Here is a 72,089-nt window from a genome sequence, read left to right on the forward strand (position 1 = left end):
TGATTGAATTTGTTCAATTTTGCTGAGAATTACTTTTTGAAAATGCAGGTTGCGCCATCCCGGTTCGTGGCATTATGGAGGGTGGCCAACCGGCTGCGAGCTACCGCCATCGAGGCACTCATCGGTTATCGGGGTCGTCAGGTATGAATCTCACTTGACTTCTTTTGATTTTTGATTATTTCCAATTTTGATTGAGTTGATTGACATGAGTCAATTTATTGCTTCACGGGCCGGTCGTGAGTCGGAGCGAGAGTTGGCCCGATCTCGGGAGGAGACGGCTCGCTTGCCGAGGAGCTCGAGTTTCGGGACGCCGAGATCGCCGCTCTTACGGCGAGGGTTGCCGAGCCGGAGGGTGCCCAAGAGAGCTTTTGTGTACATTTGGACATCTGTTTTTGAAACATTTTTGGATTTGTTTTGGGGCGCAAGCCCCCAGTTTACTTGGATTTGGATTTGTTTGGGGCGGAGCCCCCAGTTGTACATTTGGACCTGTTTGGGGCGAAGCCCCCCAGTTTGCTTGTATATTTGCTTTTTTGTTGTATATACGATGGCCTCGAGTGCCTTTTGCCGGGATGGTGTTGTTTGTACTGCGGGTTAGCTTTTGAACAGTTTGGTAGACAACGGTTTATGCCGTCATCTTTGCCGAATTTACATAGAAAATCACGTAACACATACATTTTATATACACATAGGGCCTTTAATTAGTGCAAAATGAGACTCGAAAGGACGTGAAAATGCAAAAAATTTATCGGAAATGACCGGACGGTAGGGAGGGTTACCCCCGAAAAAAAAGAAAAAGAGAAATCTATAAGTTAGAAGATGGAAAAAATAGAAATTAAGAAAATGAAATGACTAAGTAAATGTTTGAAATAAAAAAGAATTAAAATGAAAACTAAATATAAAAGTGTGAGAAAAATGGCGGAAAATGTCGATGTCGCCTCTAAATGTGCGTCCGCGGATTAAGGAAACTCAAGCATGGTAAATTTCGTGGATTTACCAAAATAAAATCCCGTAGGAATAGGAAATTATTCGTTTATAGAATTAGGAAAGATCCAAACGCGGAAATCACGAAGTGAGGTCAGGGAAGAGGCGCAGACATGAGTCGCGTCCCTTTGAAGAGGCGCGGCGAGTGCCGCGCCTGTTCCCAAGCCGCCTCGGTTCGACGGATTTTTGGAAACAGCAATTAGTATAAATTGAAGCGTCGACGAAGCTTTAAATCATATAATTCTTCCGTCTCTTCTTCGTCGATTCACACATAAAAACTCCCAATAAATTTTCAAGAGAAAATTATCATCATGAATACTTTGGAGATTCGCTTGAAGGAATGGACTAATGAGTTTTCGAACATTGAGAAACATGATATGGGTGCTTATAACCTTGGGTCTTTATTGAGTTTGAAACTCATTAAGGTTGTAAAACCGTTCTTGGATACTTGCCTTGATTATTGGGACCCAAATTATCATGTTTTTGCGTTCCCGGAGGTGATATTTGTCCTTTCCTGAGGAAATTGTCGCTATTGGCGGGTGGGACCACGAACATCTACCTGCCATCCCTTCTACTGCTCAAGGGTATAAGAGCAAGTTTAGAGATTTGCTTGGACTTACTAGACTTGAGGTGGATCGCTTAGTTACCCCGAAAGGCGTGAGAATGTTGGACTTTGTAGACCGATTCATCAACAGGGCCGACCCTACTGTCTCTTATGTTGCTAGGAGGAGAGCATTTGGCTTCTGTTTGCTTCATGTATATGTCTTCCAGGGACATGTTGATGAAGAACTGCGAGGTGATCCCCGTCTATTGGGTCTTATTGAGCAAATGGAGCTGCGCAGGAGCCCAGCTTGTCTATGCTTAGGGGAGATTATCTTGGGCTTGGATAATAGGAAATCCAACCGTGATCTGCCGTTCTTGGGAAGTCCCGTTATTTTGCAGGTAAAAGACATCTTTCTTTCGTTTTTTTTTTTTTTTTTTTTTTTTTTTTTGCGGTGTGTCTAATACCTTTTTTGGTAGGTTTGGCTTATGGAACGCTCCCGATTGCTCGAGCCCCCAGTTCATGCACTTTCCTATCATGCCCGTATGATTTCGATGAGGACACGGCTGTACATGGTGGACTTCACCCGGGTCTGCGACTATTGGAAGAACAAGCTGAAGACTGATGATGGCCCGCTGATCAGGTTGGTCGTTCCGTGGTGGCACCTCAAGTCTGTTACTGGAGTGTCTTCTTTAGATCCCACTAGGTCCGTGCGCATTCCTGGATTGGAGTTTATGGTATGCATCTTTCCTGAGAGATTGATGAGGCAAGTCGGGTTGAAGCAGATGATCCCTAGGCTTGACACCGTTCAGACGCTATGGCGCTTACTACAGAAAGTCAAGAGAGTGGGCTATGAAATGGGCCCAAAGAAACATGTGGTTCTTGAACTTCTCCTCCAATGCCTTGTGGGTGTCGGACTCTTATCTCGAGGTGGAGGAAGGCTGCAACTTCGGAAGAGCGCGAAGATCGAGGAAGCGCGAGCCCGTTGATTACAAGGTGCGCGAGGGAGAGAAAGAGAAGGAGAAGCATCCGATCAAGGAGAAGAAGAAGCCGGGTTTCAAGTCATTCATCCTTCAAGAAATCAAGACTACTCTGTCGCAGAGATGGTGGTTGGCAAGAATGGAAGAGTTAGGCCTCGAGAAAGACCGTTGGTGATTAGGTCTGAAGTGGTGCAAGAGCGCCCGGCTCGAGGTCGTGATAAGAAATATGACAAGAACGACAAGGGCAAGGGAAAGATGGAGGAATAGCCCAAGTTTTATTTATTATTTGATTATTATTATTATTGTTGTAATAAGAAAGGAGGGATTTTTAGAATCCTAGCCTAATCTATTTTTATTATTTGTCGTATTATTATTATTAGAAATTGAATGAAATAAAAAGGTTAAGTGGTTATGAAACCGTTGTGATTTTCTTTAATTATTCTTGTCGAATTTCATATGCAATGCAAATGTCCTTCTATTTACATTTTAAATATAATGGTGGGTTGAATCCCGTGAAGGATTGCCTACGTATTCACTTAAAAAGCGAAATCAAACCCTTGCGCGTAGTTCGAGTAAATGTAAAAGAATAATTGTTCGAAGCAAGAGCTTGTAATGAACATAGAAAATAAGCATGAGCTTTTGCTTACTCGGGAGGTGCGAATTTAGTTTGTTTGATGATATGAGGATGACAAGTTTGCCAAGATGCAAGAGCATAGTGACATTCAAATGGGCCAGGGGCCGTTTATTTAGTGCCACAAGAGCGACACGTAGGTTTACGCGAGGCGCGTTTTTGTTCCTATTCTAGGCATAGTATCGTTTCAGTTGGTCGAGATTTGTGGGATTTGAAAACTCATTCCCATCTAGGTCTGTGATTCTAACCGCGCCTCCTGGGAGTATGGATTTGACTAGATATGGTCCGGCCCAATTAGGTTTGAATTTTCCCCTCGGGTCGACGGGTAAAAGAGCTCTAACCGATTTGAGTACTAAGTCTCCTTCTTTGATGTTTCTTGGCCTAACCCTTTTGTTGAAAGCTCGTTTGATACGTGCTTGATATGTTTGGACATTATGTAAGGCACGTAGCCTACGTTCATCCAGGAGGATGAGTTCTTCGTATCTATCCCTTTTCCAATCGGCTTAGGATTTGACTTTCTAGCAAAATACGCAAGGATGGTATTTCTAGCTCGATTGGTTGTACGGCTTCCATGCCGTAAGTCAAATAGAAAGGAGTAGCCCCAGGGGCGTCTAATCGATGTACGATACCCCCACAAAGCGAAGGGTATTTTGCTTGGCCAATCTCTGTAATTATCAGTCATTTTCTTGAGGATTGTGACGACATTCTTGTTAGCCGCCTCTACCGCGCCGTTAGTCTGTGGTCGATAGGGCGAGGAGTGATGATGCTTGATCTTGTACTTGGCTAGCAATTGTTCGGTTTCGGCTTGGAAGTGGGACCCATTATCGCTGATGATCTCATGTGGGCAACCATATCGACAGATGATGTTGTTTTGTATGAATTTGGCTACATTTTTGGCCGTAAGAGCGGTGTAGGAAGCCGCTTCTACCCACTTGGTGAAGTAGTCAATTGCTACTAGGATGAAACAGTGACCTCCTGTTCCTACCGGGTTATTTTCCCAATTATGTCAATTCCCCATGCGAGAATGGCCAAGGAGATGTCATCGTATAGAGCAAACGAAGGAGGGACATGTTATGCGTTCCAAGATTTGACATTGTGGCAATGTCTCACATATTTGATGCAATCAGATTCCATTGTGGTCCAATAGTACCCTAGACGTGTGATTTTCTTTGCCATCATAGGTCCACTCATGTGAGGATCGCATTCTCCGTCGTGGACTTCTTCCATCACTTTTCGTGCCTGTGAATGATCAAGGCAACGTAGGACTACACCAAGAGGTGTTCTTTTGTACAATTCTCCTTGCATTAGGATGTATTGGGAAGCTAGTAGGCGTATAGCGCGTTGTCCCCTTTTGTCCATATCTCGGCGGATAGGTACCATTGAGCTTGAAATTCAGGGATTGCTTGGAACCGGGGTTCTGTGCGATTTCTTCTTCATCGGTAATTTGATGGACATAAGCCGGCTCCGACCGTCGTTCGATACACAAAGGCATTTCCATCATGTAATCCGGCATGTTTATCAAAGATGCAAGTTTCGCAAGAGCGTCTGCAAATTGATTTTCTTCTCGAGGTAGGTGTAAGTAGGTTACGTGATCAAAGAATTGAGCGACTTGGTCTATCCTAGCCTGATAGGGTGCTAGGCTTTCACTTCGGATTTTCCAGGATCCCGTAACTTGGTTGATGATCAGTGATGAATCTCCATGCACTCGGAGGTTTTTGATGCCTAAGCTTACTGCCGCTTGTAGTCCAATTAGACAAGCCTCATACTCTGCGGCGTTGTTCGTCACCTCGAGTCGAGTTTGACAAAGAATCGGTGTATGCTCACCTTCGGGAGAAATGAGCAACACTCCTATCCCAAATCCTCTTAGGTTTGATGCTCCATCAAAGTATAGGTCCCACGAGTCTACATCTGTTTGAAGTATATCCTCGTCGGGAAATGACCAAGTATCTATGGTTTGTGCGTCGTTGATGGGATTTTCTGCGAAGAATTCGGCGACGGCGCGACCCTTTATTACTTTCAGTGGCACATATTTGAGGTCAAATTCCGAGAGCATCATGGTCCATCTTGCCAAAGGCCCCGTTGAGGACGGGTTTCTCGAAGAGGTATTTGACTGGATCCATTTTGGAGAATATCTTGACAGAGTAGCTAAGCATGTAGTGACGTAGCTTCTTTGTTGCCCACACAAGAGCGAGGCATGTCCTTTCGAGTTGTGAGTATTTGCACTCGTATTCCAAGAACTTCTTACTTAGGTAGTAAATAGCTCTTTCTTCACTTCCTACGGTTTGAGCTAACATGGCACCCATGGCGGTTTTGGTTACCGTGAGATATAAACCAAGAGGTTGGTCTTGTTGTGGTGGCATGAGCACTGGTGGTTTAGCCAATATCTCCTTGATTCTGTCGAACGCCTTTTGACAATCATCGTCCCACATGGTGTGGTCTGTTTTCTTGAGTTTCTTGAAGATAGGCTCGCAAATCATCGTAAGTTTCGATATGAATCGACTTATGTATTGAACTTTTCCCGGAATCCTCGACTTCTTTTTTCTCGTTTGAGGTTGTGGCATTTCAATCAGAGCTTTGATTTTGGAAGGATCTATTTCTATACCTCGTTGGCTAACGACGTATCCTAGGAGTTTGCCAGACGTTACCCCAAATGTGCATTTCTGAGGATTGAGTCTCATGTTGTACTTCCGTAGCCTTGCGAAGAACTTGCGAAGGTTCGCAATATGTCCCTCTCTCTTCTTGGATTTGACGATCATGTCATCTACATATACCTCAACTTCTTTGTGCATCATGTCATGTAGGAGTGTAGTTGCGGTGCGTTGGTATGTAGCTCCGGCGTTGATCAATCCGAACGGCATTACTTTATAGCAATAGGTTCCCCATTGGGTGACGAACGCGGTCTTATGCATGTCTTCCATGGCCATTTTGATTTGGTTATAACCCGCATATCCATCCATGAAGGATAGTAATGCGTGGTCTGCAGTATTGTCCACTAATATGTCGATGTGAGGTAGAGGGAAGTCATCTTTTGGACTCGCTTTGTTCAAATCCCTAAAGTCAACACAAACTCGGATTCTCCCATCCTTTTTGGGTACGGGTACTATGTTAGCTACCCAGTCAGAATACTCGGAAACTTTGATGAACCCGGCTTTGAATTGTTTGTCAACTTCTTCCTTAATCTTTAGAGCCCACTCTGTTCTCATTCGTCAAGCTTCTGCTTCACGGTTTGAAACCTGGCTTAATCGGAATCCTATGTTCGGCGATATCCCTGTCGATCCCTGGCATGTCTTTGTAGGACCAAGCGAAAACGTCTTTGAACTCATTTAGGAGGTTTATGAGGTCGGCTCGTTCGGTAGAGCTCAAGGTAGTCCCTATCCTAAGTTCTTTGGGTTCTAGTTCGGTTCCTACATTGATGGGTTCGGTGTCCTCAATTACAGGTCCCCCTTCCCCTTCCTGTAGTATTTCTTTGGCTACGTAGGGAGGTATTTCGGTCAAGTCTGGGTCTTGGTCATCCTCAGTATCATCATAAACAGAATTGCACTCAAGATAACGCAAAGAGTAAGCAGAACCTGATTTATTCATATTAAGATTCGAGTAAAGTTGAAACAAAGAAGCCAACTGATCCATGGTCGGTGGCGGTAAAGGACAACAATTGGGGCATTTCCCGAACTATCGTGGCTACTTGAAAACAAGCTAGGAGAAACGAAGGGAGTGGGGATGACGACGGAGTAGACTCTCTAATGACTTCTCTAGACTCGACTCGACTCCGACTCGACTGCGATTCGATTCGAACTCGTCGTCTTATGGTTCTTCTTTGAACATCTCTCCTTCTCCAGTGGTGAGCTTGAAGAGTCTTCCTTAATTGTTGGTCCATTTGATTGATTTTCTCCATCCTTTCTGCTGCTTTGTGTCGATTTCTGTGATCAATGCGGTGGGGTTGAAGCGATCGTCTTGAAGTATCGTAGTAATGATCTCATCTCGCGCGCCTTAACAAATCGGTCCTCTCCAAACAGGAGGCTCACAGCTTGCTCGTCTAAGCAAGGTGCTTGACGGGTTTTGACGGTAGGAACCGTTTCTGGAGGGATGAAGTAGCAATCGTGAAAGATCTCGATTCCGGCTAACTTCCTCTCGAGGTAATGCCAAGGTTCGGGAAATCCATGAAAGAGTTCCGAACTTCCTTCTTGAACGAAGTATCCATTTAAGGTGGGGAGATATGGCCTCATTTGGACTCCTACATACTTGCGATTTTGGACTTGGGCAAGCATTTCGAGAACTTCTTCTGTTGTGGGTTTGTACCCTAGTCCAAGTGGTATTCTCGATGAGTTGCCTTTCTTGTATGGCGCGAAGGTGTTCTTCCGAGTCGGGTTCAAAGGCATTCCAGGAAGTATCCCGATTTTTGAGTATGTGGTTGACCACCAAGTTAGAGTAGGGATTATAGTATAAGGGTGCCAACTCACTTTCTATGACATTTACACTTTGGAAGCCCCCAAGTTCGTATATGGGATCCACAAGGACTTGATTATTTGATTGCTTCTCGATTATGGCCTTGATGGGTGACGAAGTGATCGTCACAACTTTGCCATTTAGTGGGATCTTGATCTTTTGATGAAGGGTGGATGTTCTTGCTTTGGAAGCATGAATCCAAGGCCTTCCCATAAGTATGTTGAATGAAGCTTCGATGTCCACTATTTGGAAGTTAACCTTTCGTTCGATTGGTCCCGTTGCTATGGTTAGGTTAGCAAGTCCTACCACTTTTCGTCGTGTACCGTCATATGCACGTACACCTTGATTTGTAGGGGTCCAGTCCGACTCTTTCATGCCTAGTTTGTATGCCGTTTTGAGGGGTATGACGTTGACCGCGGAGCCACCATCTACCAAGGTCATTGGCACATTTTTCTTTAGACGGATGACAGATGATGTATAGAGCAAGGTTGTGACTAGCGCCAAAAGGTGGCAAGTCTTCATCTGAGAAAGTAATAGGATTACTTAGCTTGGGTGATTCTTGGAAGACCAAGTTGACTACATCTTCAGGAGTAGAGTTATGTGCTACATTTAATTTGGCCAAAGCTTGCAGTAAAGCTTGGCGGTGTGGAAAGGAGCTTGCCACTAGTTGCCAGACTGAAAGATCAGCCTTGGTTCTTTGTAATTGCTGGAGCAAATGATCAGTGGGGTCATCTTCGTTGTCATTTGGTGTGATGACGTTGGTTGGACCGTTTTGAGTAGTGCTTTGGTATGGACGACCCGAACGAGTTAGGTGATCCACATCTTGGTCTTCACCATTTTGGACTATTTCCTTAACTAAGGAGTTTTCGATGAGATACTCGTCTTCATCGTCATCGGCCCAAACTCCATTGATTGCAGCTAGTTCCTTCATCCTCATGATGTCACTTTCTAGTTGTATGATTTGATCGACTAGCTTGTCGACCGCGGCGACTACTTCTTGCATAGTGGCATTTTGAGAGAAGGTCAATGGTACGCGTTCTTTAGGCGTTGCCTTGGGATCGCGTAAGGTCGTTATCATGTTTTCTAGTTCCCACACTTGTCTATCTATACTCCTTGCCCATGCGATGAAGTCGGAAATTGTAGGGGAGATAGTAGAGTAGAGTCTTTCTTTCTCAATTGCATGAATTTCATTTTCGGTGGGAGAAATGAGATGTGAGCAATCTAAGGTAGATTCGTCACTTGTAATCACTAGAACTCCAAGAGGATTCTGAGTGTTGTTGGGCTTACCTCCTGGTGGAATTGGAAGTCGACCATCTTCAATCATATCCTGAAGCACGTGTTTCAACTTGTAGCATTTTTACGTGTCATGCCCCTTGCCCCTATGGTATTCACGGGGAATTTTCATCCCAAAATTTGGACTTCCTTTCAGGTTCGGGAGTAGGCCCAATGGGTTGGAGTTTACCTTGCTTCATTAGTCTTTTTAGAGCATTGGAGTATGTATCCCCAAGGTTTGTGAACTTCCTTGGTGGGCTAGTTTTCTTGGATGGCTCGAGAAGGTTAACTTCGTCGGTCTTGCTAGTAGAGCCGTATGAACGACTTGTGGACCCTTGATATCCTCGACCTACCGTTTTGGACAAGAGTCCTTTGCGGATGTCATCTTCAATTCGTGTCCCTAGCACGGTTAAGTCTTTGAAAGTCTTGATACTTTGATATCTCAAATGGTTGGCATATATGGGCTTGAGATTGTCCACGAACTTCTCCACAAGAGTGGCCTCATCTGGGCGTTCTACTAATTGAGTACTAGTCTTCCTCCACCTACTTAGGAAGTCGGTGAATCCTTCCTTGTCATTTTGGGTAAGAACCTCTAGAGTGCGCATGTTGACTTGGATCTCGGCATTATCCGCGTATTGTTTCGAGAACTCGATGGCAGCGTCCTCCCAAGTAGCGACCTTTTTGTGATCTAAAGTGTAGAACCATTGCTTTGGGATGGTGTCAAGAGATGAAGGAAAGATCCTTAAGAACATCTCGGGTTTGATGCCTTTGATAGACATGTAGTCCTTGAAGGCGCGGATGTGGTTCAAAGGGTTCTCATGTCCTTTAAACTTAGGGATATCCGTCATGCTAAAGTTAGTGGGCAATTTGGAATTGACGGCTTCATACTTACGATTGTTCTCCCTGTAAATGTCATCCCCCTTAAGGTACATCAATTGCTCCTCTAGGTATTGGAGTCTTTTCTCACCAAGGTTGTTCCTAGGACAGGATTCTCATCTTTAGATTCGTCATCGGAAAATTGTAGCACTCCACCTTTAGGGGGAGGTAGCTTTCCCTCTACATCAAAGATACGGCCTTCGATAAGCTCAAGGCGGTCATAGGTTTGTTCTTGGGTAATTTGCATTTGGGCTATCGCGGCTAGGATTCGATCATTACTCTCTTGAATTTGCTGGAGGTTCGTATCATCACTTGATCCGGGCATCTTGGAAACTGGATAAGAGATCGGCGACGAATCAAAACACGATCGACCATTCCATCACACTTGCTAAAAGAGGAAGAGTTTTGACTCGTGAAGTGGGTGTGTGCCACTTGTGTTGAGTGAGTTTTGAAGAAAGACAAGGTCTTTGAAAATGTGTGTCCTAGTCAACTGTAGTGTAGTTGTAGGAGTGGACTCGAAGTGAGGTTTGAAATGGGCTTGTGGCCCGAATTTTGACACGACGAACGGACAGAGTTTTGACCGGATTTTGTGCTAATTAAAGGCCCTATTTCGAAATTCTTGATTGAAATTGGGTTTTGATTTTTGAAAATTTGTCATGATTTGTTTTGAAATGGTGATCACGTAAGGTTTACATATTTATACAAGCATTATAACGGGATGCTGAGTGCATTTAGAAGGGTTTTGGTTTAAAGGGTGGGTTGCCATACCGAACCATCAAACCCGAAGTCTGTGGAGAGGCTCGTGCCAAAAAAGAGTAAGGCCGATTCCTAGTCCATTTCCTCAAGTAGTGAAGGCCCTTGATACAAACAAGAGTAAGCATCATGGTATGGATGACGTCAATCGCTATCCATCCTTAGGCCCAAATAAGAATTAGGACCGTTTAGACGGGACGATTGGTCGAATGGGTTGGGTTGGGCCTAGGAAGGCCGATTTAAACGGTCTAGGAAGACCGAGTTATGAAAACCGACAATTGTCTTGTACAAACTTATTCCCTAACCTTGTTCTAGTTTCACCCTTAGCTACACGTAAGTGTATTTTCCCCAGCGGAGTCGCCAAACTGTGGACAGCGGGCCGCCCACGGGGGCGCTTGGTGAAGGGCTCGAAAACAAGCGTTTGCATTTTGTATGGAGTCGCCACCAATTTTTATGGGAAATTGGAACCGTTCGAATACCTCGTGTCATGTCAAGACACAAAGTAGTGACATGAACACTAAGCAATCGTTACCCTTAGCATTCTATGTCTAGAATGACTCTCGTGGATGCCAATGAACACGGGTGCTCACGGAGATCTGGAGTAAGGGGTGAGGGTACGTATTAGGAAGCTCTTTTGATCGAACACCTAATCCCGCCCGCCTCGATAGCGGCCTCTACTAATGATTAGGGAAGTTATTCGTACTTGATATATCGTCGGCTATATGCATGCAATGCAACATCCATAGATTAATCCTAGCATGTGAGAATTAGACTAAGTCGGTTGACATGTAATTAGCAAACAATTGGGTCGAAGTTGAGATTTAATGCTCATTTACATGTGAAGCATACAAATGACACGAAATACAATAATAATAAATATAAACTACAATAATGAAAATTACATTGGAATAGGCGATTTATGTCGAAAATACCTTTAAAACGGATAATTTGGGAAAAGAAATAAGAAAATAAAACGAAGAAATACGAACGAGTCAGAAGGTGATAATACAGATATTAGTTGATTAATACGTAGCTAATTAAACTAGGTCAAGGCAGAACAGGAGTTCAGGGACAGAATTCACCCTGGAACAGGCGCAGCAGGCACTGCGCCCTTTGGAAGAGGCGCAGCAGTTGCTGCGTCTGTTCCAAGGGTGAGTTCTGGCTGTGAAGCCGGAACTGCAAACCGTTAATGTTAATTGGTAAATTAATGGATTGATTACGATATTTAGACTCGGATGAAAGTTATTAGCAGATTATTTACATACGATTGAGGTCATAAAACAGTAAAACATGGTTAAGACGGAAACAAGATGGATTAATTATGTGAAGGGATGTTAATGAATGATTTATTAAACTAACTAACTAAACGAATTATTAACTAAACATGATGAATTGACGATGAATTAATGACTAAACAGATGAAAATATATCAACAATGAATCCCAGAAACTCAATACGAACGAATTGAATCCCTAAAACCCGAATCGAATTTAATGACGAAAACCCGCAAATATTGATTATTTGGGATTTGAGTCGGATTTATGACGATTTAAACATGTTAATGATGATGGTTAATATACATATGAATTATTAAACTATTATGTGAACGAATTAATGAGGCGAACAAAACAAAAGAAATTAATTTGACACGAATTACGAGATTTGGAGGAAGAAGAAAAGAAGCGAGAATCTGCGGCCCTCACGAAGAAGAGGCGCAGCAGAATCTAAGCGCTCCTTCAAGAGGCGCAGCGGTTGCGTCTTTTCTCGACGTCTCGTCTCTGGAATTTCGCAAAACAGGTTTTAAAGACGGTTTTAGAAATCGATTTTAATGGTGTTTTCGACATAAACCTTACAATTGTTATACGATAATTAAAATACAATAAATAAAAGAGAGATTAATACACCCTCAGACTTACATGTTGACGGAACGAGAAGAACTAAGAAGATCGATTAGTGAATGCTCGACGCGAATGCAAGGAAAGAGTGCCCTCGTAAGAGGAAAACGATTTAACAAGATTGATTAATTAGATTGATTGAGTGTAGTGGTCAAATTGGTCGGTCATGCAACGGAGAGGCTGGTACCCGGAAAGATCCGAGCTTACGTGGTCGGAAGTCCAAGCACGTAGGCGCCAGTTAGTAAGAACGAAGTCTAGAATGCAAAGGGAGAAGAGAAGGGCGGACACTCGCGTGAGAAATATGAGGAACGAAAGCTCCTATTTATACTAATCACGTGAAGGAATAGGGTTTCGGAGACTCTTTGGAAGTGAATCTCGGAAAGATATGAAAAAGATACGTAAATCATGCAAAGAAGGGCACGGGAAGAGGCGCGCGACCCATGCGTCTCTTGGAAGAGGCGCAGCACCTGCTGCGTCTATTCCCAGGAGGTTTCCTCCTGCTTAAGAAAGATTTCCGTGTTTAAGTTATGGTAGGACGGAAATAAATCGATTATCTTTAATATCTTATGTAAATATTACGGGATATTATTTGCCAAAAGATAAAATTTGAGAAATATGGAATAGAAATATCCTAACATTCCGAACATTCGACTCGGGATTTAACACTATCGAGAAAGTGGAGACGGTTTTTGACCGGACTCAAATGTACTCTAATTACTGCCAAAACGACCGTATCGGCACGTAGATGACAACTAAGAGGTTGACATTAATATTTGAGCAATCACTTGACGATAATCTTACGAACTGTCACAAATCGTTCCGCGTACCAAACATGCGGCCCAATCATCACCGGGTGGTTTGCGAGGGGTGCAGAAACGAGGTGTCTACAATAATAAGTATTAGTATTAAATAATAGATTGGAGTCGAAGGCTCCTACATCTTCCTTTTCCCTTTGCCTTTTGGGTCACGCGACCGAGGCTCCTGCAGAGGAGGGGTAGTCACGTTCTGTCTAGCGCGCTTCTTAGGAGGGTTCATTATTTCCTCCCGAGGGCCCGGCCTATCTTTTACACTCAAGCGAGGGCCAAGTCTTTCTTCCAAGGCTGAGCCCGAGTGTGCCTTTGAACCCAACCGTTTCCACACACCTGTCACCTGTGAGTCAGTCTTAGAAGTTTTCTCGATCTTAGTTTCGGGTCCAGATGCAGACGAAATATCGTTAGCGAAGAAGTCGAGACTGCTTTTGCCTTTGTCATAATATCTGATGTCAACAAGCTCATCCTTCCGACACAAGTCCTTACCTGATTCAGTCTTCTCTTTAAGCCACTTAGTGTAGGACGGGGATACCCAGGTAGTCTGAGGGCGCGCAGACACGTACCAGAGACGCTTTTGGTGCCACCTTTTGAGCCAGTCATCACAAATAGAGGGATGTAGCTCTCTTGCTCGTCCCAGAACAGCCTCGCACTTGGGAATTACTTGTCTATGGCCTATCTGACGCAGAACGCGGTCGGGGTAAATGTGAATAGACCGTTCCAAACCCAGTAGTTGCAAACGTCTGGTCTTATCATCTTCCGGAAGGATAGTAAAAGATTTGAGGCGAAGCCAAGGCATAAACCAGCAAAGGGGACGACCTCCCCCTTCCGTCATCTTCTTTCGCCAATAAGCAAGGTCATTTTGATGCTCGTCTTCATACCGCTTAGCACGCATAGTCAGCATACGGGCGAGGTACGAGTTTGGCTCACGCGGCGGGGCAAAGAGCCAAAATCTCTCACAAAGCCACACCTGAGAAAAAGGAAAAGAAATCGTGAAGAAGAAAAAAGAAAAAAAAGAGAAAAAAAAAGAAATCGTAAAAAAAAAAAAAAAGAAAACGAAAAAAAAAAAAAGAACGACAAAAAAAAGAGGAGAAATAAAAAACGAGAAAAAGAAAAAAAGAAAAAAAAAAGAAAAAGAGAAAAAGAAAAAAAAGAAAAAAAGAAAACAGAAGCACAATCGTGGCAGATTGCAGCAAAATCGTGGCAGAATGCAACAAAATCGTGACAAAATCGTGGCAGAATGCAACAAAATCGTGGCAAAATATAGATAAGTCGTGGCAATAACACAAGAATTTGTGGTGAAACGAAGAGAAGCGAAATCAAGAGGATAGATTTTGTTACCTGCAACAGACGGGAGCATCCCGACCATTCTACATCAGGGTTCGTTTTCTTAGCATCTAAACCCCTAATGGTTTCAGCAAGAATAATCCAGGAAGGATTATGTCCCGTCTCCATCTGAGACACAATAGACATGAGCTTCGCTTGTCCTACGCAAGTTGTCCTGTTCATTCTATCTTCGAAGACATAAAGATGTAACATGATCAATCCAAATGCTCTGCGGCAGTACGTTGGCAGTGAAGTACTGTTTCGCAAAATGCAAAATTTCCGATGAATAGCAAGAAGGTTGACTTCGTCACCAGTAACTATATCCTCAGACTCCGTCCTGGAGAGGCCAAGACAGTCTAGATATATTCCACGCCACCCCGAATGAAATTTTGGTATAGCCGGTATGTTCTCAGCAACCCATCCTCCCAGGGCAGAAAACTCTTCCGGTAAAGGGCAGATCTCCCCCTCAGGAAAAGCAAAGACATGATTACGAGGATCCCAATAGCTAAGGCAGTATTCAAACAAAGCAGGTTGAAGGCGGATTTGGCGTAAGGGAAGTAATTGCGCCAGTTGAGTGGTCTTTAATTCTTGTCTCTCTGAGACAGTGAAGTCCGTCTCCCATGCTCGCATAGCACTCACTAGATTATTCATAATGATTTATGTTATTTGCACCAGTTTGGGAAAGCAGAGTAAATTTTGCAGTGCAACTCTTCCTTATATATAGAAAGTATAAGGGAAGGAAACACCTAGGGTGACACCCCTAGGGTGGCGTTTTTTTTGGCCGTGTGGGCCTCGGGTCGCGCGCCTCTTAGGCCCGCCCCAGTTCACACCAGTCTTTAGCACAATGCGTCGGGTTTTCGCTCATTCATCGCATCTTGTGGCACCAGAATGGCCAATTTACATTTCTACCTCCAACAAGTCAATAATTGAATTTAAACTCGTGCACACTTACGGTTTTATTTTCTTTTTTTGTTTTACGGTAGCGGGCTACGCCCACGTTGTTTACAAGTCATACAGAGTGTCTGTGTCGTATTTCATGCTCACCCATCAAAATTCGATTTCAAAAATTTCAAAATTTCAAAATTCCAAAAACTTTTTGCGAATTGTGGATGGATGATCCAAGTAGTAGAATCTTTTTGGGTCGATGGCCCAATCATTCAAAATTTTCCAATTCAATTTTTGAAAGGTCGATGGCCCAACATACCAAGTGATGTCAAATTTAAACTTCGGGTCGATGGCCCAATTATTCAAAAATTTTCAAATTCAATTTTCGGGTCGATGGCCCAATCATTCAAAATTTTCAAATTCAATTTTCGGGTCGATGACCCAATCTTTCAAATGATCCGATTTTAAGATCGATGATCCAAATGTGCTTATGTGATGATTATTGCTAGTACGTTTTTGTGTTTCAAATATAGCAGGATATGCTTCAACTGGGGGCTCTAGAGTCTTCGACTTTAGAGCCATCACAAACTGGGGGCTCTGAAGCCGTTGGCTTCAGAGACCATTATCAAGATGTAAAGGATGACATCCACCAAGAATTCAATTCGATACAAGAGTATGAAAGGGAAGAATTCTGTAGCTGAAAGCAAATGATGAAAGCGGCGGCAGGCAACCCCCTTGGAAAGTCCCGTCCCAATTGGACACCTGCCTGCAGATGATAAGCTTTGGGCAAGTGTCAACAGATGAATTTCGGACAAGTGCCAGCAGATGATAAATTTTGGACATACGCCAGCAGATGATAAACTTTGGGCATGTGTCAGCAGTTGCCGAACTACGACGCGGGTTTGATTCCGTCAGAAACGGATACGTAGGCGCCTAAGGATAAGGCTCAATCCACCATACATGCAATTTTATGGGTCGATGACCAACGACGACAACTTGACACAACAGAAGCAAGAGTCAATCCCCAACGAAGTTTCAGGTATGATCTCTTCTTATGGCTGGCGAGCTTATATACGCAAGTCTAATGGACTATAAACGACCCGCAGAATCCTCAGGTCGAAAGGGACCTGGGGTATACTTTGACTTTCGCCTTGTCCAAGCCTCAGTCAAAGTGGGGGCTCTGTAGATACCCGTATCCGTCGATATTGGAATTTATAGAGAACCCGACAAACACCCGATGATGATGGGACACATGTATTTATTAGTTGTCATTGTCATTATTTGGGTTCGTTTTACGATGTAGAATGAGCATTGTCGACGGAGTATTTTATTAATTTAAATGATATTTAAATTAAATGTTTTTTTAAGTGAATTCATTTTATTGCTTTATTTTGAATTTATTTTTCTCAAGTTTATTTTATTGAAAATAAAATAAATATTTGATTTGAAAAATCATTTTATGAGTATATTTGATTTGAAAAATCATTTATTTTAATGTGTTAATCGATTTGAAAAATCGATTTAAAAATCGAAAAAAACTCGTTTTAAACACGCGTTTTGGAGCTCGATTATAGCTCGGTTTTTGAGCCCGTTTTCTTTACGAGTTGGAACGAATCTCGAGTACACTAACCAACCTAATCCTCTACCCATCCAACCCCAGTTCGAACCCCCTTAACCACGGCCCAAATCCCGTCCCAAACACTCCCCTACAGCCCGCATAAAACACGAGCAGCCCCCCTGTTTTGCGTGCCAAATCCCGAGCGCAAAACCCGCTCCAAATACCACCAAAACTCGTGCCCATTAACCCTAACCCATACCCTAGTATCCTACCCATATTACCTTAGCTTAACCACCAAGAAAACCCCTCTCAAACCCTCACAAAAGCTGCTGGACAGCAGCTATGCGTGAATGAGCCCGTCTGCCTCTCCCCTCTAAAAACCCTACCTTAACTCCTTATAAATACCCCCCCTTCACCATACATTCATTCCTCTAAGTTCTCCATACATACCACCGCCACTTACAAGCTTTAAACTCCAGAAACAAACCCTAATTGCCTTTCAAAAACCCTCCACAAAACCGACTTACAAACTGAGAATCAGTTTGTGTGTCCTCTTTGAAACCTTTCGTTCTCCCTTCAAACCTCCATCAAAATTCGAGTTTCTTGTTCCAAATTAACCATAAAACATCCATCCACACATTAGACAAATATTTACGAGCCAAATTGCCCTTGAGAGTACACGAATTCCCTCGAAAAACAGAGTGTTATACACTCTGTTTTCGCGGCTTTTCCTGTCTGTCCAGTTCTGTTTGTGCTCGTTTTTCGTGCCCAATATTTCAAAACGAGCAGGGATTGTTTTAATATCTCTGTTCTCCTCTCTTTCTAGTTTTCAAAACATCTTTTAAATCGAATTTTCACCGTGAAACAAGAGAGAAATCGCAGTTTGAAAGTTGCTGTCCAGATTTGCAAAAAACGTGTTGTTTGCTTTGTTTCTTCGTCGACGACGGCCTCTCGAGATAAAATCTACCATCGATTACGACCCAAGACGGTGTCAACGATACATGTAGGTTGAGGGTGCATCAAATCCTCCTCTTTATCCCTTTTATTCCGTTTTTTTTTATGTTTGTTTTCTTATAGTTCGTTTTTGTTTGTTTATCGTTTTTGTTTATCGATTGTGGTCATTAACTATGAAACTAGTTTAGTCCGAGTATGAGTTAAATTACCACCATGAACACCCGCATTGACTTGAGATGGGAAAGAAACCGCTACATCAGTCGGTTGTAACCCCCGTCTCATTTACATATCCTCGTGTTCAAGGTAGGGCATTAATAAAACGAATTCTAACTTCGCTCTTCGCTTTTGACCCCTCTTTTGTTTCGTGTGATTCGACCCACCTTAGGACCATTCACATGTTAGTTCGACCTCTGATTGTTAACATATAACTCATTTAGATGACATTAGATCAAGTTAATAACCTAATTAGACACGTTAGGGTACATCGACATAGCTTTAAAAATCAACTGACGATTCTGTAACTTAATTGAATGCATCTCTCTCTTTCACCTAATTTCTCGCTAGTATAAGAGTGCGTGGTTAGCACCATCATATTAACACTCGATGAGTTAAATTAATTAGCGAACTTGACCTAATTGGACCCCTTTAGGCCGTGTGAATACACGTTTGCAAGATATCTTTTCAATCGATCAACGTCGTTTCTAATTTGTTTTCTAGCCCGCTTTCGAACTTGTTTCGCAATCAATTGATCTAACTAATGAACCTGACCTAGGACCTAGGGTAGCCGTGTCTAGAGTGGCCGTGGCTTGGCCATGTCCTTTGGTCTTTCTTGCTTCGTTTTTTTATGAATCGTTTGTTCTTTATTTGTTTTGTCGCTTGTAATTTATCGTTTGTTCGTCGAGTTGTAATTTTCAAGTTAGCTTTCTTTTATCGAGTCAAAACCTCTTTCAAAAACCTTAGTCTTGTTTGGTTAGATGGTTGTGCCCCAATGCAAGTAAGAGCGTAGTAAATCGCATGTTGTTTAAAGCAACATGGCCCGATTTATGCTAGTGCATGCTTTGGTGTGTGGCCCTATGTCTAATTCGATAAGATTAAGTGAAAGCACGCATTACGAGGAGTGACCCAAGGCCGTGAGTCATGTAGGCCGTGGGCCACCCCCTTGTGCACGTTTTCCTAGGCCGAATGGCCATGTGTCGTGTATGGTGTCGTATATAGCAATTGTATTTAGATCGAGTTGTATCTTTAATTTCTCGTTGTGTCGGCATGAAATGCCTGGGTTGTAATAGGGTAGATCCCAACGGCTCCTCCATTCCCCGTAAGCCTTGTTTGCTCTGTTTTGTATGTTGTTAGATCAATCAACCCACATGCTAAATTACAACTTTGACAAAGTTAGTTTAGTTGCATCTAAATCGACATAGAAACTTCACATGTTATGGTTTTGAAAACGATGTTTGCATATCATATATCGTAGTAGCTATGACCTTGTTTGAAATCCGACACTTGACTTAGTAGAGGCCGTTATCGACGGGCAGGGTTAGGTGTCCTTATGGGCTTCCTAACACGTACCCTCACCCCTTACTCAAGATCTATGGTTTGTAGATCCGTCTAAATACCATTGGATTACGAGAGTTATTCAAATTGAGTGATATAGGGTACAAGTCTTTATCTTTAATCACTCGTAGTCGATTGGCTTTATGCTTTTCGATGAAAGGTGTAAAGTTGACTTGAACGGTTCCAAGTTCCCATAAAACTTGGTGGCGACTCTAATTTGTCTTAATTCGATTCGAAAGAACCTCGAGTCGATTATGCCTAGTGTGGATCCCACGGACGCAGTTCCCGAGGGCCTTGTCCACAAAGCCTTGCTAGAAAAGTACTAAATCAAACGACACCGTTCATCCCCTATCATCCTCAAACCAACGGAGCGGTAGAAGCAACAAACAAAACACTCCCTGCTATTACCAATAAAATGCAAGACAATTACCGTGATTGGCAGAGCAAAGTCCCGTTCGCACTCTGGGGATACCGAACCTCCATCCGAACACCCACATGAGAAACCCCTTTTGATCTAGCATACGGTATGGAGGCAGTACAACCAGTTGACCTAGAGATCATATCTCTACGCATACTATTTGAAAGTCAAGTCTCGGAGGCAGAATGGACTAGTCAACGGTACGAGCAACTCACCCTACTGGATGAACGTCGACTCAATGCCTTGCACAATGTTTAGCTATACCAACGACGTATACAACGAGCTTTCAACAACAAAGTCAAGCCAAGAAACATCAAAGAAGGCGACTCGGTCCTCGAGTCAGTTCGAGCACCCTTACTTGTCGATCCGCGGGGAAAATTCAAACCAATTGTGCAGGTCCTTACCTTGTCAAGAAAAACATTTCGGGGGGCGCAGTGAGATTGAGTGAGCTAGACAGGGAAGACTTTACTAGTGACCGCACCCATTTCTCAAGTCAATTCCTCAAAGCTCTAAATGAAATATTGCATGTTTTATCGAGTCTCAGGTACGACACCTTGCCATGTTTCCGATAGCTTTTGACCTATCAAAAGCACTATCCATTTGCACAAACAAAAACACCTGAAATACGAGAATGATTTGATTTTTTCTTTTCAGATGAATACGTAGGCAGTCCTTTCTTATAAAAGAAGGACAAAACCACCCCACCATCAACCTCACCAACAAAAACCCCTGAACTACGGGCACGATTTGATTTCATCTCTTTAGATAAATACGTAGGGAGTCTTCTCTTGCGAAAGAGGGATACAACCGTCCCCAAAAATACAAAAGAACAACCCATACAAATTTCATACAAAACGAAAACCCAAAAAAAGCCCTTCTCCCTTTTCCAAAATAAGTCTCTCTTCACATGTGCAAAGTTTAGAATAATTCAAACCGAAATACCCTAACAAAATGGATGGAGAAACAATAACAAATGTTCACAACATTTTCAACATAAACAATCCTCTTATTTAATTAATAACAAGTGAGATCATACAAACTTAGCAACAACAAAAGCTAAGCAAGTTCATAACTTGCAAAGCTAAAGCATCGACTAGGACAATCTTAAACAATAACACATACAGTAGTATACATATAACTAACACACAAACACACCCTAATACAACATAATAATAAAGAAGATGGAGATCGTCACTCTTCCATACTACCCTTGCCTTTGCCATTGGGATCCATCTTCCCATTATCCTTCTTGCTATCACGCCTAACTCTAATCTCCACCTCGGAACGGATCCATCTTCCCATTATCCTTCTTTTGTGGTATGATTTTCCGTTGGATTTTGGCCCGTATCTCTTGTTTGGAGTTGGTGTAAGTATAGAGGAAGGAGGAAATGAAAGAGAAAAAAGAGAATTGAAAAAAAAGAAAAAAAAACGTGAAAGTGAAGAAAAAAAAAAATGAAAAAAATGAAAAAATGAAAAAATGAAAGAAGAAGGCTGAATCACGTGAACAGGAAAAAAAAAAGAAAGAAAGTTTGAAAAAAAAGGTTTTTTGTTTCACCTAGTTCGTTCAGACGGTGTTTAAAAAAGGGAAGTTTGTGACCGTTTGACTCCTCCGTTTTATCCCATACTTTTTGAGGAGATTGTGTTTGAGTTTAGTGAGCTTTGTGCCAAATTAAGGGCACTTGTACTTAGTCTTTCAGTCAGTTGAGTTTTGGATGGTTTCATTATGGTCCTGTTAGGAACTAGCTTGACGCTTTTATCTCCACATTTCCATAACATGTTTTGCCTTATCTCACCTGAACCTCACTATTCTCAAATTATTTGTAAGCCCTCGGCTGTGACGGACATTATTGGTTGGAGTGTGTGCATTAGTACTTGAATTGTCTTTCATTTTTGTTGCATGCATGCTATGTAGGTCGCAGTTAGGTGAGTGACTGTCTTTTCTTCTCTCTTTTACATATAACATTCACCCTTTGCTTCATGAGAGAAGAGTGACCACGAGAGAGTCCGATTTTGTTGGTCTTGCGAGGTCGATAGGTTGGCTACTTTGGTTCGTTTTGTCCAATTTTGTAGAAATGAACGCGAAAGTAGTGGAATCGTACTCTTTTTCGTCCTTTTTGCATGCATTTAGAGGAGACGAGATTTTTCCAGAGTGAGATACTGCACTTGAAAGCGTCATGGCACGGATTACGAGGCATTTAGGCGCGGACTTGAGCTGAAATGAAGACCAAGAACTCGATCGAGCAGTTTAATCACTTGATCGAGTGATTTTTACGTCCCAGATTGGTCGATCGAGTGGTTTTCCACTCGATCCTTAGCCTGCAGAAAGACCAGTTACTCGATCAAGTAACTTTCTACTCGAGTGAGTAGATTTGCGGAGGTGTTTGCTCGATCGAGTGGTTTTAATCCACTCGATCGAGTGGTTTCGCTGATTATGGGCTTTAAACAGCCCGTGTGTTGTTTAATTTCGCAAAACTTAAGTACTTTACTATCTAAACGTACGTTAACTAGGTTATGAGGATCGGATTTTTTATCTACTTTTGAATTATCAAACTTTTACTGCGTACTTCATTCCTCTCTACCGTAACTTTATTTCGGGATTACTTTCGCTTGGATTTTGTGTTCTTTACGCCGTATTCGCATCGATTGTAATTCTTTCTCTTCTCTTATTAATAATTAATCTCTTGTTGCTTTAATTCTTCGTTTCGTTACATTTATTCTTCTGCCCTAATTTACTTTTATGCAATTTATTGTTTATTTCATTATATTTACTGCTGGAATTTTATCTGCTGTTAGTTTAATTAGCGACATGAGTAGGTAAACCCCTTTCATGTTGGTATTAGGGGATCTGCGGTAGGAAAGTGACGATGTAGTAAATGAAACAGATGAAATAATTACGAGACTCTGTCACCATAGCAATTTAACTGTATTTATTCAACTTAGTTGAGTGCACACTTCTGAGTTAACCTTTAATCTCGCTAAAATTAATCCTAGATCGAAAGATTGGACTAAATAGGCCTGCTATGAATAGTAGACTACCCTGACGAGAATGAAAGTTAAGTTAGTGGTATTTTAGGATAGGAAGTGGATCGAAAGGACCTTTCAACATCCGTCTTACATTAATTAAATCTGAGTCATTTACAATTTGAGTCACCGGAGTACCGTAGTCAACCGAAATCCTGACATGTCCCTCTCTATCTGATAGTTTTATCCTTTTTCTCTGCTTTTATTGCTCTTACCCTTTATTCCTCTTTCCTTTAAATCTCGTAGTTTAGATAACAAATCAAACAACCCCCCCATTTGTGACCAAATAGACGGACTTCTACAAATATCTTGCCTCCTGAGAGATCGACCCGACTTCCCTAGCTATATAGTTGGTTAAGTTAGTTTATTTTTGATGGTATACGACAGACGTGTCAAATTTTGGCGCCGTTGCCGGGGAGGCAATTGCCCTATTTGTTTTCGTTCCGTTTATTTTATCCGTCTCAGGGAATTTCTATTCCTTGAGGCCGTTCTTATTATTTTCTTTCAGTGTTGTTTATGCCCAGGTCAGACAGGTTTGAATTAGTTTCAGCTGATTCAGAACCGGAGAGATTATTCAAGCATAGACTCCGTCTGCTAAGGAAATCACGAAAGGAAGACTTGAGTACTTTCGAGCCAGAGCTAGATCATTCCCTTTTCGCGGAAGACAATCCGATTTCTACAGTAAAGATGCCAAAGCTTTCCAGTCATTCAGTGCCTAAAGCATCCTCTATTCCGAAGGGTTTCAATCTCCAGACTGAGGATGGTAATACATTCGATATCCGCCCTTCTTATATCAATCTGGTGGAGAGGAATATCTATAGAGGTGTGGCAGGTGAAGATCCGAGGAAGCATATGGAGACCTTTACCGATTATTGTTCTACTATCCCCGCCACTAAGGGGGTAACTCAGGACAAGATTAAGGAAGTTCTATTTCCTTTCTCTTTAGGGATTCAGCCAGTGGAGTGGTGACGACTTGGACCGCACAGTGCTTTGGGGTTCTGATTGGGAGTCTCTTGCTCTTGTTTTTTACAAGAGATATTTCCCTCCACAACGCACCAATTTGCTGAGGGCCAAGATTACTAGTTTCAGACAGGCTCCCGATGAAAGTTTCTATGAAGCATGGTCACGATTCAAGAAGTTGGTGAGGTCTATCCCTCACCATGGATTTGACCCATGGCTTCTAGCTAATCAGTTCTACAATGGGCTGTATGACGACCAGAGAGCCATACTTGATGCGGCATCTAGTGGAAGATTTCAGGAGAATACAGATGATGATAAGGGATGGTACCTTATTGAAGAGATGGCGAATCACAGTGCTGAATATGGTAACCCGAGGGATGGGATTAGGACAGTTCATGCAGTTGATAAGCAGGTTTTAGCTCAGCTGGAGACCATGAATGCTAGGTTCGACAAGTTGGAATTACAAGCTGCTGGGGAGCCTCAGACGGTCCATGTTCTTAATAGGGGAGAGACCGTTTCATGTGAGAGATGTGGGAGTAATGATGGCCACACTGATGTTGGCTGTCTTGTAGAGAAGGAACAAGTCCTTGCCTTTCAGTAATATAGGCAAGGAGGGGGTTCCTATTACAATAATCAAGGGGCAGTCCATCCCAATCTGAGGTGGACTAGTCCGAATGTGCTCAATCCTACTCCTCCTCCGCACCAGCAGCAACCTTATGTCCCTCCACACAAGAATCAACAAGGCTTTCAAAAGCCCCCTTCTTTTACTCCCCCTAACCATGGTGCATCATCTTCCGGTGGGGTGAGTGAAATTGGTGAGCTTAAGTCTATGTTGAAAGCCTTCACGAAGTAGTGACAATTGAGTGATCAACAGAAAGACGCGTCCATAAAGGCACTTGAAACTCAAGTTGCCCAATTAGCCACTAATCAGTCCACAAGAAAGCAGGGTCAATTACCGACTCAAAATGAGAAGAATCCACACGAGACGGTAAATTTCATCAATCTGAGAAGCGGTCGTTCATATGAGGGACCGGAAATGCAGAAATCAGACCCGAGGAGAGTCAGAATCGATGGTGAACGTGTTCGCGAAGAAAATGAGCTCACGGCAAAGAAAGTGCTCGATCGACGGTTTCGGTGGTCGATCGAGCAAATTTGGGGACGAAAGTGGTCGATCGAGTGAAAATACCACTCGATCGAGTGAACAGAAAGGCGGCGAATGGTCGATCGAGTAGTTTTTCTACTCGATCGAGTGATGAGCAAAATGGAGTTGCTCGATCGAGTGAAAAAACTACTCGATCGAGTGATATTGATGAAGATTCTACTCGATCGAATGGGTATATTGGTCGACCGAGTAGTTTTGATGACGGGAAGCTTATTCGAGAGCCTGCTAGTGCTCGTTTAAGCGATAAATCACCGGAAAGACCTCGTTCGAGAGGTAAGAAGCGTCCAAAATATACAGAACTTGCTCCGGAAGATACATTGGAAGAGAGAAACAAGGGACTCGAGATACGTATCACGGTTCCCTTCCCGAGGCGGCTGCAGAATACTAAGGCCAATCAACAATTCGGCAAATTTGTCGAACTTCTGAAAAGCTTGGAAGTCACTGTGCCGTTCACTGAGTTGCTGACAAAGGTACCCTTTTATCTTAAGTTTATGAAAGAAATTCTATCGCGTAAGAGGAGTATTAGTGATAGTGAGACCGTAGCTTTGACTGAGGTGGGGTCAGCCCTATTTCAAAATAAGTTACCTCCTAAGCAGTCAGACCCGGGTAGTTTTTCAATTCCGTGTCATATTGGTAACTATTTGATTGATAATGCGCTATGCGATTTAGGCGCTAGCGTAAGTGTCTTACCGCTGTCTCTGGCTAAGAGACTTGGTTTGACAAAGCTGAGTTGCACTAACATGACAGTTCAGATGGCCGACCGTAGTATATCACGCCACTAGGCATAGTAGAAGACGTACCTGTGAGGATCGGGAGGTTCTTTATTCCCGTTGATTTCATTGTCTTAGACATCCCCGAAGATGCACACACCCCTATTATTTTAGGGAGACCATTTTGTCCACTACCCGTGCAGTTATAGACGTCGGGGGAAAGACTTTGACCTTTCAGGTAGGGGACGATGAGCTGATTTTTCATCAGTCTAAGTCCCGGAGGGCTCCCATGCAAGCTCAGCCTTGCAATGTCCTCTCTTCTATTGACCCTATTATTGATACTCCAGATGAAAATTTGGAGTATTGTGCTGCAATTGTTACCCCTCCACCTCAGACTGAGGGCAAAAAGGAGGAAAGTTTGTCTGTTTTCTTTGCTGTAGGTACAGATGAAAGAAATAAAAGAGCTGTCAAGGGGAATGGTGCAATTACTGTCAATCAAATTGGAGATGATGACGCTACAGCCGGTGATAGAGGAGCAAGGATGAGGAATGTTCGCGCTTAGTGGATGTAAACTACCCCCTCCTACCGTTTCAAATGATAATTCATGCTCATGGAAGTTGAAGAGGACAGTCAATGTTGCTGAGGTGACGTCCTCCAGTCAGGAGCCCTTCAAGGGGCTACTGAATTGCATTGAGAATTAAACGGGGAAATGCCCCGTGTAACACTTTGTAATAGATAATTTTTTTAAAAATTTCCGTTGAATTTGTTTTATTGCTTTTAATTAGGACAATTAGTTTTAGATAGTTTTTAGCGTAGATTTAAGACTATAGACTGTTCTTATGCGTATTTGGTATTTTGGGAAAATTTTGCACGTGTTTTTATGCAGGTTTGGGGAAGTTTTTACGCATTCCAAGGAAGAAAAGACGAAATTCAAGAGCTTACGCGAGAAAAGTCCTCGATCGAGTACTTTTTGTACTCGATCAAGTGAAAAAAATGGTCGATCGAGCATTTCTTCCAGTCGATCGAGTAAAGCATAAAAGGGGACTTCTCGATCGAGTAGATTTTTACTCGATCGAGCAACTGGATCTTCAAAATTCTCGATCGAGTAGTTTAAAACCACTCGATCGAGTGAAATGCAATAGGACGCAGGGAGTTTTTGCCTTAAACTGTTATGTTTTGTTTCTAATTTCATTTTATCCCCTAATTTCGTCTAACCCCTCCATTTTTGCGATCTAAAACTCCCCCAAATCCCAATTTTTGATGCCTAATTACCAAATCCGCCTCCTGCAATGCATTGCTTGCTAATTAATCTGTCAAAGCCCCATAATTTCCCCTTTATTTGTTCTCATTTACACGGTCTTAAAGGCGGGTTAGGGTTTGCAATTTTTTCGAACAAAAATCGCCTTTTCTTGCTTGTTTACTTGAAGATTAGTTGTATTTGTAGGATCTTTGCCATCAAGTAAGTGATTTCTATAACCTCTTTGCGTTTTAATTTCGATTATTTCGAATTTTATGAGGTAAAAATTGAAATTAGGGTTCGAAATTTCTGTTTAGTCGAATTTTTCGACTTATTTTGTCATTTTAGCCACTGTTAGCCGCTTTCTTCTTATCATGTCCCCTGCCACTTGTTACGAGGATGAAGTCTAGTACTTTACCTTCTACCAGCTCCACTTCTAGCCCGTCTTTGAGTGAGACAGTGGCCCCTGCTGTTGCCACTGCCTCCGCCTTAGTCACTACTACAACCCAATGTTTCTAGTTTCAGCTGCAGGGACAGTTTTTGCTCCAGGTAGCTCAGTTCAGGCCGCCACTTCCTCTACGGTCACCACCACAGCTAGCACTGCTGCTAGTCCCTCTTTAGTGGTGACCACAGCAGCCACTACCTCTGCACCAGCCTCTACTTTTACACCTGTGGCGGACTCGCCAGCGATCCATGTTGCCTTGAGCGACCCCGTTCCTCACACCGTCATTGCACGGGCTTCGCTTTGAGTTCCAGAGGCCGAGGTCTTAGACGATCCCCGAGCTACGCCACTCCAAATCACCTCTACTTCGCTCCTAGCACTTCTACAAATTGCAGTGCTTCTTCTACTACAGCACGATCACGGTCCGAGGTGACACTTCCCTCGACCCTCACCCGTTACCCGCAGTACTTTTCGTTAACGCCTTACATCGTAAGAAATTTTATAACCTGCTTCGCTGTGTGCATGTACCTTCCCGATTTCTAGAGAAATCGGCACTTGAGAGACTCGGTATTTACGAGTCGGTTTGTGACTTACTATGGGGCACGGGGATAGCCGGGCTCATCACTATGAGCGGCCGTAACTTTTTACAGCTGAGCCTCGAGTTTCTCAGCTCTTTTACCTTCTCCCCTGGGGCACACGAGGATGGCCCCGATAGCTCTTCAGTGTCCTTCCGGTTGTTTAACCGGACCTTTCCGATGACACTAGGGGAGTTTTGTAGGTTACTTGACCTTTCCTCTACGGGCCTGACTGCTGCCCCGAGGAAGGTCTACCGTCAGCTTTGGCGGTGCTTGGCCCAGACCACTTTTAGGGAGCGAAAGCTCCATCAGGTCCACCTTCCCCCTGTCCGCTGTTTCCTTAGACTGATGGGGAGCACTATTTTCGGCCGAAAGGAGCCGAACAACATGACCAACACCGAGCTCTCCATCCTGGGCGGTTACCTAAACATTGACTGCGAGGGTCCTTTTACCCTCAACATAGCTTATTTGACAGCCCAGTACCTTCTGAGCCAGGGGAAGAAAGAGACGGGAACCATTGCCTGCGGTGGCATAGCCACCATTCTTGCCCGTCGCATTTTCCCCGTTTGGCCTCGTGACCTGCAGTACCTTGAGGGAGAGAGGCTACTGAGTCTGGACGCCATGCTTTCTCAGCATTGGCTGACCCGAGACTACCAGACTTGGAAGATTGACGGCTCCTTGTCTGTAGACTTACCTTGTGACACTCTCCCCCGTCTTGAGCCCCTTCCTACTGTTGCTAGGGGCGCCCGTCTACCACCACTACCTCACCTTCTCCTTCCACCTAGACCTACTCCTGCTGCACCCGCCGGCAAGAAGCGGTGTCTTGAAACCGGAGAGGGGTCTACACCTTCAGGGAGTGCCCAGCCTTCCACGGCTACTCCTGATCCGACCCCTACTCCCACTACCACTACCACTCCTACTCCTACCCCCACTCCCACTGACCAGACACAGACTGAGCCGGTCTTACCGGCTACTTTCGTACCACCTCCTCCCTTTGTGGCGCCCGCGTCATGGACCAAGGGGGCGCCGTTTACGGTTTGTTGCTTGAGATTGCACCGCGTCAGGCTCGTATGGAGAGGGACATGGCTCTTGCCTTGCATCCTCTGTACGAGTACCACTTGCGGCGACACCGTCCGATTCCAGAGGGTTGGCCACACCCTTCCTTCTTCCGGTTCCCAGCTGAGGGGTACCCGGAGTCTGCTGACGAGGAGGAGGACGAGGAGTCGGAGGTGGCAGTGGAGAGAGCTCGAGCTGAGGAGCAGAGGAGGAGAGAGACCCGGAGTTCAGGGTGGAGGAGATCCGTGACATCAGTGACGACGACGACGACGAGTAGCTACTGGTCTACTCACTTCCCCAGATTTCTGGCTGGTTTGCGGAAGTTCGTATTTTGTATGTATCTCTTACTCTTTTATTTTGTCTCCTTTATATTTATTGTTTTTTTTATTGATTGGTTGTTTATTCCCGTTCCCTTGTATATATCTGCTGGTGTATGCTGGAGGACAACGAGGGCGTTGTCCGTTTTGGTTTGGGGAGGGTATTGCATCCTTTTGAGTCTACATTTGCATTTATTTTGCATTCACGTTTATTTTTCAGCCTGCATTGTTGTTTATTTTCATAAAAAATCAAAAATCCAAAAAAAAATAGAAAATTTCAAAAAATTCAAAAAATATTCACGTTTATTTTTACATATAGGTTGAGTCGGAACGGTAGATTTCCGTGATGATAATGCACTATAACTTGTCTTTTTGCTTGAGCCCTGCACTTCTTTTGATAGTTATTAGCTTTGTCATACGCATAGTCTACGAGTTTCTGTTCAAATATAGCCGACTGTCTAGACTTGACCTGATAAATTGGCAAAATACTTGAAAAATTCTGAGTTTTAGAGCCCATAACTGGTGACATTCATGACCAGTTCATTAGGAATTGAGAGTAGTACTCCTTGCATAGCATGTTCATTATTTTTGCACTTTTATGACATTCAATTTCTTGTCAAATGCACATATTCGGGTTTGTGGTTGGTGTCACATGCAGGGAGGTGCTTGCAAATTTCCCTTTCTTTATGTTTTTCACCCATTTAGCTCCACATTAGCCAAATTTGCCTTTTTGACCCATCAGCTACATCCCAAACTAAGCCTGCCTAGTCAAGCTAGTTAGTATGTTCTTTTGTGGTATGATTTTCCGTTGCATTTTGGCCCGTATCTCTTGTTTGGAGTTGGTATAAGTATAGAGGAAGGAGGAAATGAAAGAGAAAAAAGAGAATTGAAAAAAAAGAAAAAAAAAAAGTGAAAGTGAAGAAAAAAAAAATGAAAAAAATGAAAAAATGAAAAAATGAAAGAAGAAGGTTGAATCACGTGAACAGGAAAAAGAAAGAAAGAAAGTTTGAAAAAAAAAGGCTGTTTGTTTCAGCTAGTTCGTTCAGACGGTGTTTACAAAAGGGAAGTTTGTGACCGCCCGACTCCTCCGCTTTATCCCATACTTTTTGAGGAGATTGTGTTTGAGTTTAGTGAGCTTTGTGCCAAATAAAGGGCACTTGTACTTAGTCTTTCAGTCAGTTGAGTTTTGGATGGTTTCATTATGGTCCTGTTAGGAACTAGCTTGACGCTTTTACCTCCACATTTCCATAACATGTTTTGCCTTTTCTCACCTGAACCTCACTATTCTCAAATTATTTATATGCCCTCGGATGTGACGGACATTATTGGTTGGAGTGTGTGCATTAGTACTTGAATTGTCTTTCATTTTTGTTGCATGCATGTTATGTAGGTCGCAGTTAGGTGAGTGACTGTCTTTTCTTCTCTCTTTTACATATAACATTCACCCTTTGCTTCATGAGAGAAGAGTGACCACGAGAGAGTCCGATTTTGTTGGTCTTGCAAGGTCGATAGGTTGGCTATATTTCTGAACAGCTTATAATTCGTTTGCGTATTGACTGCTTAGCTTTAACTGTTAGTTTTTGTTGCATTAAATTGGTTCAAGTAGACAAATTAAGCTATCTCTGAGTTATCATTTCCGTTCCACTAGTTTAGTTTTGAGTTTACTCGAGGACGAGTAAAGGTTCGGTTTGGGGAGATTTGATACGTGCATAATATATAATATTTTTAGCCTATTTCAGCACGTATTTCTATGCATTTTTATACTGTTTTTATAGTATTTTGCCCCGAATTGGCTACTTTGGTTCGTTTTGTCCAATTTTGTAGAAATGAACGCGAAAATAGTGGAATCGTACTCTTTTTCGTCCTTTTTGCATGCATTTAGAGGAGACGGGATTTTTCCAGAGTGAGATACTGCACTTGAAAGCGTCATGGCACGGATTACGAGGCATTTAGGCGCGGACTTGAGCTGAAATGAAGACCAAGAACTCGATCGAGCAGTTTAATCACTCGATCGAGTGATTTTTACGTCCCAGATTGGTCGATCGAGTGGTTTTCCACTCGATCCTTAGCCTGCAGAAAGACCGGTTACTCGATCGAGTAACTTTCTACTCGATCGAGTAGATTTGCGGAGGTGTTTGCTCGATCGAGTGGTTTAAATCCACTCGATCGAGTGGTTTCGCTGATTATGGGCTTTAAACAGCCCGTGTGTTGTTTAATTTCGCAAAACTTAAGTACTTTACTATTTAAACGTACGCTAACTAGGTTATGGGGATCGGATTTTTTATCTACTATTGAATTATCAAACTTTTACTGCGTACTTCATTCCTCTCTACTGTAACTTTATTTCGGGATTACTTTCGCTTGGATTTTGTGTTCTTTACGCCGGATTCGCATCGATTGTAATTCTTTCTCTTCTCTTATTAATAATTAATCTCTTGTTGCTTTAATTCTTCGTTTCGTTACATTTATTCTTCTGCCCTAATTTACTTTTATGCAATTTATTGTTTATTTCATTATGTTTACTGCTGGAATTTTATCTGCTGTTAGTTTAATTAGAGACATGAGTAGCTAAACCCCTTTCATGTTGGGATTAGGGGATCTACGGTAGGAAAATGACGATGTAGTAAATGAAACAGATGAAATAATTACGAGACTCTGTCACCATAGCAATTTAACTGTATTTATTCAACTTAGTTGAGTGCACACTTCTGAGTTAATCTTTAATCTCGCTAAAATTAATCCTAGATCGAAAGATTGGACTAAATAGGCCTGCTATGAACAGTAGACTACCCTGACGAGAATGAAAGTTAAGTTAGTGGTATTTTAGGATAGGAAGTGGATCAAAAGGACCTTTCAACATCCGTCTTACATTAATTCGTCTGAGTCATTTACAGCTGAGTCACTGGACTACCGTAGTGAACCCAAATCCTGAAATGTCCCTCTCTATCTGATAGTTTTATCCTTTTTCTCTGCTTTTATTGCGCTTACCCTTTATTCCTCTTTCCTTTAAATCTCGTAGTTTAGATAACAAATCAAACAACCCCCCCCCCCCATTTGTGACCAAATAGACGGACTTCTACAAATATCTTGCCTCCCTGCGGAGATCGACCTAACTTCCCTAGCTATATAGTTTGTTGAGTTAGTTTATTTTTGACAGGTATACGACAGACGTGTCAGCTAGTATCTAACCGGTTCGAAAAGATGTTGATAAAAGCCATCATATCAACATCGTGAGGAGCAAGGAGAAAATCCATTTGGCTCGTTGAGAAGCCAAGCATGGAGCGGAACTTCCCTTTATAGCACAAACGAGTCGGTGGAAAAACCTGAGTATGACTCGACCAACCTCCAATAGCACCTACCTCTTCGGCAAGAGGGCAGATTTCGCCTTTCGAGAAACGAAAACAAGATGTTTCGGGTCCCAAAATTGAACACAAGCATCAAGGAAAGCGGTTTGGACCTTCACTTGACGAATCACTAGCAATTAACCAACTCGCATAACATCAAGTTAGTACTTCTCGTTCGAGGATAAATCCCGACACCAATGAGACAACCTACCTTCAAAAATGTTCATGATTTTGTGGAAGAAAAAGGGAAATTTTTGTAAGGTTTTTGTGTTTCAGGTTGATGAAACAAGCAAGCAAAGTCGCTATATATGTAGAAAATAATAGTGGGTTTTTCAGAAAAAGGGAAGCCTGGTTCCCTCGCAATAGGGCTCGCTCCCCTTATAGCTATCCCTAAAAACTCGCACCTTGACTTGCCCTTTTCTAGTTGTGTTTTTCTCTTGACACACTACATTCCCTCGCCATAATTCACGCGCGACTTATGGCCTACCCAGAAAATTTTGTGTTTTCTCGCCCTCACATTCCCTTAGGTTTATGTTTTACGAAATCCGACACGGTGTCCAAGACTCGCCATTAAGCATACGAGTTTCCTTTTCTTTTTTAAAGGCGGGAAGGGTTAGTCTCCCGGATCCGCGATGGATCATCTCCAAGTCGAAAACTTTTCGCAACTTTTCACGAAATCCCGCATTTCGTAAGTCACTCCCGCAAAGTCGATTTTGAAAAATTCAAAATCAAATTTCTCCAGCACTTTTACACATCCAATTTCTTGGAGATTATTCCAAAAGACGGGTTGAGTTCAAAACGAATTTCGATCCAATTTTCTGCAAATTTCAAATCAATTTTCTATAAATTTAAATCGATTTCCACAAAATTAAAATTAATTTTCGAAAATTCCAAACGTGACATTTTGTTACGGAAATTCGAATCCGCAAAACAATTTCGAAATCAATTTTGACCAAATTTTCAAGTCTTGACAGTTGTTATTTCGACAGCATTTTGTCCGTTTTTACATGATTTACATGTGTATGTATGCTACGTGTGTATGCTACCTGTTGTATGTTTCATGCACTAACATTGCAGGTATGATTGCCAAGCGAGTGGGAAGTCATTCGTCGATAGCATTTTCCCGAATCACAACACAAAACTGAAACACAACACAAAAACGGGTACAAACCCACAAAAGCCGTATATACAAAAACGCCTCAAGCGAAATATATATATATATATATATATATATATATATATATATAGACACACACACACACACACACACACACACATGTAAATGGCAAAGTCCAAAATACAAGCAAAAAATAATGAAAACTAGTTTGCACCGTCTCGCGGACCAGTCTTAGGCTCACTAGGAGTTGCGGCCAAAGCAAACACGGTCTCGCACTCCGGTTTCCACTCAGGAGAGCTCTAAAGCGTCTCCTCCATCACGATCTCTGGCTCCGTCTGAGATGAGAAACCTCCGTTGCAGCCAGCTGAACCCTAAGTGAGGCAACCTCAGCCTCTCGTCATCGCAGCTCCTCCTCTCGGCGCCGTAACTCCTGGTCACAAGTGATGATCCCAAGCTCCTGCTCGTGGATCATCACCCTCGTCTCATCCAACTTAGCACGAACCCGGTCTAACTGTGCCGGATCGGCAGTACTCTACAAAATAAAGCATAGATCGTCAGACTCGAAACCATGACAACCAAACCAAAAAAAAACAAAATAAAAAAGACTACCAGCAAAAACAGTACCTGGACAAGCCGAGACTCCCTCGTAGCTAGGTCACCAGCAAGCACCCTCCAGCAGTTGGCCGTCTGCCACAAAGCTTGGTGGCTGCCGGTTGACACTTGCAAAACAAAATAAACCATCAACAAAATGCAAAAAGCAAAATCCAAGCGAGGGACGAGTTCAAAATGACGACTCAATCTCAGAACCGTTAATCTCCACTCGAGACCGAGGTCAGTCTCCTCAGGAGCAACAAGCTCTGGCAAACGCAGTTGCAACGCCTCACCACCCGACCCCGAGTAGGTAGTCTACGTCGGGGAGTCTGGAGGATGAATCCGCATGAGATCGTCAACACCCTACAAAAATACCGCATCAGGAAAAAGATACTTCACAAAAGTAAAATCCGAGTGTGAAGCAGTGACGTACCTCAATCGGGTACCACGCAAGCCTCGACAGGCGGAGGGTCTCGTACGATGCCTCCCTCAACAGTAACTCATCACCTCCACGACCGTGAAGGTGCTCCAAAGCCTCTTCAGGTGTCGACTCCTGGAACACCACTCTAGGAGGATCGACGGGAACCACAATAGTCTCAGAGAGACACTGGTGAGAGAGGCGCTCTCCAAGTACCACACTGGCTCTATCGCCGTCCCTAAGTAAAAACAACAGGAGCTGCGGGGCCTCAAGCGCTCTCCTACGGAGGCTGGTACCCCTTGTAGTCCGTCCAGGGCCTCGGAACAAACTGGATCGCAACAGAAATCGGTCAACTAATGACGTAAAAGGCAAAGGGACCGAGGGCTTCATAGATACCTAATCACCCTATTTATATCTCCTTTTCTCAAAACAAAAAGAATAGGAAACAAGACTCACATCACCCAACCGAAGGGCGTTCACTCGACGCCTGCAGTCCAAGTATGTTGACTTGGCCGTCTTCTTCCGAGCCACCACCCAACCTCTCACGGCCGGGTACGTCTTCGGCACACCAACCGCCGTCGGATGAAGTGTGGGTAAGTAGGAGTAAAGCCGGGCCTACATGAAACACTAACCAGCCACCGTTAACTTTCAACACAAAAAGCGAACCACAAAACAAACAGACATAAAATCCGCAAAAAAAAAAAAAAATAATAATAATAATTTTCCAAAAAAAAAAAAGTATCCATACCTAAAAAATGAGACCTGGACCAACCAGAGCAGGCTCACTCCCCTCGTCTATCGTCTCAGGATGAACTACAGCGTGCAGATAATGGGTAAACAAAGCCAAAGCCGACTTCACTTAGTCGTACTGACCTAGAGCATCCAAGTCAGTTAGCAAAGAGATGACCTTGGTCGACAAAGTAGGTGGTTCCCACGAAGTACCATAGCCACAACCTAGCCTCCTCGGTGTCAGCTTGAGCCTCCACGTCAGGTCTACCCTATGGCGCCGGAACTGCACCAGCTACTCTTTACCTGAAGTGATTCCTCACGTAGGAGCTCGCCATCGAAAAGGGAGTCACATCAGTCGGCAGAGGCAACACGTCACCGATCAACCTCTTGATCGCAGCAGAAGACACCCTCTCTGATGCCTCCGAAAACTCAACTGCCATCTCGCCAAAGGGGAAGACCCGACACAAGTGGCGAGTCCAGGATTTTGATTTCGGTGTAGCAAAATTTATACTTAAGGTAAAATGTATAGATAATTAGTGTGAAAGTAGTAAATTTTGGTGTAGCAAATCACAAAATTCTAACCGAATTTTTCGCCTTTGGTGTAGCGGCTGCGACACCGAAGGCCTTAGTGGCCTCGCCCTCGCCCGACACCACAGCAAAGTGCTCCAGAGTGATGCTGATCTTCCTGAACTACATATGGCAAGACGACATCATTTCCCAATAGCGATCGATCATCGCACGTATCATGGACAAATTCAATCGAATCTGGCACCCGTGGATCTCGCAAAGCATACACAACGGGCCCATCACTGATATCTCTATCAGCACCCTCAAGCCCTCTCGTAGGACCTCGTAAAACCCCAGGCAAGTGGAGTAACCTGAGAGCGTTCTCATACCAACAACCTCCTGAAATCAAAACAAGGACAAGGTCAGAACGCCTATTCAGGCTCAAACGGCAAAGACATAAAACTAAAAAAGAAAGCAGATATGACGAACTTACCAAGCCCTCGTGAGCACGGTAAGAGATGTGAGTGTAAAGACGTAACAGCAGTTGGCTACCGTTCCCCAACCAGAAGCCCACTCTGCAGCAGCCCTCAGTTTCAGGACTCGCAGGGTCGAAACCCGTTTGACAGCCCACTCCCTGACAAAGGCGTCGTTTGCCTCAGCCTCCACTCTCCACCTTTTCGCAACGCGTGACAGTACGGGATGACGAGGTCCTTTCTCAACAACACGAACCACTCCCTCTAGCTCCTGTCTAGAGCCAAGAGGTCCTCTCCTCCTAGTACTGACCCTCCTTCCAGAAGAACCAGCCACAGACTCCTCCCGAGTCCCTCCGGCACCACCAGCCTCCACAACTGAGTCTTCACAACCCTCCACCTGAGTCTTCACAACCCTCTCAATGACCTCCTCAACAGCCACCTCCGGCCCGCAACTCGAGGAACCTACCGGCCCAGTCTGGGCTAAAGACTCCAAGGTCCTCACGATTTCCTTCTCCTCTTCCTCCTCCTCCTCCTCTCCTCCCGAGTCCCCGACTCAGGACCAGTGATCCTTGATGCCCAGAACATAAACCTAAAAGCAAGCAAAAGCCAACCGTCAGCCGGAATTTCGGCATTATAACGGCACAAAATAGACAAAACCCAAACACATAAAAAAAAAAGAAAAAAAATAACCTGCAACAACAAAATAACCTGCAAACACAAAACAACAAGGGCAATCCCACCCGATTCCATTTCAATAAACAAATACAAACTAGCACAAGAAAGCCTCCGACTTGCCATTTTCAAGCAAAATGCAAGTCAAAATCCAACAAAAATAACCCCCCAACTTACACATAGCCCACAAAAATGCTCCTCCTAGCAAAACACTCAGCAAAACCCAAGAAAGGCAAAAAAAAAAAAAAAAAAACCTAACGCAAATTCAGACGCATAAAGGCCAAGGATTCAAACTACGACCATAACAAAGCGATGCGATCCAGTCGGGTTCTAATGTGACCTCAACTATCATTAGAGGGTATGTCAAAGCTAGACGGCTCAGTTCCAGCCCAAACAAGTGCTTATTTCGTCAGTACAAGACCATCTGAAAATAGTAAAATGCGAAATATAATTTATGTTAATGTGATGAAAGGAGTGGTAGGTACTCCATACTAATATTCATTCAATCTTCGTATTAAATTTAGAAAATAGACAATTAATATGGAATAAATCATAATAATAATAATAATGGATTTTTTTTTTTGGAATGGAGGTGACAAAGTAAGGCTTGTCACATACATCACGTTTTAGGCGTTCCTAGTAGTTTTCAAGCCCAATCCCCCGTTACCAAATTATGTTCAATTAGAATGCTTTAGGCACAAATAATAAGTAGAAGGGCATTTTTAGGGGAAAAAATAGTGGCTTTTCGTAGCCATCGACCTCATTAACAAAACAACCGGCTAACTATTTCAATCAAGGGTCCTATTACTCATTTGCAATAAAAGTGTAGTCAAAGTGTAACGGCAGAAAAAAAAAGCTACTGATAAAATTTGTTGCAAATTAAGTTTAATTGCTCCTGTTATCAATTTGAGTGTGTATTTCAAAAAATCATACATACCAAGAATATTTAATACTTAAATTGTTAATATTAATATTTTCATTAATTGTTTTTGGGTATAATAAAAGTGGAGTCAAAGTGTAACGACAGAAAAAAAAAAAAAAAGATACAGGTAAAATTTGTTGGAAACTTAGTTTAATTGCTCACGTTATCAATTTGAGTGTCCATTTCAAAAAATCATACATACCCAAGAACACTTAATACTTAAATTGTTAATATTAATATCCTTATTAATTGTTATTCGGTATAATAAAAGTGAAGCCAAAGTGTAACGGCAGAAAAAAAAAGATACAACTAATATTTATTGGAAACTTAGTTTAATTGCTCATGTTATCAATTTGAGTGTGTCTTTCAAAAAATCATACATAGCCAAGAACACTTAACACTTCTATTGTTAATATTAATATCCTTATTAATTATTTTTGTGTGTAATAAAAGTGCAGTCAAAGTGTAAAGACAGGAAAAAAAAGATACGGATAAAATTTGTTGGAAACTTAGTTTAATTACTCACGTTATCAACTTAAGTGTGTATTTCAAAAAATCATACACACCTAAGAACACTTAAATTGTTATTAATAATATCTTTATCGATTGTTTTTGGATATAATAAAAGTGTAATCATAGTGTAACACCAGAAAAAAAAAAAAAAAAAGATACAAATAAAATTTGTTGGAAACTTACTTTAATTGCTCATGTTATTAATTTGAGCGTGTCTTTCGAAAAATTATACATACCCAAGAACACTTAACATTTATATTGTTAATATTTAAATATCCTTATTAATTGTTTTTTGGTATATCAAAAGTGCAGTCAAAGTGTCACGACATAAAAAAAAATACCGATTAAATTTGTTGGATACTTAGTTTAATTGCACACGTTATCAATTTGTGTGTTTATTTAAAAATATCATACATACCCAAGAACACTTAATACTTAAATTGTTAATATTAAAATCTTTATTAATTGTTATTGGGTATTATAAAAGTGAAGTCAAAGTGTAACGACAGAAAAAAAAAATTAAAGATACAGCTAATATTTGTTGGGAATTTAGTTTAATTGCTCATGTTATCAATTTGAGTGTCTTTCAAAAAAATCATACATAACCAAGAACAATTAACACTTATATTGTTAATATTAATATCCTTATTAATTATTTTGGGTGTAGTAAAAGTGCAGTTAAAGTGTAACGGCAGGAGAAAAAAAGATACCGATAAAATTTGTTGAAAACTTAGTTTAATTACTCACAATATCAATTTAAATGTGTATTTCAAAAAATCATACACACCTAAGAACACTTAATACTTAAATTGTTATTAATAATATCGTTATTAATTGTTTTTGGATATAATAAAAGTGTAACGACAGAAAAAAAAATATACAAATAAAATTTGTTGGAAACTTAGTTTAATTGCTCACGTTATCAATTTGAGTGTGTCTTTCAAAAAATCATACATACCCAAGAACACTTAACATTTAGGCCTCGTTTGGTTGCCCGCGGGAATACAACTCCATAGGAATATCGAATTCATGGGAATTAAGCTCCAGCATGAAATTCACGTGAATTTAGCAAATCCGTTTGGTTGCCTACGTAGGACTTCAATTAACACAGGAGTTTAGAACTACCTAGGGGGGACTAGGTAATTCAACTCCTCCATTATGGGGAAGTTGGAAAATCATGTGATTTTCAAACTCCTACATTTTGCCAAAAAAAAAAAGAGTAACCAAACAACCTTCAATTTTGCAATTCATGAGATTTCTATTTTCCTACTTTTTCTATGGGGTAACCAAACGAGGCCTTATATTGTTAATATTAAGATATCCTTATTAATTGTTTATTGGTATATCAAAGTGCAATCAAAGTGTCACGACATAAAAAAAAATACCGATTAAATTTGTTGGATACTTAGTTTAATTGCACACGTTATCAATTTGTGTGTTTATTTAAAAATATCATACATACCCAAGAACACTTATTACTTAAATTATTAATATTTGTATCCTTATTAATTGTTTTTGGGTATTTAAAATTTTCTGATACACACCCTCGAGTTGTTAATATATAATATCTTAAAGGATGTATGATTTAAGTATGTCTTACATGGCACACGTGGTTTGCATGGCCTGCGGTTACCTGTCATCCTAAAGGATGTCTTACATGGCACACGTGGTTTGCAGGGTATTGCATGTGCCCGGGGGATTCAACCTCTCGTCACCAAAAAAAAAAAAAAAAAAAAAAATTATAGAAAGCCTCTATATAAATCATCTAACCTCACACTATTAAACCTTTTTGTTTTTGCTCATCTAAAATCCTAAGAGCTAACCCTAATCCCTCTTTCCACACCAAGTAAGTATCTACTGTTATTTTTACTCTTATTTTCTTCGGTTTAGTTTTGATTAGTCGAGTCTTTTCCCTTTTAGATTGATTAAAGCATGATTAGGTTAAAAGAAAAGTAGTTCCTGCAAATTAGAGATTCATTGTGCTGTTTTATTATAATTATTAGACCGATCTAAGTTGCATATTTACAAAACGTTAACGAAGAGACATTAGTTATTTCCAATCCCGGTTTATGTATATAAAATTTCGTAGTCATATTCCTTCTATTTTGTTCTAGAAAAATTATCTGTGAAACTGTCGATTTTAATTCACGAATCTGTCAACTCTTTAAACATTAGATGTAAAATAGAAATTACGAATTGAAATAGAGTTTGTTCTTTTTAAACATTAATTTCATTGACTCTAGTTAATGTTAGAACTTGGAATTAATTTAAAATGATTTCTTAAACATCTTTAATGGTCTAATGTAACACCCCACGTTAGTGCTTAAAGGGATTGAAAATACTACTCATATCAACAAAGTGAACTTTTTTTTATGGTCATCCATGGAAAAGAACTCCACAGTTAAGCGTGCTTGATTGGGAGTAGTCTCCACAGTTAAGCGTGCTTGATTGGGAGTAGTCTTAGAATAGGTGACCTTCTGGGAAGGTTTCCGGGATGCGCATGAGTGAGGACAAAATGCGCTATAAAGGACCCGTGTTGATCTATGAGCCATGTACACAGCCTGGTGAGCTATCATAAGTAACTACTCCCGACCCGGTTTGGGTCGGGGTTACAAGTGGTATCAGAGCAACCCTGCGACCATGTAGTGATGGGAGGCAGTTGCTATACGCTTCCGGAGGCAGTTGTTATACACTCCATTGAGATCACTCACCTAGCGGGGGCGGATTCTGGGTTAGCGGTTATGCTCCCAGGCGCAACGAGGACGTTGCGTTCTTCAAGTGGGGATGATTGTAACACCCCACGTTAACTGAAGAGGTCCAGTGATAGGTTTAAATGATTAGTGCTTGAAGGGATTGAAAGTACTACTCATATCAACAAAGTGCACTTTCTTTTATGGTCATCCATGCAAAAGAACTCCACAGTTAAGCGTGCTTGGCTGGGAGTAGTCTTATGACGGGTGACCTCTTCGGAAGGTTTCTGGGATGCGCATGAGTGAGGACAAAATGCGCTATAAAGGACCCGTGTTAATCTGTGGGCCATGTACACAGTCTGGTGAGCTATCATAAGTAACTGCTCCCGACCCGGTTTGGGTCGGGGTGTTACATATAATACTTTTTATGCGACGTAATCCGTCAGTCTGTAGAGATTGGTCTGAAAACCTACGTTAAATTGAGAATTTGTTAAAACATTATAAGATAATGGTTGTAGCTAAGAGTATTAGGATTCTAACCCCACTGGCCTTACATTAATTGAAGTTCTGATGATTTAATTATGAATTTTATAGTGAGACAGTGCCCTTCTGAAAATCAGTAAGTTATAGATGGAGTCTTTAAACCATAAGGAAGGGTTAGGTCGTAACTTATCTATGTAGTAGGCATGGTTAGGGATAAGTAGATAATGCATTGAAGCATGAGCATAGCTTAGGATTAGTAAGGATGATTTTGATATAAACTTTATAGTTGTTAGATTACATTTTCGAGGAAGAAGCCTACTAGAGGAGTTGCTTGTAGGGTTCTTATGATCTTATTGTGCCAAATTTCGGTACTAGCCAGATAAGGATGAATGATACCGGTTATTGGGGGGGGGGGGGGTGTTATTACAGGTTGATGGAATGATTGTTGGGGATGACGCTGTTTGTACGGGAATGGGCGAACACGAGACGAACTTCATTTGGTTGGTGAGTAGATCATATCTGGGCTCGACCTTTCACCATCTTTAGTTATTTATTTGTATTAGTATATTTGACTTCTACTCTAAAATATGTAAATTAATTAGTAAAATATTGTTTGAGTGCCCAATTTGGTATTACTACTACGGCTCACCGTAAAGGTCTTGTAAAGGCTATTGGATAAATGAGAGTGTTACATTACTAACAATAAACAATATCATCACGTGGATTAAATATAAAACATTGATTTATTTCAAATAATAGTAATTATATAAGAAAAACTGTTAATGTCGATAATTAAATTAATCGAAATAATAAAGTAAGTAACAACAAACCGTGAGCATCGCCACCTACGCAAAGCAATCTTAGGAAACATGCCACGCTTTGGGGGGCTGAAGTGGTCATTATTTACACACTTTTAACCCCTTAACCAACCTCATTTTGCATGCCAATCTAGCTAATTATTGTCATTTTCATAGTCATTTGCTTCCTATTTGCTATTCCCTCCCTTTTATGGTCGTTTGTAGGAAAGGAGCTAATAGGAGCGGTTTTAGCATGATTTTACGCTTAAATAAAGGTAAATCGAATCACTTGATGATTGGCATGGAAGAGGAGACAAGGCACAAGGACCCTTAGATCATTAACGCAAGATTTGGGATGATTTGGATGCTAACCCCAATGATTTATGGGACAACGATGACGAGAACGAAGACATTCCAAGAGGAAATTACTCAAACTCATACCAAGAAGTGTTGTTTTGGCTCTGAAACCACGATAGATGAAGCAGCTTCGAAAAATCAACTGGTCTAAGCTTTTTAATAAATCGATTTGGAGTCCGGATGAGCAAATGACGCCCATTTTACTATCCGAGCTCAACTAGCCGAGCTGAGTGCCAAGTCGCCCTAGAAAAGAGTCACGTCGCTCAAATTCAAGGTCACGATTCAAAAATTTTGGCTCAACTCGTGAGAGCTAGGAGAGTCTTGCATGGCGACGGATTATCTTATTGGGCCAATACTTTATTTAGCAGTCTGATTGACCTTAATCTTGTAGCCACTATATATACCCTTGTTGTAATAAGAAGCTTTCTAAGTCCTCTTAGAGGAGGCTAAGCTCTCTTAGATTAGATTAAACCCTCGTAAATTATATTAGATTATTCCTTTAATCTTTCCACATTCTACATTACGCTTTTAATAATTGTTCTTTCATTTACATCTTCAATAGTTTATATTTGGATTTCTTGGGTATGTATTTGAAGACTAAGTGACAAGTCTCCATATTTATGCAAGGATCCACCTTTGTTCATGTTCATCTTTACATATTAAGTTGGTATACTTTTATTTCCCTTTAATCCTTTGTTATTACTTGCTTTATATCATCATGCTTAGTTTAGACTCTTTGTTTGTTGGTGTTTTCATCCTTCTTGCTATGATTAGTGAGTATTAACCTTGCTAATGTTAATGTGGGAGTAGGGAAATGATTAAGGGTGAATCTATGCTTGTTGATTCTATCAAAATGGATTAATTGTTGACATGTTATGTTTGATGAAATGTTTGATGACAACCTTGCATGAATCTCTATCTATTCAATTTCTCCTATAAGATCGAGAGCCTTAGGAGTAGTTAGACCTTGCATGATGTTGGTGGGAAGACCAGGTGTACGCGAGAGCTAACTCGACTCAAACTAGGTGGGACCGTATGATCGAGAGCCTAGGTCCTAATCTGACTACAACCTTGACCCAATTTAGACTCACATGTGTATACTCCTTTGATTACTCCCATGAACTCATGACACTCTAGTACTTTTACTCAATTGTTTACATCTTTGTTTTTGTTGTTTAAATTCATTTGTTTTGTTTAAAACCCAATCTATTAATCGTGACACTTGCATAAAGTGAAATAGATAGGTATAAGACCTGTTCTTCCTGGCTTATTTTCAGCTCAACGCAGTTCAGTTCAGCTTAATTCAGTTCAGCTTAATTCAGTTTAGTTGAGTTCAGATTATTATTATTATTATTATTATTATTATTATTATTATTATTATTATTATTATTATTATTATTATTATTATTATTATTATTATTATTATTATTATTATTATTATTATTATTATTATTATTATTATTATTATTATTATTATTATTATTTTATTTTATTTTATTTTATAGAAGGATGCGCGCAGCTTTCATTAAAAGAAAAACAAAAGTTTACATGAAATTGGTGGGGAGCCGAGAAACAAGCTGGGCTCCCACACCCTTAGCAACAGCAAAGCTAAGTCTAGTAAAAATGTAAGCGGCCACCTGAGCCCCCGCATCCTGAGATACCGAGAATTTCTGGATCCGCTTGAGCAAGGCAACAGCATCCGAACCCAACTCCCCAAGTGATGAGAAAGAGAATGGAAGGAAACCATAACCCGCTGCCGCGCACAAATCCCCATACTTAGCACACTTCCGCAGAGCAGCATCAGCAACAACCCGTCCCGGCACAAAATTCGTTATCCCAGTCTGAGTCAAAGGAAAGGACCCGGTCAAGTCAACGCACACATCACGCCCCCTGTCCTAAGAATAAAGCAGCAAATCCGCAGGACGAAGAGAACCCCCATGCCCATCAACCAAACCAACATCAACCTCCTTTCCCGCAGAAATACCAGATCTATAGCAGATGTCGAAAAGAGTGTCACGGACGAGGTTATACCGATGTTTAACGCCCACATACCAGTACAAGAAACATCGTGGTCCCCAAAAACATCATCAGCAAAGTCCCGAGAGCAAGCTGGACAGGGCCGAGAGACCGTGAATAACGGAACACCCAGACGATACCCAAGCACACTACGGTACGTCCTCCCGTTCATAGTCTGACCCAACCCCGAGATAGGAACCGCACGTAACCAATCGGGAGTGGGAACCTGCCGAGACCGCCATAAAGCAAGTCGGCGAGGTGTCAAAGAGAAAACAGACCACGAGGCGCGGCAAGAAATCGCGAAATAAATATCTCCAATCTCTTCATAAGTTTGGGGGCGCAATTTCACTAGGGTTGCCTAAGATACGAGCTTGTAGTCGCAGAAAATCTCGCGCGACATCATCAAAAGCGGGGCCAACTACAATACCGGAGGGTCCGAGGAGCTTAGCTCAAAATCGGCAGACGCAAACGGGACGCAATAAAAGCATAATGTAAAACATTCCTCGCCGCATAGACACCAAGACCACCAAGATGAAAAGGGAAAGTAGCAAGGCGCCACTGCCAATCCCCAAAGCTCGGGCCAGACGCGGTGACGATACGTTCCAAGCTGGAACGAAGAGCAGCATCAAAGGGAAGATGGACGGACCCAAAAACACTAGGGGAGCAAGTACGAAGGGAGAAATAGAGCTTAGAAATACCAGTACAAGCTCGAAGTAGAAGCAACTCACATTGCGGGTCCTCAATCCTCGCAACCAAGTCCATTAGCTCAATGGTCTTAGTTACTCTCCTCGCCACAACCTCACTGCTAAACCCAGGGCAAGTACTGACAGGTCCACCCAAAACAGTAACACCTCTCGCGGGCCGAGCAATGGAGGGGGGGAAAACCCCAGGGAGCCGACTCTGAGGATCCTCCACAGGCCAATAGACCTCCGTCTTGGAGACATTAAGGTGTAGTCCAAAACGGGGACCATCCGCCATAATCAAATCCAAGACCTTCCCCACCTCCAAAGTATCCCCCACAATGGTGCCATCATCCAAGTACCATGCCTGCATAGATAGGTCAAAAGTGTCCCGGATTTTGCATACTAAGGGATGCAAAACCAAAGCGAAAAGCAACGGACCCAAAGGATCACCCCCGCCGGACTCCCGACATGACCACAAGCAATGCTCCCCATAAAAAGACGGCAGGCCGAATAACAAAACTCCACCCAACGGGAGAGAACCGGAGCAATGTCGGCGGACTTTCTCAAGCATGGTCGTACGATCAACAAGGTTGAAAGCATTCTGAAATCAACCAAGAACATGGAAAGTCCCACCTCAAAGACTTCGAGCCTCAATGAGCTTCGAAGGCATGCAAGATAGCCTCTCCTCCACCGGACACACCCACCCCAAACTGTAAACCAGCAAAATAAGACTACAAAGAAGGACCCACCATAAAAACACCCACCTTAGAGACAAGCCGTCTCCAGACAGTACCAACAGCAATAAGACGGACCCCACCACCTGGTTTAACAAGCGGCGTGAGAGGGGCGCTGGCAATGTACTCTCCCAAAGCAAGAGGGCACCGACCCTCAAGAAAAAGATTAACCACCCTAGTAATAAAAGTGATCAACTCATCAGAAATAGCCACAGCAGCGCCACTCAAACAATCCATAAGGTGCTGGGCACGAAAACCATCCCTCCCACAAGACGTACCACGAGGGAAGCTCCGAATCATATCCAAAACCACTGACTCTGAGGCAACCAGAGGATGATGATCCCCAGACAAAGGAGGCAAAGAAGGAGGTGGGGCGACAGGATGCTTCTCACGCAAGGCCACAAGAGTGGCATCGGAGTAGGGGGCGACCCCAGAGGAAGAAAGCACCCGAACAGAAGCAGTATAGTGACCATCCGAAATCTTCCGCCGATATTGTCGGAGGTTATGCTCACCCAAATCCAGGTCCTCCTCCACAACAAACAACGAAGGACCCTTAACAAAACACTCCTGCAACAGCTGCAAACCCCCCCAGGCACCCCCCAAGCAAGGATAGCCCTAGCAATACTCTCCTCCTGACGCTGGCGTCGGATAGCCGTCCTACACTCAACATTACTCCGAGGAGCGAAAGTCTTAAGCAGGCACAGCGGTAAAACAAGTAACCGAACCCAGCGGGAGAGATCACTAGGGGAATCAGCCACATCATCCAGAGCTCCTTTCAAAGCCCGAGCAAACCCAAGACGACACTTAGGAGGAATAAACTTAACAGTGCGGAGGCCCAAAGACAGTAACCGATCAAGAGAAGATATAAACCACTGAACAAGCTCAACACCATCATCAGAAGAAACCGAAGTAGAGGGAGCTAAAGGTCTCGGAATACCATAAATATGAAAACTGTAGAGGCCATCAACACGCTCCGGAGCCTGCACAATATCACCCCGACTATGTCGACATCTAGCACGAGTGGTACGGGTCATAAGACACACCCCACACAACCAGAGCCCATCCGTCTCAAAGTACTCTCGGCATTGGAATAAGTAGTCAAACTATCAGCAAGAGTCTGACGCGTAAGGTCCAACGCACCACCATGACAATGTCGATCCTGTAAATGTTTTTGCCACGCAGCCTTAGTAAGGCCTTTACCAAAACCTTCCCGACATGCATGAAGACAAGAAAAAGGACAGTGGAACCGCACTAGCGCGGGCATGGAGAAGAAACCCCTCCACCAACCTAAAAAAAAAAAAAACAAGCCTAACAATGGCCAAGTTGACAAAGCACACCAGCACCCCGCAAGCAATTCATAAGGCGGCAGTAGGCACAACAGCAAAAATCAGCCACCGTGTAACTACTACACAGCAGCAGCAACACGGCTGGAGTAGGCCGTCAACCAACCGGAGATTAAAAAAAACAGGCAGTAAAATAGGAGCTGCGAAGTAAAAATAAACGATGCCCTAAAAAGAAACAAACCAGAGAAACCGATGACGGCAGCGGTTCCGGCAACCACCACAGCAATGATCAATGACGTGAGGTCAGAAGATCAAAGGCGGTGACAAAGGTAGTCGTGGGCATCGATGCAACACCAGCCGAATAGGAGGCCAAAACCCGAAAACCCGAAATTGAAGATCGCAATCCCAAAACCAAACCGATGAGCAGCAGCACCGGTGACAAAAGGAAAGGACGACCTAGACCGGCGGGAATAGACCTCGCACGACCGCCGGCGGGAACAGACCAGAACCACGTATTATTATTATTATTATTATTATTATTATTATTATTATTATTATTATTATTATTATTATTATTATTATTATTATTATTATTATTATTATTATTATTATTATTATTATTATTATTATTATTATTATTATTATTATTATTATTATTATTATTATTATTATTTTTATTATTTTTATCATTATTATTATTATTATTATTATTATTATTATTATTATTATTATTATTATTATTATTATTATTATTATTGTTACTATTATTGTTGTTACTATTATTGTTGTTACTCTTATTGTTGTTACTCTTATTATTGTTATTATTATTATTATTATTATTATTATTATTATTATTATTATTAATATTAATATTATTATTATTATTATTATTATTATTATTATTATTGTTATTGTTATTGTTATTGTTCTTATTATTGTTATTCTTATTGGTATTGTTATTATTATTATTGTTATTATTATTGTTATTCTTATTATTAGTATTATTATTATTAGTATTATTATTATTATTATTATTATTATTATTATTATTATTATTATTATTATTATTATTATTGTTGTTGTTGTTGTTGTTGTTGTTGTTGTTATTGTTGTAGTTGTTATTATTATTATAATTATTATTATTATTATTATTATTATTATTATTATTATTATTATTATTATTATTATTATTATTATTATTGTTATTAATTATAATTAATTATAAATATTAATTATTATAATTATAATTAATATTAATAATAATTATAGTATTATAATAATAATAATAATAATTATGATTATAATTATAATTATAATTAATAATAATATTATTATTATTATTATTATTTTTATTATTACTATTATTATTATTATTATTATTATTATTATTATTATTATTATTATTATTATTATTATTATTATATCAATATTATTAATATTGATTTAAAATTAGTTAATCATCCTTATTATTGTTATTATAATGAATATTGATATGGCTCATATTTGAGCACATTTAGTCCCCGGATTAGTCTCGTTCCTATGCTTTATAGTGCATAATTGGGTCATTTATTATCTTTAGTTTCCTATTTTGCATATTCTTTGAGGTTTTGTTTCCTTGGTAAGAGAGGATTGCAAACCTTGCATTTTCATGGCAAAATGGAGCTAAATTGATCGCATTCAATGACCAAGCATCGAAGGGAAGATGAGACTAGAAGGCCTATGTAGATAATAAAGTAGATTGGGCAATGATGAGAGGATCCTTGCATCCTCAACGAGAACCCCACGGATTGTTGAGGATTGAAGAAAAGAGAAGTGTCTGACCCAGGATCCGAGCGGATTGCAAGCAATCCGAGCATCTCCCTGCCCAGCAATCCGAGCATCCCAACAGCAAGACGCTCGTCTTGAAGCCTCACAATCCGTGCGCCCCCCCTCAGTGATCCGCTCGGATCTTCTTACAAGAACCACCGTGCCAGCTTCCTAGACGCTCGGGACGAGCATATACATGCGGGACTAGCAAAACAGAGATGCTAATCTCCTTGGAGAGGAGCACTTGCTCAACTTTTCTTAAGGGTATTAATAGTCATTTAAGCCCTTGGTAACCCTAATATTTGTACCTAATCTTTAGTATAAATACCCCTTTGTACTACCTAGATTAAAAAACAATCTTAATACTCTCTTAATCAAGTTGTAATCCATTAGTAATCTCATCTTAATCTTGTAATCAACTCTTAATCTAGTCTTAATACAAATCTCATTACTTAATCTTTCCTTAATTTCTCTATTGTTCATCATTTATTTTGGGTAATTAGAAGATTATTTGGGTTTATTTGGAGGATTGACAACCTTCCATCAATCATCAAGTACTTCTATTATTCTTTGCTTTATTATTTGGAATCATTTTCATAGGTATAATTCTCCCTTAATCCTTTTAATTATTGTTAATCATTTTCATTTGTTAATCATGTTTTGCCTTGCTAGTATGATTGACAACCTTGTTAGCATGTTAAACTTGATAATGAGTGAGTAGTTTCCTTAGCTAGGGTTAATGGGGAATTAGGGGAAACCAACATGGGGATTGATTCATGCTTAATCTAATATGTTTTCATAATTAATTTGCTTGCTTGTTGTGATTCCAACTTATGCACATGTTATGTTTGATGAAATGCGAGCCTATGAATCCTTGCTTTTTTTACCCATCACTTATCTTTTCAATGAGACTTGTAAGACATAAACTATCTCGAATCTCATTAGACCATGCATATAGTTGGATAGGAAGGATTAAGTCGACTTGTAGGTGTTGTACAATCTAATCGATTCGGCTCCGAGACCCAAACCTTCTTAGGGATTATAAGATATACACTAAATCGATCCCATCACAACAATAAGTGCTTGCATCTAGTTGAGAATATTTTTGTATGATCAAATCCCATGTATTCCCCTATGAACCCATGATACCCTAGTGCTTTTAATCAATTGTTTACACCTTCATTTTATCTACCTTACTTTGTTTTTATTGTTGATTAGTTTTAATTGATCTCCTATCTCAACCCCAAATTGTGACACCCTAAGACCCGACCATTTACAATTGAAAATCCTACATCAATACCCGTCCCTTGGGATTCGACCTTTACTTGCCTCTTTACTAAGAGTAGTTTGTGAAGTTATAAATATTGTTTTGGTTAAGTAATTTTTGACGACGAGTTTTACAACAACACCAAAAATGGCGCCGTTGCCGGCGACGGTGTTAACTTGATTTGATTTTCTTTAAATTGTTTTTAGTTGTGTCTTTCTTTAGCTAGGGGAAGTCAATTTACTCAAGGTTTGTTCTAATTTTTTTTGAGTTGTTTGATATTTTGCATGTCTAGGAGATCACAAGGTAACTTGTTACCCATTGATCTTGAAATTGAAAGAACTTTGACCAACAATAGAAGACTTGCTAGAAATACTTTGAGAGGTATTGGTGAGATTGTGGACATTCAACCAAATAATATTGAGTTCATCAACCCTTTTGCAAGAAAAGGAGAGGATAACCCAATACAAAACCCACCACAAAATCAACCCACAATGCCTAAATTTTCATCACATTCCGTACCAACCGAGGAGAACCTACCAAATGGTACTCCTACACCACAATATTTAACCGGTAATTTCATTGCCAAATCCGCATTTATACAACTAGTTGAGAGAAGTCAATTTGGGGGGATGCCTAGTGAAGACCCTCATTCTCATATGGAGACTTTTTGTGACTATTGTGATGCGATTTCTCAAACCGGAGTTACTCAAGACCAAATTCGATGGGTCGTCTTATTTCCTGTTTCTTTGATTGGTACCGCGAAACAATGGTTGAAGAGCCTAGATAACGCTACTCTTGGTATTGACTCTTGGAAGAAATTAGCACTTGCTTTCTACAAGAAATTCTATCCTCCAGAGAAGACTAACATGTTGAGAGCCCAAATCACCGGGTTCAAACAAAGGGATGAGGAATCTTTGTATGAAGCATGGGAGAAATTAAAGGACACTTGTCGATCTTGTCCACACCATGGACTTAGCGAGTGCTTCCTTGTACAACAATTTTGGAATGGTCTATATGAAGACTCCCAAAACATTATCAATATGGGATCAAATGGTATGTTTACCGAAGTTGATGACAATCAAACATGTAACAAGATTGAAGAAATGACGGTCCATAACTCATAATATAGTAGACCCCAGAAGGTTACTAGAGGAGGAAAGCATGAGGTGGACTCTATTACTCAATTGGGTGCTCAACTTAGTGCTCATATTGACACCATTAATTTGAAGTTTGAGAAGGCCATGGCTAAACTTGAAGAGGCCTCCAAATCACCCAAGAAACATGTTAATGCTATGGTAGCATCATCAATTCCAAGTGGAGTATGTGAGAGTTGTGGAACTTTGGGACATTACCATAGTGAATGTAGGGGAACAAGTGAACAAGTAAATGCTTTCCAAGCATACAAAAGTGGCACCCCTTATTCCAACTATTACAATGAAAACACCAAATTCCATCCCAATCTTTCATACAAAAGTCAAAATGTTCAAAACTCTCAACAAACATACACCCCACCTCCAATGAGAAACCAAGCTCAAAGACCCTTTTAAAATCAAAACCATTGTTATCAAAACCAACCTTCATACAATCAAACAAATGACCAAGGTTTTGATGTTCAAAAAGCGGTCCTCCAAATGAAAAAGAACCAACAAGAGTTTTTCACTCAAATGCAAAAGGATAGCCAAGCAAAAGACATCACCATTAACAACATACTAGCTCACACAAAGATGTTGGAAACCCAAATGTCTCAATTAGCATCTTCTAGTTCACAAAGACAAAAGGGACAATTGCCGCCTCAAGGTAATCCCCCAAGACATGAGTTAGTGAGTGCCATCCATTTGAGGAGTGGTACGAGGTATGAAGGGCCGAAGAGGCCCGTTGATGAAAATGTTGTGAATGCTAGTGACAAGGAAAGAGTTGTGGAAAACTCTAGGGAAGAAGAACCCACCATTCAAGAAGTTTCAAAGAAGGACGAAGAGAAGGCTAAAGAAAAAGAGCCTATTGTGATTCGACTTCCATTTCCAAGTGGTCAAGCTAAGCCTAAGTTTGATGAACAACTTGGGAAGTTTATGGAGATTGTGAAGAACTTGGAAGTCTCAATTCCATTTACGGAATTAATCAATCGCGTTCCGGCCTATGGGAAATACATGAAAGATATTCTTACAAAGAAGAAATACATCCGGAAGCTTGAGACTATTGCTTTCACTAAGGTGAGTAGTGCCATCCTACAAGGAAGTTCACCTCCAAAACTAAAGGATCCGGGAAGTTTCTCTATACCATGCACCATTGGCGACACCACAATCAACAAAGCTCTATGTGACCTTGGGGCAAGTGTGAGTGTCATGCCATGCTCGGTGTGCAAAAGGCTAGGAATGGGAGAGCTCAAGTACACTAATATCACACTTCAAATGGCGGATCGATCAACAAAGACACCTTTAGAGGTATGGGAGGATGTGCCGGTGATCCGGACGATGTCGTCACTCATCCAATCAAACACATTTATAATACTCAACATACAACTAGTTAGCGGTAAGTCGAGGTCGATCCATGGGACGGTGTGCTTTGGGTTCTAAGTCTATCTATCTCAATTTATGCTAGTGTCACGATTTGATGGGGTTTGTAGTTGTGTTCTAGGCTAATGCAAACAATAAGGTAAAACAAGCAATAAAAGGAAGGATGTAAATAATTGATAAAAAGTGCTAGGATATCATGGGGGCATAGGGGATTCATGGTGTTGATCATACAAACATGTTCACAATGTTGCAAGCAATTAATGTTGTGGGGGAACCGAGTTGGTTTATGTCTTACGGTTCATAGGAAGAGTTGGGTCCCGGAGCCGAATCGATTAGATTGTACAACACCTACAAGTCGACTTACTTTCCTCCTATTCAACTTCTATGCATGGTCTAACAAGACTCGAGTTGGTTTATATCTTACAAGTCAAGTTGAGTAGATAAGAGATGGTAAAAATGCAAGGATTAATAGGCTTAGCATTTCATTAAACATAACATGTGCATAAAGTTGACATCACAACAAGCAAGCAATTTAATCATGTGAACATATTAGATTAAGCATGAATCAATCCCCATGTTTATTTCCCTTAATTACCCACTAATCCTAGCTAAGAGACTACTCACTCATTATCAAGTTTAACATGCTAACAAGGTTGTCAATCATATTAACAAGGTAAAACATGATGAACAAGTAAGAAAGATTAACAATAATTAAAACAAGGATTAAGAGAGTTATACCTATGGAGATTCCAAAATAATAATGCAAAGAATAATAGAAGAAATTGATGATTGATGGAAGGTTGTCAATCTCCCAATAATAACCCAATAATCTTCAATTACCCAATAATAAACTTGAATAATAAACTTGAACAATAATTAAGGAGAGATTATTGTGTAATTTGTGTGGAAAGATTGAGATTAATCTATTCTAATCTACTCCTAATCTAATCTAAGAAAGCTTGATTTAATCTAATAAAACTTGGTTCTAATCTAATAAAACTTGATGGTTTGATTATTACAAATGGGGTATTTATAGTGGAAATTAGGTGGATGCATTAGGGTTAACTAAGGGCTAAACTAGTAATTACACTTTTGAGATTTGAGCAGGGAGAAGCCGGTATTTTTCGAAGGAAGGGCGTCTTTCACGGAGCTTGAACAACACGAAAATTGCTGTAAAGGAATCCGAGCGGATTAGTGTCGGGACGGGCGGATTGTAGCAAGGGAATCCGAGCGGATTTGGAGCAAGACGCTCGGTCAAAAAGAGAGGGAATCCGAGCGGATTTGGAGCAATCCGAGCGGATTTGGGAGGACGAGCGTCTTCAGCGCGGGACGCGCGGATTCCTGTACAGCTTCTTTGTTTGAGCTCGGATTGTAAAACGGACGTCATTTTCTCATCCGGACTCCTATTGGAGTGATTCAAAAGCCTAGATCACTTGTTTTTTCGACGCCATTCCATCTAGCATATTTTCAGAGCCAAAGGAGCAACCCTTGGTTTGCGTTCCGAGCAGTTTTCTTCATGAATGGCTTCCTTGCTTTTCCTCCTTGCTTTAAACCTTATGACCCTTCTATATACTCTTTATTCCTACATCTTTGGTTATCATTCTTGCCTCTTCTTCATACTAGTCCATCTAATATCATCAATAAGCTTCCAAATATGCACGAAAGACGGGAATTTCCGCCTTATTATCTCCTTTTCTACAAAACATATGAAATGCGATAGAAAAGCAAATAGGAAGGTTTTGACGGATAAAATGGCCAAAGAATGTTATAATAGTATGCAAAATAGGCTCAATTAGGGGACTAAATGTGCGCAAATAATGTTCACATCAAATATCCCCAAACCGAACCTTTACTCGTCCCGAGTAAAGAGGTGACTAAAACTAGACCTTTATTTAAAGAGGTGACTAAAATTAGCGGGTCTCACTCCGCCCCTTCAACTCACAACAAGACAACCATGAGGTAGGATGCCTTCTTGCAAGGCAAGGTGGGTCTTGCCAAAATGGCGACACATCCAATCATTAAGCATACAAAATCAAGTAATGGATGCATCTACAAAAGAATAGACACTTTCCTCATCTAAGTGGCGGAAATTATCTACAAGGGAAGCAATTCAAGGGTACACACTCCTTCATAGATACAATTTCTTCAAACTACTAAACCTAGAAGGATACCAATAAATTACCTCCAAATTGTGTCAAGCTAGGGTACCTTTGTCCTCAATCGTTAAATGCTTTTGTCAAGAGTAGACTCCCTATGGCGTTAGAAACACTGGAGGATCGCGGAATTCCCCCTCTTGCCTAGACAAGAAGAAGGTTCGTCCCCTCTCTACCAAGCACAAAAATGGATAAGATGGAAAAGGGATCGATAGTATTTGAGTTTCATTTTGGGAGTTTGCTTTCATTGTTGTTTTTCCCCCCAATTTCTTGTGGCATATAACATTTGAGAACACTTTCTTTTTGCCATTTCTTTTTGATTTTTGGCTTTTCAACACTTGACAACTTTCAACTTTTTGCATTTTCTTTTGAACATTTTCAAAGTCACCCCAATTAGTAACGAGGGTGCCTTATATTTAAAGCTTTAGGAGTTCTATTTTTGCTCCTCTTTTCATTTGATGCATTTTTTTGCAAACTTTCTTTCACTTTTCATTTCATTGAACTCAAATTGATTTTTTTTTTGCCCATTCCCTTTGATGACAAAAATATATGGTAGAACATGGATGAATGATGGTTGCATGGTTTCAAGGGTCACCTTGGAATAAACTGTAGCCAAGGAGTTATCACACCACAAGGTACTCTTGACTAGGCCTTAATCCATGGGTCAAAGGATACTATCATGACACATCCTAGGGTGTTTTACAAGTATTCTAACAAGCAAAGTCTTAAGAAGAAAAAGCATCTACTAGGGCCTATATACACTTGTCAAGCTTCCGAAGTAGACGGTTTCGCAAAAATTTTCTAACCATGCAAACTACATGCCATGATGCAACTAGCATATATACATCCTAATGCAAATGATTCTACCAACTAATATGCCATATAAACTAAATGCAAGTCCTAAGTTCACATTGTTTTTACCGCATCAATCAAAATAAAGCCACATAGTCATTAACATAAAGAGGAAAAATGAGATTGGAAAGATCATACCATGCGGTCTTCAATATCCTCATGTCTCGGATGTGGCGTAGTCGATCAATGTGAAAAAGGATGGACAAACACAATATATACAAAACAATATGTACAAGACTACACTAAAAAGGAAATGAACTTGTTTTTGGATTTTTGAATTTTTCAAATTTTTATGGTTTTTGTTTTTATGAAATTAAAAGACATATTTTTATGCATTTTTGGGATATAAATTCCCATCCCCCACTTTATTTTGGACATTGTCCTCAATGTACATGTAGGAGTAGGAATGAAAAAGAAATACATGTTTTTGGATTTTTGATTTTTTTGAAATAAAGTACAAATGCAATGATATGGTATGAATGAATGCATGCTCTAACTAAATGCAATTCTATATGACATATATAACAAATGAATGCAATCTAAACTATACTATATGATGCATGATTTCTAGTAAACTATGGTCACTTATGATCAAACCTCCCCAAACCGATTTAAACACTATTTCTAGTGTAGAAAAGAAATAGGTTTGGTCATTAGTAACTATGCATGAATTCTAATCTATATGCAACTATTTACATGAATCATGTGAGATATATTACAATGCAAACTATACTATTTGAACTCACTAATGTAAATTCAATATGAAATATAATACAAATGCAAGCTAAATGTATATGTATATAACTAAATGCAAGTGGAAAAGTAATGCAAAGTGAAAGGAAAGGATATCTTACAAATGGTGGTTTGAGGGAGGACTCCACCAAACTCATTCCTTGTTGCCATGATTATTGATGTTGTCCATGTTGCTTAATGCTCTCAACAACCAGTCAAAGGCTTTTGAATGGGCTTCATGTAAGCATAAATAGGAGATTGGTGATGTCAAAACGTAGTTTACCCATCTTGGCTTGGAATAGAACTTGCCAAATACTCTCCCATTTGTTTTGCCCTTGGCACTTGGCTTCTTATAATGCTTCAAACCAACAAGCCCATGATTTTTGTCAATACAAGGTATGAAGTATTGCCCATATTCATCCGGAGGCTTCCACTCTTTACCATCTCTTTCAAATTCTATGATGATAGAGCATTGATTCATCAATCCTTCAATAGTAGAAGGAAAGTTCTCATTTCTTTGATGAGGGGATAGTTGAAGGATAAGATGTGGAGGAGTCAACTTCTCATCATTGAGGTCATTCATGCTTTCATTATCTTCACTTTCTTCTTGACCCTCCTTAGAACTTGAACCATTTCCAAAGAAAAGAGCTTCAATTTCTTCCAAACTATGATCAAAGATGCCAACATCATAGTTTTCCTCTTGACCTCTCAATTCCCCAAAGATTGCAAGATCAAATTCATCAACCTCTTCTTTCAAAGTTTTACCTTCACTCCCATAAGTGTCAAGGGAACACACTTCCTCTACATGGGTCAAAGAGGGAAATTGTGGTCGGAGGTCTTCCTCATCATCATCATAGGTATCCCAAATTGGAGAAGCAAGGCTAGTGTGTGAGCTAGATTCATTAGACAATTTAGACAAAGTGCTTGTCTCATAATTGGCCTTCAACTCACATTCATCATTGCTCTCCACCCCAACATTATGCTTCAATTCATCATCCACTCTTGGTCCATAATCAATCAAGCACTCCCCTTCCTCAAAAGTTACATCTTCATATTCACATCCATCATGAATGTTTGTAAAGTTGGGTACAAGTTGGAATATGGGATGTTCAATACTTATGAATTTAGGAGGTGGTGGGGGATTCACAAGAGTAGCTTCATAATGCCATCCAAATTCTTCTTCACCCTCATTATTTTCCCTTTCTTCTTCATTTAGCATTTGGGTGGCTTCCATTTGGGCAATTTGATTTGCCAACTTCTCACCATTAGTAACAATGTTTTTGAGAACATTGTCCCTAGCTTGGCTCTCTTCTAGCATTTTCATGAAGAGATTTTGTTGGCACCTTAACATTTGGAGAATCACACTTTGCATGTCAAGATTATGCTCATTCTCTTGTTGTGAGCACATGGGAATTTGGTGGTATGGGTGTTCATTATAGGATGACATTTGGCATTGATTGTAAAGTGGGTTTTGGGAGGGTGGTTGTTGTGGATGTAGGATGTGGGGGCTTTGGTAAGAAAAGTTGGGGTAGTGGTTAGGACTTTCATTGTATGAGTTGTAAGGTAGGTTTGTTTCAACTTGCTCCAAAAACTCCCCATATCCATGGTAGTCATACTCAAAAGATTCACCACATACTCCACGTGCCAAGCCTTCGGTCATCATCATAACTAGGACAAAGATATAACTACAAACAAGGAAACTACAAGAAAACGATAAAAACAATCCTTGAGGAACAAGTTCCTCAAGGTGAAAGCAAAATCAAAATAGACAAACAAGTAAGAACTTAATCACATAACACCGTCCCCGGCAACGGCGCCATTTTGATCCGGACGATGTCGTCACTCATCCAATCAAACACATTTATAATACTCAACATACAACTAGTTAGCGGTAAGTCGAGGTTGATCCATGGGACGGTGTGCTTTGGGTTCTAAGTCTATCTATCTCAATTTATGCTAGTGTCACGATTTGATGGGGTTTGTAGTTGTGTTCTAGGCTAATGCAAACAATAAGGTAAAACAAGCAATAAAAGGAAGGATGTAAATAATTGATAAAAAGTGCTAGGATATCATGGGGGCATAGGGGATTCATGGTGTTGATCATACAAACATGTTCACAATGTTGCAAGCAATTAATGTTGTGGGGGAACCGAGTTGGTTTATGTCTTACGGTTCATAGGAAGAGTTGGGTCCCGGAGCCGAATCGATTAGATTGTACAACACCTACAAGTCGACTCACTTTCCTCCTATTCAACTTCTATGCATGGTCTAACAAGACTCGAGTTGGTTTATATCTTACAAGTCAAGTTGAGTAGATAAGAGATGGTAAAAATGCAAGGATTCATAGGCTTAGCATTTCATCAAACATAACATGTGCATAAAGTTGACATCACAACAAGCAAGCAATTTAATCATGTGAACATATTAGATTAAGCATGAATCAATCCCCATGTTTGTTTCCCTTAATTACCCACTAATCCTAGCTAAGAGACTACTCACTCATTATCAAGTTTAACATGCTAACAAGGTTGTCAATCATATTAACAAGGTAAAACATGATGAACAAGTAAGAAAGATTAACAATAATTAAAACAAGGATTAAGAGAGTTATACCTATGGAGATTCCAAAATAATAATGCAAAGAATAATAGAAGAAATTGATGATTGATGGAAGGTTGTCAATCTCCCAATAATAACCCAATAATCTTCAATTACCCAATAATAAACTTGAATAATAAACTTGAACAATAATTAAGGAGAGATTAATGTGTAATTTGTGTGGAAAGATTGAGATTAATCTATTCTAATCTACTCCTAATCTAATCTAAGAAAGCTTGATTTAATCTAATAAAACTTGGTTCTAATCTAATAAAACTTGATGGTTTGATTATTACAAATGGGGTATTTATAGTGGAAATTAGGTGGATGCATTAGGGTTAACTAAGGGCTAAACTAGTAATTACACTTTTGAGATTTGAGCAGGGAGAAGCCGGTATTTTTCGAAGGAAGGGCGTCTTTCACGGAGCTTGAACAACACGAAAATTGTTGTAAAGGAATCCGAGCGGATTAGTGTCGGGACGGGCGGATTGTAGCAAGGGAATCCGAGCGGATTTGGAGCAAGACGCTCGGGCAAAAAGAGAGGGAATCCGAGCGGATTTGGAGCAATCCGAGCGGATTTGGGAGGACGAGCGTCTTCAGCGCGGGACGCGCGATTCTGTACAACTTCTTTGTTTGAGCTCGGATTGTAAAACGGACGTCATTTTCTCATCCAGACTCCTATTGGAGTGATTCAAAAGCCTAGATCGCTTGTTTTTTCGACGCCGTTCCATCTAGCATATTTTCAGAGCCAAAGGAGCAACCCTTGGTTTGCGTTCCGAGCAGTTTTCTTCATGAATGGCTTCCTTGCTTTTCCTCCTTGCTTTAAACCTTATGACCCTTCTATATACTCTTTATTCCTACATCTTTGGTCATCATTCTTGCCTCTTCTTCATACTAGTCCATCTAATATCATCAATAAGCTTCCAAATATGCACGAAAGACGGGAATTTCCGCCTTATTATCTCCTTTTCTACAAAACATATGAAATGCGATAGAAAAGCAAATAGGAAGGTTTTGACGGATAAAATGGCCAAAGAATGTTATAATAGTATGCAAAATAGGCTCAATTAGGGGACTAAATGTGCGCAAATAATGTTCACATCAGCCGGTAAGAATTGGCAAGTTCTTCATCCCGGTGGACTTTGTTATTGTTAATATGGAGGAAGACTCCAACATTCCTATCATTTTAGGAAGACTTTTCTTACACACCGCGGGAGCGGTGATTGACGTGAAACATGGAGAACTCACACTTGAAGTGGGAGATGAAACAATCACTTTTAATCTTGACAAGACAATGAGAGCTCCCCGCTTACATGAGCCATGTTTCATAGTTGATCATTATAGCCGAGAAAGTGATAGGAAGAAGTTGGCATCTCAATACAAAGAACAAGCTATGGGTAAAGAATCACCACCCATATGGGAGAAGAAAGTGGGTAATATCCAAGATGCTCCATCTAAAGAGCAAGAATGTTTCAACAAGAATGAGAGCTTGAATAGCTCACCACCACTCATGACAAGAGAAGAATAAGGCCTCATTGGCCATAATGACAAGAAAGAAGAGGAGTTGTTTTCATCAACTCATGATACTATCGGGGAACAAGCTAATGAAGTATGCGGTTTATGGGATGATGAGTTTGAAGGGTTAGTCAACTCTTATATTGGTAATGCTATGACCCAAGACCAAGGCTTTTGTGACCATGTTAACTCAAGTCACCACAATGAAGAACAACATATGCAAAGTTCTATTGAAGATCTTTATAATGACAATGAACAAGCCTTCGACTACTTCTTCAAGGTGTTGAGCAACATCAACAACACCTTGGCTATGCCCCCTTGACATCTCATAAATGAATGAGAGTTTGGTGGAGTCCTCCCTAAACCACCATTTGTAAATATTCTAACCCCTTAACTTGCATTTTACTTATTGTATTGCATTTTTTGTCAATTTTGGATTTGTATTTTTATGCTTTGATCAAGATTTTTATTTTGAGAGAAAGTGAGGGAGGGACTTATTTGTTTATTGATGTGTAGTGTTTTAACATAGTGTGGGGATAACAATTGCCTAGGCTATCCAAGCCTTCGTAGTGCCCCCACAATGAAGACCAAAGGAATGAAGAGTAAATGACATGGGTCATATGAATACCCACGGGTGGAACTAAATCCGTGAGGTACAGGGACAATCTGAGCAGCCCGACAGCAATCCGCTCGTCCTGGATGAAAGATCCGAGTGTCTCCTAAAGGAATCCGCTCGTCTCAAACAATCCGCTCGTCTCGGTAAGGATCCGCTCGTCCTGCTTCTATTACAATCTGGGATTTCTCCCTGACCAAGAATCCGAGCATCCTCAAAAGAATCCGCTCGTCTCCCTTCAGAAAGACGCTCGTCTCCTGCAGAAGACGTTTGTCTCAGCACGAGTTTTCTTTTCTAAAATAGGCGGACAGAGAATCTGAGCGTTACGACCTGCAGACGCTCGTCTCCCCTGCTGAAACTCAAAATTATGGGATTAAAACCCCCCTTTACCATTTCATTTCACCCATTCAAAACACAAACACACCTCCAAAACTCTCAAAACCCTCAATCCCTCCATCCATAAAAATCAATTTTCTCAACCAAATTCACCCAAATCAATTCCAAACTCCCTAAAAACTCAAACAAATCACTCATCTATCAACAAAAAGCTATTCAAACATCCAAATCCTCAAAATTGAATCGATTTTCTAGGGTTAAAGGCAAATTTCAAAAATCCTAAATCGATTTGAGATTCATTGAAGCTTGAGGATTACACAAGAATTCAAGTGAATTTTTGGTTGTTGATACATACAAGGAGAAGAACAATGGCTAGGACCAAAGGTGGAAGCAAGACACCTACAAAACCAAACCTTTCCAAAATGCAACAAGTACTTCAAGCTTCAAAGGCTTTGGTGATACATCAAGCAAGAAAGGAAACTCAAGAAGCTCCTATTCCTATGGTGGAAGCTACTACTTCTATCCTGGTTATTGAGCAACTAGAAAAATATCCGGAGGTAACTTTCACATCCGATTCTCATAGGAAAAATTTTGTGTCTCTTGCTAAGAAATCGATTTTACCCACCAAGTTTATTTTCCAAGATGCCTTGACCAAATTGGGTGTCCTTGAAAGGACCAAGAACTTCTTTGAGTCTATGGGGTTGCTTACATTGTTTAATATGCAAGAGTTGACCTACCCCTCCCTCACCTTGGAATTTCTAAGTTTATTGAAAGTTACAAAGGTGGAGACTCGAACAAACATTGAATTCCACCTTGAGTATGCGAATAGAAAGATGTCCTTTAATGAGTTTGGCTAAGTTTTCGGTCTTGATAATGACTCGACTTATGTGAAGAAACCCTCAACAAAATATGATCCCGCCCCTTTGTGTAAGGCTATTAACGGAAGAAAGTTTACGTCTTACCATGATTGTTGTGCCCTTTATGTCCACCATCCGGGCATAAGGGTATGGCACAAGGTTGTTGGGAATACTCTTATTGCTAGGAAGGGAACAAACCACTTCACCGAACTTGATTTTATCTATCTCGAGTCAACCTTGAATGTTGATAGAAATTTCACCAAGAAGTACAATATTCTTCAACTTTTGATCGAAAGGTGGCTTAATATCGATCATGGCAAGGAAGGCGCGACCTTTATAGTAAATGGGGGATTGGTAACTTGGTTGGCAAAATACTTCAACCGGAATTTCAATAAAGATGACACTTATAAGCCGGTTAAGGGAGGCCACCTGATTGATCTAGCCACTATGGTCCACAAATTTCATTGGGTCAAGAATGACACACTTGACAACAAATTTGAGTGGCTTACAAAAGACGTCAAGTCCTTCATTCTACCGAACAAAATTTGCCGGCTCAATGTCCGTAGCCCACACTATCTTCTCCCACTCTCCGAGGAAGCCGAGTCCATAATGCAACACCATAGGGAGGCCATTGCCGAGCCCTCCTCCTTTATTATCACTCCACCCTACCCGTTCACCTACCATGAGTTTTGACCCGAAAATGTTACGGTGGGAAATGATTACTTGACTCTTTTGATGCAAGAAATGCATAAGTAAGCCCATGAAGGCCGAGTCAATGCATATAGAGCTCAATATCCGCCCCTCTTACACCTAGCTATGCAAGAACTTCTTGACCCATCATGTCCTTTGCCTAGTTGGGCAGATAAGGAAGTTTTCTTTACTAATGCTCCTAGGGATGCTAGCATGGGTGATGAGGAGGTTGTTGTTGAGAGTGGTAGAGAAGAAGATGAAGAAGGTGAAGAAGAAGAGGGAAGTGAAGAAGAATAAAGCTCAAGTGAAAGTGGTGAAGCCTCCGAGTCTATGGAGGTAGATGATGACAATGATGCTAGTAAGGATGATGATGATGATGTATATGGTAGTGATGTCGCTATGGGAGACAATTGAGGATTAGAAAGCTCTTGGGAGGATGCCACAATACATTGTGAGTCTCCTACACCTCCTTTAGCTTTATTCATTTCTCTTGTTTGTAAATTTGTTTCTTGATCATGAATTTCAGTCCTAGCAACACTTAGAGGACTCCCACCTCGATCCCATTGAGGTGTCTTTTATTGTTCCCACTATGTAAAATCCAAAATGACAAAATTCTAGTTTCATGCATATCACTCTTATGCATGAACTTTCCCAATTTTTGACATTAGAAATAGTGTCTATTTTGGTTTGGGGAAGTTTATGCATATGCATTGGGAGTTAATTTAAATTATGCTCTCCAACCAAACAAAACATCATACATCATATATCATAGCTTAGTTTGCATTCACTTTTGTATATACATCATATAGTTTGCAGTTAGCTTAGGAATCATATGCATTTTCATATAGTTTGCATTTTTTCCTATCGTATTGGCCATTGAGGACAATGCTCATACTAGTGTGGGGATGGGAAATTATAACATAACTTTTTAAACAAAAATGATAAAAATTGAAAAGTTTTGAAACATACAAAAACATGCCTTTTTATTTCATAAACATAAAAACCATAAAAATTTGAAAACGCAAAACCCAAAAACATGTTCATTTCCTTTATAGTGTAGTCTTGTATATATATTGTGTTTGTTCATCCTTTTTCACATTGATCGACTACGCCACATCCGAGACATGAGGATATTGAAGACCGCATGGTATGACCTTTCCAATCTCCTTTTTCCTCTTTATGTTAATGACTATGTGGCTTTATTTTGATTGATGTGGTATAAACAATGAGATTATAGGATTGCATTTATATTATTTGGCATACTATTTGGTAGAAGCATATGCATTAGGTTGTATAAATGTTAGTTGCATCATGGAATATAGTTGCGTTTAGGAAAAAAATTTGTGAAACGGTCTATTTGGGAATTTTGACAAGTGTATATAATGCCCTTGTAGATACTTTTTCTTCTTGAGACTTTGCTTGTTAAAATACTTGTAAAACACCCTAGGATGTGTCTTGCTAGTATCCTTTGACCCATGGATTAAGGCCTAGTCAAGAGTACCTTGTGGTGTGATAACTCCTTGGCTACTGTTTATTCCCAGGTGACCCTTGAAACCATGCAACCATCATCCATGTTCTACCATATGTTGTCATCAAAGGGAATGGGCACAAAAATTGTTCAAATTTGAGTTTAATAATTGAAATGAAAAGAAAAAGTTTGCAATTGCATCAAAAGAAAAGAGGAGAAACAAAAATGAAAACTCCTATGCTTCAAATACAAGCACCCTCACTACAAATGGGGTAGCTTTGAAAATGTTCAAAAAGAAATGCAAAAAGTTGAAATTGTCAAGTGTTGAAAGGCCAAACATCAAAGAAATGGCAAAAGAAATGTTCTCAAAATGTAAAATGCCACAAGAAATTGGGGGGGGGGGGGGGGGGAAACAACAACAAAAAGAAAACTCCCATATGAAACTCAAATACTATTGATCCTTTTTCCATCGTATCCACTTTTGTGCATGGTAGAGAGGGGACGACCCTTCTTCTTGTCTAGGCAAGAAGGATAATTCCGCGATCCTCCAGTGTTTCTAACACCATAGGGATTCTAATCTTGACGAAAGCATTTAACAATTGAGGACAAAGGTACCCTAGCTTGACACAAGATGGAGGTGATTTATTGGTATCCTTCTAGGCTTAGTAGTTTGAAAAAACCGTATCTATGATGGAATGTGTACCCTTAGATTGCTTCCCTTTTAGATAATTTCCGCCACTTAGATGAGGAAAGTGGCTATTCTTTTGTAGATGCATCCATTACTTGTTTTGTGTGCTTAATGCTTGGATGTATCGCCATTTTGGCAAGCCCCACCTTGCCTTGCAAGAAGGCACCCTACCTCATGGATGTCTTGTTGTGAGTTGAAGGGGCGGAGTGAGACACGCTAATTGTCTCAAATCGGCTATATTAGTAGGTTAGTTTGAACAAGGGTCCTAGTTTTTGTCACCTCTTTACTCGGGACGAGCAAAGGTTCGGTTTGAGGATGTTTGATGTGACTCATATTTGAGCACATTTATTCCCCGAATTAGTCTCGTTCCTATGCTTTATAGTGCATAATTGGGTCATTTACTATCTTTAGTTTCCCATTTTGTATATTCTTTGAGGTTTTGTTTCCTTGGTAGGAGAGGAGTGCAAACCTTGCATTTTCATGGCAAAATGGAGAAAAATTGATCGCATTCAAAGACCAAGCATCAAAGGGAAGACGATACAAGAAGGTCTATGTAGATAATAAAGTAGATTGGGCAATGATGAAAGGATCCTTGCATCCTCAACAAGATCCTCGCGGATTGTTGAGGATTGAAGAAAAGAGAAGTGTCTGAACCAGGATCCGAGCGGATTGCAAGCAATCCGAGTGTCTTCCTGCCTAACAATACGAGCGTCCCGACAGCAAGACGGTTGTCTTGAAGCCTCACAATCCGAGCGCCCCCCTCAGTGATCCGCTCAGATCTTCTTACAGGAACCACCGTGCCAGCTTCCTAGAAGCTCAGGACGAGCATATCCATGCGAGACTAGCAAAACGGAGATGCGCATCTCCTTAGAGAGGAGCACTTTCTCAACTTTTCTTAAGGGTCTTAATAGTCATTTAAGCCCTTGGTAACCCTAATCTTTGTACCTAATCTTTAGTATAAATACCCCTTTGTACTACCTAGATTAAAAAGCAATCTTAATACTCTCTTAATAAAGTTGTAATCAATTATTAATCTCATCTTAATCTTGTAATCAACTCTTAATCTAGTCTTAATAAAAATCTCATTCCTTAATCTTTCCTTAATTTCTCTATTGTTCATCATTTATTTTGGGTAATTAGAAGATTATTTAGGTTTATTGGGAGGATTGACAACCTTCCATCAATCATCAAGTACTTCTATTATTCTTTGCTTTATTATTTGGAATCATCTTCATAGGTATAATTCTCCCTATCCTTTTAATTATTGTTAATCATTTTCATTTGTTAATCATGTTTTGCCTTGCTAGTATGATTGACAACCTTGTTAGCATGTTAAACATGATAATGAGTGAGTAGTTTCCTTAGCTAGGGTTAATGGGGAATTAGGGGAAACCAACATGGGGATTGATTCATGCTTAATCTAATATGTTTTCATAATTAATTTGCTTGCTTGTTGTGATTCCAACTTATGCACATGTTATGTTTTATGAAATGCGAGCCTATGAATCCTTGCATTTTTTACCCATCACTTATCTTTTCAATGAGACTTGTAAGACATAAACCAACTCGAGTCTCATTAGACCATGCATATAGTTGGATAGGAAGGATTAAGTCGACTTGTAGGTGTTGTACAATCTAATCGATTCGGCTCCGGGACACAAACCTTCTTAGGGATTGTAATATATACACTAACTCGATCCCATCACAACAATAAGTTCTTGCATCTAGTAGAGAATATGTTTGTATGATCAAATCCCATGTATTCCCCTATGAATCCATGATACCCTAGTGCTTTTAATCAATTGTTTACACCTTCATTTTATCTACCTTAATTTGTTTTTATTGTTGATTAGTTTTAATTGATCTCCTATCTCAACCCCAAATTGTGACACCCTAAGACACGACCATTTACAATTGAAAATCCTACATCAATACCCGTCCCTTGGGATCCGACCTTACTTGCCTCTTTAGTAAGAGTAGTTTGTGAAGTTATAAATATTGTTTTGGTTGAGTAACTTTTGACGACGAGTTTTACAACAACACCAAATATTATGATTGATGGGGCACGCCGAGTCAACCCGACCCGCATGCTAATTGGCGGGTCAAACGGGTCCGAATGTCAGCCAAGTCACACGTAAGGTACACATCCTCTACCATATAAATATATTCCCTTATATTCCTTCTAAGGGAAAGCACTTACATAAAGATAAAGATCTTTGTAAGGGACAACAAGGAATCATACTCAGTCAATCACAACAATAATAACAACTACATTCTATCTCTAGAAGTAAGACTACCAAAAGCATCTAAGAGAGAGACCGGGATCGAGCCTTACGCCAATGGTGCTAGCTTTACAACTGAAGATACCGTACTGACTTAGGCATCGGAGAGGGCCCCCTCAGGAGACCCCCGAGGCCCTATTTATTACGTGTGAAGGCAAAACACGAGGCAGAGGGACATCATCTCATCCAACATCCAAAATAAGCGTGTCAACCCGATCCCAGTCTGGGCGATGCTGACTTGATTGTTTTCAACCCGAAACAATTTGGCGCCGTTTGTGTGGAACTTTACATGAAAGTCCTACAAGAATCACCCAAAGATGCCTCTATCGGAAAACGCCGGAGAAGGACATTCCAAACATGCTAAATACTCTCATAACCTAGCATCATCAGGATCTCCGCTAACCCGATCTGCCCCTCAGCCACAGGTACCAGCGGTGGCACATGGTACCATCATCCTTCATGACGCTAACACCCGCCTCAAGGGAATAACAGTTCCTGATGACACACCAGAACCACCGAAGATCGTGGCTGATCAACCCACAACACTGAGCCCGAATGAGTTTCCTACGATAATCAAGGCTTTACTACTAGCCCACTTTGTTCTCTCAAACCCTCCACGAAGGGAGAACGTTGAGAAAATTCCAACCCGCATTACTCCCAGACAGTTGTTCGGTGACAAGACTCCTCTAGAGGTGGAGAGTAGTAAACGTTGGGAGACGACCTGCACTCACACAGTGCCGGAGTCGACTGCATCAGCATATGAGGATCACACTCCCCCAAGGAGTGCTTCCAGGAGAAGCAAGCAGAGCGAGAAGACTAAATCTGTGTTCTCCTGCTTGACTGAAGAGGTCAAGAGGAAGAAGACCACACGACAACCCCAGGAGCGGTCGCCGAAAGTGAGTCATCCGCCCACGCCAAGCCCACTAGATGGAAAGATCAGAAGGACGAAAGTCCCCAAGATAAAAATGCCCATAGTCCAATTCGACGGAACGACAGATATAGACGATCACCTAACAGCATACGAAAGCTACATGGAAATGTGGGATGCAAATGATGCTGTGTGGTATAAGGTCTTCCTGCTGACCCTGGTCAAGGTCACGTGGTCCTGGTTCAGAGGCTTGCTGGACGGATCAATCAAATCCTACGGGAACCTACGCCAACCCTTCAAGGACCAGTATGCCGGTAACAGGAGGTGCAAAAGGACTACAGTTGAGCTACTCACATCATTAAGAAGTTTAGCAACGAGCGAATTAAGGACTATCCATCGTTTTGACTTGGAAAGTCAGCAAATCAAAGGCCTCGCCCATGAAATGGCTATCTTTGCCCTAAGTCATGGACTGCTATATGAAGCCCTAAAGAGCGAGATGCTCCAGAAGCCACAATAGAGCCTCGTTGAGGCTCAGAAGATGGATGACGGATACATCTGAGAGGAGGACTACCAGAACAGGTTCGCGCCGATCAACACTTCCCCAGTGCGAGGAAGGAGTTCGGCCAAGACGTCACCTTCCCGACGCTCGAAAGAAGGCTCACCCCTACTGTAACACCCCGGTTTATAAAAGAAGTCCTCGTCAAGACATTCCCTCATAAAACGGACTGTTACCATCTCGGTTTCCCGAGGTAGTGAGTAACAAATTAAACTCCAAGGCAATTTATGTAAAATTTTAACTTAATTATTACAATTACTCTTTTCAACTCAAATTACAAAAACTGACATAAATAAAAGTGAAAGTCTTCTAGATGATGATCTAGCTACTAAGTCGTCTGATCCAATGTCTCACGCCCATCAAGCTCCCGTCCTATCTCTTAAACCTGTCAAAGTCTCGCTCCCATAAAACGGTTCATCACAGGTGTTCACGAATACACAGGGTCAACCGCGAGGTTGAGTAGGGAAAACAATAAAACAATAAAATATGATATGCATGATACTCCGTCACCTCCATCTCCATCTCAACTCATCACACACATCTCATAACCCGGACAACCCAGCCATACCGATCCCCTGAGACTATAAATATCGACCGAAGTCGATCCGCCACCAATACCGAGGACACCAGGGCAAGTCCTGCAGAACCCGCCTGGGCCTTATCACAACATCACATCGTATCTCAATATCGTCACCATCACCATCCTCCAACTCCAATGCATATGAATGCTCAAAAGAACTGATGCAACACAATATATATATATATATATATATGGAATCGATAAATCATAAAATCATGCCAGTTACCCGATGTTGTGATATCATACTCAATACGATCAATTCAATCAATCACCTTTCCGAATATAAATGATAACGTAAATTAACAACCAGGAATCAAGTCAACACAATCCAACAATGACGATAATAGGACAAGTGTATTTCCCTACCTCATAGTGCCAAAGAAAATCCAATTAAGCGCTTAAGAAGTCCAGAAATAAAGCAATGAATTTGATTATCGATCCTTCACGAATTCGTCACCTAAAACAATTATAATAATTATAATTACTAACTACTAAATATAGTAATTTCCCAAAATAGAAGCTTTCCCGTAATACAATCCCGACACCAACTTATGCCCAATTGATAGCTAAAATAACCCGATTAGTATTTGACCCAACTTCCCCAAAATAGAAAGTTATTAAAGTATAATTTCTAAAAATGGAAACTTTCCCGATATAGTAACTTTTCCATTAACCCGTCTTTAATTAATTAATTATTATTACTTATTATTTTATTTCAATAACTCGGGACTTAAAACCAAATGATAATTAAAGGATTAAACTAATTATGCTTTTAAGAAAAACCCGCATCAATATTTGAACAACTCAACACCCGACTTGAATTATTAAATGTCTCGGGAATAATTTATTTAAATGACTCGTGATTTAAATTGAATAACTAATGTGATAATAAAATATTAAACGAATTAAACGATTTAGAAATACCCGTCTCAATCCTTAAACAACTCAAACAATCCCGACTCAAACCCATCATTAATTATTTTAATACACTGAAATTAATTAAATAATTAATTTAATGAATTAAACAATTTAAGACAAACCCGAATCAAACATAAAATAATTCAACAACCCGATTTAAACTCGTCTTTAATTATTTAATAACTCGGGATTAGATTAATTAATTAAGCATACGACTAATTAACAATTATGTCGATTAAACTATAAAAGCCCGCTTCAATAAACAAACATAACCCGTCATCAACACTACCCATTTATCACTCTCGCCCATACCCTTAACCGCCACCAGAACCACCACGACAACCACCGCACATGTTCCCCAACTCGACCCCACCACCAACGACCACCACCGCCTGATCGACCCACGCCGGTGGTCCGAACCACCGCCATCAATACCCCATGTCCGCAACCTTGCCGCCTCAACAAGCCATTTTTGGCTCGATCGCCACCACGACACACCCCCGCTCCTCGCCTAACCACCACCCTTGACACCACCGTCGAACGACGACCGACACATGTGACACCACCACTTCGACCTCCCCCAAGTCCGTGGTGGCGCCACCCCAAAACTACCAGACTATAACCCGCATAAATCCCATTTCTAACTCGTTTGTTACCCTCCCCGTTCTTTGCCGCCTATTACCGCCATTAACACCACCAACAACCGCCCTCAACACCACCATTATACTCCTCCCTTACTACCCATTACCAATACCCCATCCAAAACCACCATAAACACCCGCCTAAGTCACGAAATACCCACAAAGACCCGACGGAAAAATATGAAAACGGGGAGAGGGAGGTTGCCTTACCTTTTTCCCCGTCAAAAAACAACCACCACGGCCACTCACAATCGTTGACAACCATCCTAAGCCCGTCCTTGCAGCACCGTCAACCACCTATGCTCTCTCTCTCTCTCTCTCGAAATGTGTGAATACCGAGATGGGATCTAAGCAAAAGAGGACGGCTGGTTCATTGTCCATCTTATGGGTAGTACTATTATTAACTAAGATTATGGTACCTATTATTATTTAAGGGTAGGATTATGGTACTTAATTTTATTTAAGGGTAGGGTATGGTAG

The 72,089-nt window shown here is 40.9% G+C and overlaps 2 non-coding genes across 2 annotated transcripts; both read right to left on the reverse strand.

The window, feature by feature from the left end:
• Positions 1-23,951: 23,951 nt before the first annotated feature.
• Positions 23,952-24,058, reverse strand: LOC141635670 (small nucleolar RNA R71). Its single transcript, XR_012540340.1, has one exon. It is a non-coding gene; the product is annotated as a small nucleolar RNA R71 (small nucleolar RNA).
• Positions 24,059-51,618: 27,560 nt separating this feature from the next.
• Positions 51,619-51,725, reverse strand: LOC141635878 (small nucleolar RNA R71). The gene has a single exon (XR_012540533.1). It is a non-coding gene; the product is annotated as a small nucleolar RNA R71 (small nucleolar RNA).
• Between the last annotated feature and the right edge of the window lie 20,364 nt (positions 51,726-72,089).

Source organism: Silene latifolia, chromosome Y (assembly GCF_048544455.1).
Source record: "Silene latifolia isolate original U9 population chromosome Y, ASM4854445v1, whole genome shotgun sequence".
In the NCBI taxonomy this organism is placed as follows: domain Eukaryota; kingdom Viridiplantae; phylum Streptophyta; class Magnoliopsida; order Caryophyllales; family Caryophyllaceae; genus Silene; species Silene latifolia.